The sequence below is a fragment of the Oncorhynchus nerka genome, linkage group LG22, assembly GCF_034236695.1.
Source record: "Oncorhynchus nerka isolate Pitt River linkage group LG22, Oner_Uvic_2.0, whole genome shotgun sequence".
NCBI classification, from domain to species: domain Eukaryota; kingdom Metazoa; phylum Chordata; class Actinopteri; order Salmoniformes; family Salmonidae; genus Oncorhynchus; species Oncorhynchus nerka.
In genome coordinates, this window is record NC_088417.1 from 48,629,557 (window position 1) to 48,701,645 (window position 72,089).

The window sequence follows — 72,089 nt, forward strand, 5'->3', positions numbered from 1 at the left end:
TGTTGATTGTAGCCTGTGGAATGTTGTCCTGCTTCTCTTCAATAACTGTGCAAAGTTGCTGGATATTGGCGGGACCTGGAACACACTGTCGTACACATCAATCCAGAGCATCCCAAACATGCTCAATGGATGACATGTCTGGTGAGTGTGCAAAACTGCACATTTTAGAGTGGCCTTTTATTGTCCCCAGCACAAGGTGCACCTGTGTAATTATCATGCTGTTTAATCAGCTTGTTGATATGCCACACCTGTCAGTGGAAGGATTACCTTGGCAAAGGAGTAATGTTCACTAACACGGATGTAAACAAACCTGAGGAGAGATACACATCCATTATGCATACATACACACACACCCAAACACACACACTCTCGGTCACAGGGATACAGTAGCTCTGTCACTGCAGTCCCAGCAGGGTTTGGCAGTGGCTAAGTCAAACACAGAGGTGGGCTGGTGTCTGTACCACAGTGCAGTCTCTCTCCGCTTCCTGTCCTCTCCTCTGTCTCCACAGAGCACAGAGGCCCAGACTGAGTAACATGCTCCACAGGACAGTGTAGCACTGTGCTGTCAGGGTCCCATGAACAGATGGAGGGCCACCTCTATGACAACACCTGGCAGAGCAGAGTAAAGCACGTTGTCATGCCTGAGCTGTGGCAGCAGGCAGCAGCTTCACGTTCCACACCGCAATTAAGTCTGAAGGATGGACAGAGGAGAGGAGTGGGTAGTGAGGGTAGTTATTGTGGTAGACAGTGAGATCTGTTGTTCCTATTCAAAGAGAAAGAAAAGCTGTTCAAACAGAAGCTGGGACTTTTTGTTACATAATTTATAGTTTTTTAGGGTCATTTTGAGGATGGTTTGAGAGTGGTCTGGAAGCCCAAGGGACTGGGTAAATGTTGGAGGCCTCTGGCTATTGAATAACATTGCCAATGCAGTTATATATGGGTTCATATTCATTGTGTTTTAGTCACATTTTATAACATATTGACCATATGGTGCTTAGTGATTCATTTTCATGTTGTGTTGATTGAAATTTAAATCTAACCCTTGTGCTAATTTGTGTAAATACATACAATACCGGTCAAAAGTTTTAGAACGCTTACTTATTCAAGGGTTTATCTTTATTTCACTATTTTCTACATTGTAGGATAATAGTGAAGACATCACAACTATGAAATAACACATGTAATCATTTGGCTGGGACCGCAGATTGTCCCGGGTTTGTGGCTGTCTATATCCCTGCTGTTTGTTGTTTTTAATTTTCCCTCTGGCCTGCCCTGTCTGGAACTGCGAGGAGTAACAGCCTAACATACAATACGTTGCTAGTTACCATGACAAAGACCAAAGCCGGCGGGAGTACCATTGAGGACAGTGCCAGTGGTGTCTCTCTATCACACGTGAAGGATCTTTTAAACAAACATAAAGAGACCTATAAGCAGTTGTTACAACAAGAAAATACTTAAGTGTTTTGTCCAAATACTCAATGATTCTACTAATAAAAGAATGGACGACCTGACCAGAGAGGTCCAGGACCCGAAGAAAAGTTGTCAGCTCGATGAGTTAAAACAGGAGAATGGCAAGATGACAGCAATCTGTAAGTCATTGAGAGAGGACATCAGTTCTGTCTGTGAATCAATGATAACAATGACAGATAAATCAGACTATCTGGAGGGACAATCGAGGCGAAACAACATGGTTGTGGACGGAATTGCAGAATCTTGGCATTAGACCTGAATGGAGTCTGAGGACAATGTGAGGGAAATGATCTCTGAGAAATTGGAAGATGGACCACAGGAAGATTGAGATAACGCACACCCAAAGGACTTGGAAAACCCACCACCGGACCAGGTGATAGGCCCAGGCCGATAGTGGTCAAGTTCCTGAGGTTCAAGGACAAGGTAGCTGTTCTGGAAAGAGCCAAGAACTTGAGAGGAACATATATCTTCCTCAACAAGGACTATCCTGAAGCTGTGCGCCAGAAGAGGAAAGAACTGATCCCAGCCATGAAAGCTGCCAGAGTACATGGGGACATAGCATACATCTGCTATGACAGGCTCATTGTCCACCCTCCCTCCCAGAAGCCTGGAAGGGATGAGAGAGCCAAGCCTATGGGTTCGTAGCCTCAGCCCTCAGCACACACCAATTGATTAATGGACTGCTGAATGTATATTCTTTCTCTTACTTAGTCTGCTCTTTCCAATGGTATGTCTATCTCTGATAAGCTACACAGGAAAGGGCTGAAAATAGCACATATTAATATATATAGCCTTAGAAATAAGGTTCATGAAATCAATAACATGCTATCAGATAACATTCATATATTAGCCATTTCTGAGACTCACTTAGATAAGTAATTTGATGATACAAAAGTAGCAATACAATGTTATAACATCTATAGAAGAGACATAAATGCTTATGGGGGTGGAGTCGCTGTATATATTCAGAGCCATATCTATCAGGGCACAAGGCGAGACCCAGATGCAGACACAGGAGGCAGATGGTTGGAGTCTTAGATGTTTATTGATCCAAAAAGGGGTTGGCAAGAGAATGGTCGTGGACAGGCAAAAGGTCAAAACCAGTTCAGAGTCCAGGAGGTACAGAGTGGCAGGCAGGCTCGAGGTCAAGGAAGGCCGAATGGTCAGGCAGGCGGTACAGAGTCCAGAAACAGGCAAGGATCAAACCCGGGAGAACTAGCAAAAGGAGAATAAAAAAGGCAGGCGCACAGGAAAAACATGCTGGTTGACTTGGACATACAAGATGAACTGGCACAGAGAGACAGGAAACACAGGGATAAATACACTGGGGTTAACAAGTGACACCTGGAGGGGGAGGAGACAATCACAAGGACAGGTGAAATAGATCAGGGTGTGACAATATCCCTGTAATGCTTAGAGAATATCTTACGTCAAGTGTTATTGTGTTATTAATCAACCTACCAGGGTGTTTACAAACAATACAGGAACAAGAGCATACACCTGTATCGATCACATGTTGACTAATACTGTAGAACTTTGATCTAAAGCTATATCCGTACCCATTGGATGCAGTGATCACAATATAGTGGCTATATCCGTACCCATTGGATGCAGTGATCACAATATAGTGGCTATATCCGTACCCATTGGATGCAGTGATCACAATATAGTGGCTATATCCGTACCCATTGGATGCAGTGATCACAATATAGTGGCTATATCCGTACCCATTGGATGCAGTGATCACAATATAGTGGCTATATCCAGGAAAGCCAAAGTTCCAACAGCTGGGCCTAAAATTATGTATAAGAGATCACACAAAAGATTTTGCTCCTATATGTCATATTCTAAGCCTAGAGGGAAGTCTTTGTCCTTAAGCCTGGAGGGAAGCCAAAGTAATTCCGCTACCCAAGAGTGATAAAGCGGCATTTACTGGTTCTAACAGCAGACCTATAAGCTTGCTGCCAGCTATTAGCAAACTGTTGGAAAAAATTGTGTTTGACCAAATACAATGCTATTTCTCTGTAAACAAATTAACCACAGACTTTTAGCATGATTATAGAGAAGGGCACTCAACATGTACTGCACTGACACAAATTACTAATGATTGGTTGAAAGAAATTGATAATAAGAAGATTGTGGTAGCTGTACTGTTAGATTCCAGTGCAGCCTTTGATATAATTGACCATAACCTGTTGTTGAAAAAACTTAAGTGCTATGGCTTTTCATCCTCTGCCATATTGTGGATTCAGAGCTATCTATCTAATTGTGGTGTACCGCAGGGCTGCTCTTTATGCCCTCTACTCTTTTCTATTTTTACCAATGACCTGCCACTGGCATTAAACAAAACATGTGTGCCCATGTATGCAGATGATTCAACTATATATACGCATCAGCAACCATAGCTAATGAAGTCACTGAAACCCTTAAAAAAGTGTTGCAATCAGTCCTTAAGTGCTAGACCTCAGCTGAATCTGGTAATGAATGATGTGGCTGTTGAACAAGTTGAGGAGACTAAATTACTTGGCATTACCTTAGATTGTAAACTGTCAAAACATAGATTCAATGGTTGTAAAGATGGGGAGAGGTCTAGCCGTAATAAAGAGATGCCCTGCTTTCTTGATTATTGTCCAGTCGTGTGGTCCAGTGCTGCAAGGAAAGACCTAGTTAAGCTAACGCTGGCCCGGAATGTTTTGCTCTTCATTGTAATCAGAGGGCTAATATGAATACTACGTATGCCAGTCTCTCTTGGCTAAGAGCTGAGGAGAGACTGACTGCATCACTTCTTCTTTTTATAAGAAACATTTATGTGTTGAAAATCCCAAATTGTTTGCATAGTTAACTTACACACAGCTCTGACACACACACTTATCCCACCAGACATGCCACCAGGGGTCTTTTCATAGTCTCCAAATCCAGAACAAATTCAAGAAAACGTCATCTGAGATTCCCAAAGATTGGAAAGCAGCTGCGGTCATCCCCCTCTTCAAAGGGAGGGACACTCTTCACCCAAACTGCTACAGACCTATATCTATCATACCCTGCCTTTCTAAGGTCTTCGAAAGCCAAGTCAACAAACAGATTGCTGACCATTTGGAATCCCACCATACCTTCTCCGCTATGCAATCTGGTTTCAGAGCTTGTCATGGGTGCACCTCAGCCACGCTCAAGGTCCTAAACGATATCTTAACCGCCATCGATAAGAAACAATACTGTGCAGCCGTATTCATTGACCTGGCCAAGGCTTTCGACTCTGTCAATCACCACATCCTCATCGGCAGACTCGTAGCCTTGGTTTCTCAAATGATTGCCTCGCCTGGTTCACCAACTACTTCTCTGATAGAATTCAGTGTGTCAAATCGGAGGGTCTGTTGTCCGGGCCTTGGCAGTCTCTATGGGGGTGCCACAGGGTTCAATTCTTGGACCGACTCTCTTCTCTGTATACATCAATGAGGTCGCTTTTGTTGCTGGCGACACCATCCTGTATACTTCTGACCCTTCTTTGGACACTGTGTAACAACCCTTCCAGGCGAGCTTCAATGCCATTACAACTCTCCTTCCGTGACCTCCAATTTCTCTTAAATACAAGTCAAACTAAATGCATGCTCTTCAACCGATCGCTGCCTGCACCTGCCCGCCTGTCCAACATCACTACTCTGGACGGTTCTGACTTAGAATATGTGGACAACTACAAATACCTAGGTGTCTGGTTAGACTGTAAACTCTCCTTCCAGACTCACATCAAACATCTCCAATCCAAAGTTAAATCTAGAATTGGATTTCGCAACAAAGCACCCTTCACTCATGCTGCCAAACATACCCTTGTAAAACTAACCATCCTACCAATCCTCGACTTCGGCGATGTCATTTAGAAAATAGCCTCCAATACCCTACTCAATAAATTGGATGTCTATCACAGTGCCATCCGTTTTGTCACCAAAGCCCCATATACTACCCACCACTGCGACCTGTACACTCTTGTTGGCTGGCCCTCGCTTCATACTCGTCGCCAAACCCACTGGCTCCAGGTCATCTACAAGACCCTGCTAGGGAAAGTCCCCCCTTATCTCAGCTCGCTGGTCACCATAGCAGCATCCACCTGTAGCACACGCTCCAGCAGGTATATTTCTCTGGTAACCCCCAAAAACAATTCTTCCTTTGGTTGCATCTCCTTCCAGTTCTCTGCTGCCAATGACTGGTACGAACTACAAAAATCTCTGAAACTGGAAACACTTATCTCCCTCACTAGCTTTAAGCACCAGATGTCAGAGCAGCTCACAGATTACTGCACCTGTACATAGCCCATCCACAATTTAACCCAAACAACTACCTCCTTCTCTACTGTATTTATTTATTTATTTTGCTCCTTTGCACCCCATTATTTCTATCTCTACTTTGCACATTCTTCCACTGCAAATCAACCATTCCAGTGTTTTACTTGCTATATTGTATTTACTTCGCCACCATGGCCTTTTTTTTGCCTTTACCTCCCTTATCTCACCTCATTTGCTCACATTGTATTTAGACTTATTTTTCGACTGTATTATTGACTGTATGTTTGTTTTACTCCATGTGTAACTCTGTGTGGTTGTATGTGTCGAACTGCTTTGCTTTATCTTGGCCAGGTCGCAATTGTAAATGAGAACTTGTTCTCAACTTGCCTACCTGTTTAAATAAAGGTTAAATGAATAAAATATATATATATATAAAGAGCCCTTATTGCTTGTAACTTCCATCCATCTCATGTTGCTCAAATAAACAGCAAACCTGGTTTCAAAAAACAGATAAAGCAACACCTTGCGGCACAACGCCTCTCCCCTATTTGACCTAGATAGTTTGTGTGTATGCATTGATATATTGGCCCCATGTGCCTTTTTAAAACTGTGTGTAGTTCTGTCCTTGAGCTATTCTTGTCTAATGATGTTCTGTATTATATCATTGTTTTGTGTGGACCCCAGGAAGAGTATCTGCTGCTTTTGCAACAGCTAATGGGGATCCTAATAAAATACTAAATACCAAATGTAGTAACCAAAAAAGTGTTAAACAAATCAAAATATATTTTATATTTAAGATTCTTCAAATAGCCACCATTTGCCTTGATGACAGCTTTGCACACTCTTGGCATTTTCTCAACGAGCTTCATGAGGTAGTCACGTGGAGGTAGTCAATTAACAGGTGCACCTTCATAAAAGCACATTTGTGGAATTTCTTTCCTTCTTATTGCGTGTGAGCCAATCAGTTGTGTTGTGACAAGGTAGGTATACAGAAGATAGCCCTATTTAGTCAAATACCAAGTCCATATTATGGCAAGAACAGCTCAAATAGGCAAAGAGAAATGACGGTCCATCATTACTTTAAGACATGAAGGTCAGTCAAGGCAGAACATTTCAAGAACTTTGAAAGGTTCTTCAAGTGCAGTTGCAAAAACCATCAAGGGCTATGATGAAACTGGCTCTCATGAGTACCGGCACCAGAATGGAAGACACAGAGTTACTTCTGCTGCAGAGGATGAGTTCATTAGAGTTACCAGCCTCAGAAATTGCAGCCAAATAAATGGTTCATAGAGTTCAAGTAACAGACACATCTCAACATCAACTGAGGAGACTGTGTGAATTAGGCCTTTATTGTGGAATTGCTGCAAAGAAACCACTACTAATGGACACCAATAAGAAGAACAGACTTGCTTGGGCCAAGAAACACAAGCAATGGATATTAGACCGGTGGAAATTTGTCCTTTGGACTAGAGTCCAAATTGGAGATTTTTGGATCAAACCGCCGTGTCTGTGACACGTGGTGTGGGTGAACGGATGATCTCTGCATGTGTATTTTCCCACCGTAAAGCATGGAGGAGGAGGTGTTATGGTGTGGGCTTAGAGGGACTATCATTTGTTTTCAACAGGACAATGACCCAACACACCTCCAGGCTGTGTAAGGGCTATTTTACTAAGAAGGAGAGTGATGGAGTGCTGCATCAAATGACCTGGCCTCCACAATCCCCCAACCTCAACCAAATTGAGATGGTTTGGGATGAGTCGGACCGCAGAGTGAAGGAAAAGCAGCCAACAAGTGCTCAGTATATGTGGGAACTCCTTCAAGACTGTTGGAAAAGCATTCCAGGTGAAGCTGATTGAGAGAATGCCAAGCGTGTGCAACGCTGTCATCAAGGCAAAGGGTTGCTATTTGAAGAATCTCAAATATTAAATATATTTTGATTTATTTAACACTTTTTTGGTTACTACATGATTCCATATGTGTTATTTCATAGTTTTGAAGTCTTCACTATTATTCTACAATGTAGAACATAGTAAAAAATTAAGAAAAACCCTTGAATGAGTACATGTTGCAAAACTTTTGACCGGTATTGTATTCCTACACAAGGTATAAGGTACTTTATTGCTTCAGTTCACCTTGGTTGCATCCCAAATGGGACCCTATTCCCTATCCAGCAAAATACTTTTGACTAGGGCACATATGGCTCTAGTCAAAGGAGTACACTATAGGGAATAAGGTGCGATTTTGGACAGCCCATGACTTCATAGAGTTGTGTCTTGCTAGCCCTGTCACACATAGAGGCTCCACACTCTACAGTAATAAGCAGTAATACACCTTTATTAATCCTCTGTCTGAAACCATTTAAATGACGCCATTTAAGTGGCTTTAATGTACCTCTTCTGATGAACCTAATGTCCCACTTCATTCTCTATTCCCCCTGGTTTGCTCCTCCTCACAGAGTTCTGGCTGCATTCTGTCCACCACTGTGTTGTTAATTTTCTCCTTAGCATCTGTTAGGCACCTGTCTAAGGTAATGCCTGTCTCCACACACCACAGGAGCAGCTGCTGTAAAGTCACTGTAGAGGGGAAAAGTTAAGCACCCCGAAAACAGGGGGGGGGGAATCAAATCCACCCTCCTCCACCCCTATCGATTCCATCAGCACTTACTTAATAACATATTTTTTGGGAAGCTTTGCCAGACAGAAGTACTATTGAGGACAACCACAAAGGGACTTTGCGCGACAAGTGTTTATTGTTTGATGGAATGTGGACAAGTAGGCTATGTGACGGAATTAACGCCATGATAAGGATAGGGAACTTCTATTACCTTTCAACAAACGTCCGGTAGCAACAGACCAATCAGGTGAGACGTGATGAGAAGCGGACCACACAGATTTCATTGTCTTGTGTTTCATTTCTACAGTTAGGGGGCTTCGTCCAAAATGCCACCATATTCCCTACATAGTGCACTACTTTGACCAGAGCCGTATGGGCCTTGTGCAAAAGTAGTGAATTACATGGAGAATAGGGTACCACTTGGAACACGCCCTAGATGATGAAACCCATCATAGTGTTGTAATGGCCTTTTAGGAGCTGAGCTGGAGGTTAAGGGACACAGGAGGGGTGGACTGTTTTATACAGTGTAGAGACACTATAGGTCTGATCACTGCGATTGCTTTTCCAATGGAGATGGTTAACCACTGTCTCGGATAATTAAAGATTTCTTCTCCATCTTGGTCACGGCACGTCACAGACCCTTGCTAAATGTTTCCTTTTGAGTTTGTAAAGAGAACACGACAATCAATTGAGAAGCATACCAGAGGACAAGACAGCGGGAAATCATTACACATTTCTAGCTTTACATCAACAGTTAGATATTCTAGGCAAGGTGAGCAAACTACTGACAGAGCTTCTTTCCCTTCTCCACATTATATTTCCCTTACTACCGTTGCTTTCAAATTATCAAACGGTTTCCCTGACTAGATCCCAGCAAGGATAGCAGTTGTTTTAGTGTTGAGGTTTTAAGAGGGCTATAAAGCATTGCAGGATAACCTGTTTTGACAGAGAGCTATATTTAATCTGGCTGTCCCACTGCCAAATCACCTGCTGAATTTAAATTAAAACCGAGAAGGCTAACTAGAAGAGACTCCTCTATCAAATCATTCTGCCCCATACTCAAAGCAGCATCTTTATCAATATTACAGAGGTGCTCAAACTTTTGGTGGGTCAAAACGTAATCTGAGTGGTGGGCTACGGGGCCAAACAAATAGACACTATCCATTTAGAAATATAAAAGGTAAACAATAGCTTTTTTAAAACATAAATCATAGCCATATAACTTGATACCTAACAACACATTATGATTACTAGAATGGCAAGAGTTGTTAGTTTGTTAGAACTAAAAAGCATTTAACATTGTCAGAAATGCTACAAAAAGGTAGCAGATCGTTTTTTCTTAATGGATGGAAATGTGCATCTGAGAGCGATAAATTATAAATGTAATAAAAACTGTTGCACCTACAAACTTTTTTAGGGGTGGATCAGCTTAATATTGCAGAAAATTGTTGCCTCCATCAATGTAATTTTCTGCATAATTTCCGATCCCCAGTATCTTTTTGGGGTAAATATACATATACATATACGTACATACCCATACATATACATACTGTCACGTTCGTCGTAAGGATCAGACCAAGGGGCAGCGTGGTATGCGTACATTCTCTTTTAATGAATGAAACCTTTAACAAAAACAACGAACCGTGTAGCTATACAACTTAGTGCAGACAGGCAACTAAACATAGTCAAGATCTCACAAAACACAAAGGGGAAATGGCTGCCTAAATATGAACCCCAATCAGAGATAACGATAAACAGCTGTCTCTGATTGGGAACCATATCAGGCCAACATAGACATACAAAACCCTAGACATACAAAAACTAGAGTACTCACCCTAATCACACCCGGACCTAACCAAAATATATAGAAAAACAGAGCTATCTAAGGTCAGGGCGTGACACATACCTACATAGATATACATACCTTTTTTTAGAATAAACTTCTATTGTTCCCCGCAAACCCTACCACCCTCCCTCCAATTGGAGTAAACTAATAAACAATAACACTTAGGCTTTTACCTTCAGTTTATACATATTGTACATATTTTACAGACACAATCTATTTTACAATAGTTATATTTTGTTTGTTTTTAGTCCTTCCTCTATTTCTGATGTCCATCCAATTTGATTTCTATTTGTAACTGTACTATTTAATAAAATTCCTGAACCTATATACATTTGACAGACCCTGTATGTTTTACATTGGTTATCTTGTTATTAGTCCCACCCTTCAGCTCCATTCAACCCCTCCCATCTATCTCTTCTATTTGCCATATATTTTTCAACTGTGCCGTGATGCTTCACAAAGGTATGGAACCTTTCTATTCTCATAGCTTCTACAGATTGTAAATTAAAGATAACATTTTTTGCAAAAATAATTATTATATTATTGATTGACTATGGGTTTTCAAATCACCCAGTATTGCTATCTGCAGCGTTAGTTCTAGGCAAATGTTGAAATTCTTCAGCCATTCCTGGACCTGCGACCAAAAACGAGACACATATGGACAATATGAAAATAAATTATCTAATGACTCTGCCTTCTCACAGCAAAATCTGCAGAGATGGGAAGATTGTATCCCCCATATTCTATTGGTTGCAAGAATTTTGTATAGTAAATTAAATTGAAAAATTCAAAGTTTTGAATCCGGCATTGTTTTGCGTGTCAATTCATAAACCATGTACCATGGAATGGGTACATCAAAAATCTCTTCTCAACTATATTGCAATTTATATGGCACAGCTGTACATTTGTTGGTGCTTAAATTAAATTGGTATATGTTATTATTTATCACACTTTTCTTGAACCATTTATGTTCTTTAATACAGGGCCGACATACAAGTTCCTTACTTTTTTCCCCTTCTACTTGCCTCTTCTATTGTTGTGGTATTGCTGCAATTAGTTGGTTGTAATTTTGGGTAGAGCAGACATTTCCATATGTCTGTGTGAGCTGCATGCGTGACATAACTCCACCAGTCCTATTTATGATATCATTCACTAAAATTATACAGTTTTTAAATATTTCATCAAAAAATACATTTTTTTAAATCAATTAGTATATTTGAGTTTAACCACAATATTTGTTGTATTATTTGTTCTGTCTTTCAGGTGGATTAAACTGAAATTGCAACCATCTTTCTAAGGCTTGTTTAAAAAATATATATATATTTTGGAGACATTTCTTTTTCAAACAACTGAAAGTGAACAGTTATAATCTGAATAAAGGGGAAAAGGCTATTCTTGAACATGGGGTGAGACATTCCTACCAATTTACTAGAGAACCAGTTTGGATTTAAGTACAACTTTTGTATGACTGATGCCTTTAATGAGAGGTCTAATGCTTTAATATTTGATCATTTCTGCCCTCTGAAGTCATATTTGTTATATAAATAGGCCCTTTTCATTTTGTCTGGCTTGCCATTCCAAATAAAATGGAATATTTTTTGTTCATATAATTTAAAAAGCTGGTCACTAGGTGTAGGCAAAACCATAAGCAAATAGGTCAACTGTGATATGACCAAAGAGTTAATCAGGGTGATTTTTCCACAAATAGACAAGTATTTTCCTTTCCATGGTAGCAAAATCTTATCTATTTTTGCAAATTTTCGATAAAAATGTATTAATAAATTAATCAATAAACTGAACACTGCAATAACCAAAAAACAACAGAGAGAAAGTGAATGAAAAGAAACAGTTCTGTAAGGTGAAGAAACAGAAAACAGAAAACAACTACCCACAAACACAGGTGGGAACAGGCTCAATAAGAGACAACGATAGACAGCTGCCTCTGATTAGGAACCATACCAGGCCAAACACAGAAATACAAAACATAGAACAAAAAAATAGAATGCCCACCCCAACTCACGCCCTGACCAAACCAAAAATAGAGACATAAAAAAGGAACTAAGGTCAGGACGTGACAGCAGCAAGACATACTCTTAAAACTCAATTGCTAACGACGCTGTTAAAAAATCTGGTATGTGATTCTCGGTAACAGACGGCTCATTACAAGAGGCAGGGATTGTGTTGTGTACACATTTTCATAGAGGTTGGTGTCATATTGGCTTAGGTATGATGATAGGGAGATTTGAATTTAATACTGAGCTTCATCCAATTCCTATCGTCAGATCTATAATATATCCTGAATGCCTAGTCACTTACCTCTACCTACATGTACATACTGCACACTGACTCGGTACTGGTACTCCGTGTATATAGCCTCATCATTGTTTTTATTGTGTTACTATCTCCTTTTTTGTTTAGTAAATATTTGTCTTACATTTTAACTCTGCATTGTTGGGAACAGGCTCGTAAGTAATCTTTCTTTCTCTCTCTCGGAAGACCTGAGCCCTAGGACCATGCCTCAGGACTACCTGGCATGATGACTCCTTGCTGTCCCCAGTGTACTTGGCCGTGCTGCTGCTTCAGTTTCAACTGTTCTGCCTGCGGCTATGGAATCCTGACCTGTTCACCGGACGTGCTACCTGTCCCAGACCTGCTGTTTTCAACTCTCTAGAGACAGCAGGAGTGGTAGAGATACTCTTAATGATCGGCTATGAAAAGCCAACTGACATTTACTCCTGAGGTGCTGACTTGCTGCACCCTCGACAACTACTGTGATTATTATTATTTGACCATGCTGGTCATTTATGAACATTTGAACTTCTTGGCCATGTTCTGTTATAATCTCTCCACCCGGCACAACCGGGTAAAATCTATACCTGTTGCATTGGCGCATGTGACCAATACAATTTGATTTGGATTTATTAAACATTTTGCAACCAGGTTTCTATGTTCATAAGGCTAATAACTTGAATATGAGCAGCATTATGGGGGCCATAAGAGAAATTTGGTTGACCCCTAGTGGTCCTGGTGTGCCAAACCAAACATCATTGTGGGAACCAGTTTGGTCGACCTGATCAATAAGTATAGATTACCCATTTACATATAAAGCAGTTTTTCAATTTAAAATGTTGTACTCAATTAAAAACCTTAAAAGGCAGGCTAGATGAATGTATTTAGATTACCTTTGGTGTAATCACTGCAGCTACAGGAGAGGAAGTAGAAAACCAATATCGGAAATTGGATGGTGGGACAGAGGGGGGTTCGCTTTTGACACAGCAGTGGTTCTTATTAAAGAAAATATAAAGTTACACAGAACTCAAAATTGCGTTCAGGAACTATTTGTCCTGTAGAGTTCTTCAGTTCACATTATTCTGTTGTTGTTGTTGTTTTTTCTTCGAGCGTTTGTCCTTTGAGTGTGCACAATCAACACACCCATCAATAGCTCTCTCCCTCTCTCCTCCAGAAAAGCAATTTCCTCGATCCCCGGAGCTCCATTGTACAACATGAATGAACTCATTATTTAAAGCCATGCAAAGGGCCTATGGAGGGCTCAGAGCGAACGGTGTCCCCTGGTGCCCTCTCTGCCAGCAGCTGACAGCACCACCACCACTACACAATCATGTCAATGGGCCCCACTGTTCCAGGGCTGTCTAGACTGACCCGGGCCTCCCCCCTGACTGCCTGAATACAACTTCTTCTACAATCCTGAGTCGAGTCATCCACTCAGACATACAGTACACTCCTGCTGTATGTACACTCACACACAATACACACACACACACACACACACATATTTGAAATGGATCGAAGTCTTTGATCAAGAGCCAAATCTTTGCTTTTCTGATAGGCGATAGGCGAATAAACAGTAGACATGGGCTCGGTGTCACAGTGAATTCAATAACCTTTATTTCTTCTACACCTGCATTGCTTGCTGTTTGGGGTTTTAGGCTGGGTTTCTGTACAGCACTTTGAGATATCAGCTGATGTACGAAGGGCTATATAAATACATTTGATTTGATTTGATTTGATTTCTAGGGAGAAGTAATATCATCAAACCACAAAAGTTCAGTCAACACATGGAAAGCAAGGTGATCCCTTTTTTTCTACTCCCAAAATGCAATATAGTCAGAAACATTGAGGACCCCCCTAAAAAAAAATCTCTCACCAAGCAAGGTCTGCATAATGTATATATCAGGATTTCATAGCGACCATAAAACATTAATAGGGGCAATAATTTGGGACCATTGTGTTTGACCTGGTATGAGTGAAATTCTTGCTTACTCAGGCGTTGGTAATCGCTGTCACATTGAGAGCTGGTGGAGAGGTCGTCTGTGTGACAGCAGAACGCAGCAGAAATACTGTTACATGAGGGAACGTCCGCCAGTTGGGTGGAGAGGAGGGTGTGTAAGGGGCCTCCTTTGCTGAATATGCACCAGCTCAATGGGGGGGGGGCATTGGAATTTACTTCATTCTTATTTCGGCTGCAGCGTGTGACCTTTGCACACCTCCATCCATATATTGTTCTTCATTATCGCTGTTCCTCTGCAGCGTTGGCATGACCACAGGCCTTCGTACATCCATCCATATATTGTTCTTCATTAGTGCTGTTCCTCTGCAGCGTTGGCATGACCACAGGCCTTCGTACATCCATCCATATATTGTTCTTCATTAGTGCTGTTCCTCTGCAGCGTTGGCATGACCACAGGCCTTCGTACATCCATCCATATATTGTTCTTCATTAGTGCTGTTCCTCTGCAGCATTGGCATGACCACGTGCCTTCGTACCACCATCCATATATTGTTCTTCATTATCGCTGTTCCTCTGCAGCGTTGGCATGACCACAGGCCTTCGTACCACCATCCATATATTGTTCTTCATTAGTGCTGTTCCTCTGCAGCGTTGGCATGACCACGGGCCTTCGTACCACCATCCATATATTGTTCTTCATTAGTGCTGTTCCTCTGCAGCGTTGGCATGACCACAGGCCTTCGTACCTCCATCCATATATTGTTCTTCATTATCGCTGTTCCTCTGCAGCGTTGGCATGACCACGTGCCTTCGTACCTCCATCCATATATTGTTCTTCATTATCGCTGTTCCTCTGCAGCGTTGGCATGACCACGGGCCTTCGTACCTCCATCCATATATTGTTCTTCATTATCGCTGTTCCTCTGCAGCGTTGGCATGACCATGGGCCTTCGTACCACCATCCATATATTGTTCTTCATTAGTGCTGTTCCTCTGCAGCGTTGGCATGACCACGTGCCTTCGTACCTCCATCCATATATTGTTCTTCATTATCGCTGTTCCTCTGCAGCGTTGGCATGACCACAGGCCTTCGTACCACCATCCATATATTGTTCTTCATTAGTGCTGTTTCTCTGCAGCGTTGGCATGACCACGGGCCTTCGTACCTCCATCCATATATTGTTCTTCATTAGTGCTGTTCCTCTGCAGCGTTGGCATGACCACAGGCCTTCGTACCACCATCCATGTATTGTTCTTCATTATCGCTGTTCCTCTGCAGCGTTGGCATGACCACGGGCCTTCGTACCTCCATCCCACATGCTCAGCTGTATTTCCCCCTCCTTCTTATAGGAACTGCATCAACCAAAAGGAACTCCACAGAGTCAATGACTGGAATTTTAATGGTGTTCCTTTCAGCCTGGCCTCAGAGCCATATGAAACACACTTTACGTATTTCTGAACACCTCCAAGACGTGTGATACCTACTAATGGTCTAGTTACTTTAGACAGAGACGAAAGTAGGGAGGTTGGTCGAGAAGGATGGGTGGGCGTAATCCGTGACAGTCTAGCGATCAAAAGGTTGTGTGTTTGAGTATGTAGCGTTTTAGCTAACCCTTCCCCTAACCCTTATTCTAAAATGAACCCAATTCACCTATCCTGCTAAGTAAATTTACCTACAGATGTAGGATCTTAGTTTGATAACTATTTTGTTGCAGAGAATCTTCCTGTACAGCAGAAATGCAAACGTCTGGTGTATTTGAGTTTTAAAAAGGCTTCTACAGTTTTTCATTTCCACTTTCAAACTTCAGACTTGATTTGCCCTAATGGAAAATGTATCAACCCCTACAAAAATGTCCATTAATTATAATACACATAAATATTTGCATTTCCTGTTGCTGCAGGATTATTTTCCTCTTGTAGCAAACTGGCTCAAATGAAGATCCTACATCTGTAACCTTCGTCATTTTAGTTCCCCTAACCACCAACGTAAATTATCCCTGTATTTTTTATTTGTTGTTACAGTACAACAAGCAACCTGTCCTCCAAATTGTATGATAAGTTAAGTCATCCAATTCGTATGCTATTGTACAACCGGGTAAGACGTATGATACTATGCATCCGATAATTTGTATGATATTGTACTACCGCCATTCATAATGTAACCTAACGTAACGTAATATATGATGCTAAATGGAGTGCTACAGATTTACTTACAGAATAATACGAATTGCCCAGAGACCACGTACTTCCTTCAGAATGCTGAGATTGCTCAGTGTTCTAGTCAGTGGTCATGCCTGAGCCTGTTAATCAGGTGTTTTATTGTCCGGGGGACAGAGGGTGACGCATGTCCATGTTGTTGTGACTGACAAGGGACAAACCGTGTGTTTGGAAAGAAGTTATAACGTCCAGGCCACGACTCCACCATAAATTCACCCTGCCTCGTCACAAGGTGATCCCATGGATTTAAAATGGGAGGGACAAGATGTTGAGGGAACTGCAGATGGTGTCAGTGAGAAATCTCCCTCCAAATTAATTAATGCATAGACATACCTACAAATACACAGACAGAAAAAACTCCACCTCATCATCAGAGACTGAAGGGAAGATCAAAGTAGCATATAAAGCCACGAGAAGGTGTCTAGTCTGAGAGCTTTAGACAGAGCTAAGATTATAGCTCCAAACTGAATAAGAGAGATATATGGACCCTGCAGGACTCTGAAGACACTACTGGTAGAGAGAGTAGAAAGGATTTTGAATAGCCCACACAGAGTTGACAGACAGCGTAGACTAACTTACTCCTACAAGAGAGAAAGGGAAGAGGAAATATAAGACAAACAACAAGAGCTTAATACCCTGTTCTGAGAGGACCGAAGGAGAAAAGTAAATTGGGGAGATGCTGACGAGGAACTTAAGGCATGAAGCATGAAGCAGCTAACATAGTAGGTCTGACAGAACCAAGCAGCCAGACACTGTATGGCTTAGCATGGGAAGGTAGGTGGAGGCAGGGGAGAAGCACACACACAGATATGTATTCGATTCCAGCCATTGCAATGAGCCCCTCCTCCTATAGCTCCTCCCACCAGCCTCCTTCTGGCCTCCACCAACCATCCCAAGCTAAGCCATATAGCAGGGATCATCACCTAGTTTCAGCGGTAGGTCGATTTTTGTTTATTGAGCGAGGAGAAGCACACACACACACAAACACAATGGATGCTTAACAGCAATCAGCTGAGAGTAGAACTGGAGGTAGCCGGACCAACATGCTGATTAAGACTACGAAGGGGGTGTCGCTAATACGCAAGAGTTACTGAAGAAGACGGAAGGTTACATTTAAACGTTTTGTTTTTAACGGATGATAACCATTTCATCATCTTAAATCAACAAACCAATGACAACCTCTGAGCTAACAGTTTGTTAGAGAAGGAGGAGGAGGGTTTGAAGGAAGGGAGGTGCTTTGATGGTGAGTGAGTAATGAAGGGGAGGATGACAACATAATGAGAGAAGCGAGGGAGGCTCCAGGGGAACTGGCCCCTCAGAGAAGAAGGCAGGCAGTCTTCATTACAGCAAAGATGACATATGGTGTGGTGTTTATAAACAAGAGGTAATCCAAGAGTCAACACTGTACACTCGGTAGGCTTTCCCCAGACAGAAACTCAGGACAGTAAAGCTATAGTCAATATTAAAACCACACACCCAGATAAAACAAGGCACACAAGACTAGACAGTCTAGACCACGCATCACCAACTAGATTCCGCCACGGGCTGATTCTTTCTTGAGCGGATAGTCAGGGGGTAGGAACATCATTAAAAATCATTTGTAGACTGCAAATTGACCGCAACAAGCCCAAACAGATATAATACTGTATTTGAGTAAAACATAATCATTTCAAACCTTGCTAACATTTATACAACGAGTGGGTTTAATGCTGAATGCTGATTGTTTAAGACCCCATTCCAGCAGGTGTCTATTCCACAAGTTACCCCCGGCTAAATCTATGACATTAAAATGCCTATTCACTGTCACATCAGCCCAGCCAAACAATTAATAAACTTGATCTCTACTATAAAAAGCATCAAGACATTATGTCACATTTCTTTTAGACTAATATTTCGTTTTCAACAGCAGATTTGTATAAACCTTGCTGTCTGTCTCTGACATTTTCAACATTGTTTCAATATTCAAATTCGATCTCCAGCTGTCCCATAGTAATGAACGTGTCGGGAGTCGGGACGAGACAGACAGACAGGCAGGCAGGCAGGCAGGCAGGCAGGCAGGCAGGCAGGAATCATGAATCACGAATCGGCTTTTTATGGATATATACAAAGAAATGTCAATTGAAAAAAGGTTAAACGAAACAAAGTGCTGCTAGTTTGCCGTCTTTCCAGCTTCCGTTTGAAGTGATTGTGTTAGCTGTGTTGTTGGCTAGCTCCTCTGATCAACAGTGTCCTGATGAGCGAGCACATTTTCTACGCCAGGCGAAATCGTGCCTTATTGTTATGGATGTGTCCAAATAAATGTCTCTAGAAAACAGCTTAAACAAATGTAAATGCTGCTACTTTTCTGTTATTCTGACTGCACTTTTTGCGTGACTTTAAGTTAGCCGTAGTGGCTAGCTATCAAGCAAGGGTATGGCAATGGAACATTTAGAACGAACGACTAGGTCGTGTCTCTAGCAACCGAACCGATAGAACAAACGACCAGCCGGCTTGGTAGCAACCCTAGATTTGTGTCGGGACTATATCTTGTGGAAGGATGAAATAGTATGAATAAAGTCATCAAAATAACGTTTTTAATGAAAATATGTCAATCATTATTTGAATATGTTGGTAACCCATTGTATAAAAGTGATAATGCGCTCGAAGCCGGTGTTTGGAGGATGTATTAGATATAGTGCCAATACACCGGCTTCTTGGGCATTATCACTTAATTGTATCACATACAGTGCATTTGAAAAGTATTCAGACCCCTTCACTTTTCCACATTTTGTTACATTACAGCCTTATTTTAAAATGGATTCAAATTATGTTTGTCCTCATCAATCTACACACAATAACACATAATGACAAAGTAAAAAGAGGTTTTAGATTATTTTGCAAACGTATTAAAAATAAAAAAACAGAAATATCTTATTTACATAAGTGGAGATGGGAGAACCTTCCAGAAGGAGAACCATCTCTGCAGCACCAATCGGGCCTTTAAGGTAGAGTGGCCAGACAGAAGCCACTCCTCAGTTAAAGGCACATGACAGCCTGCTCTGAGTTTTCCAAAAGGCACCAAAAGGATTCTCAGACCATGCTAAACAAGATCTGATGAAACCAAGATTAAACTATTTGGCCTGAATGCCAAGCATCATGCTCATCACCTGGCCAATACCATCCCTACAGTGAAGCATGGTGGTGGCAGCATCGTGCTGTGGGGATGTTTTTCAGCAGCAGGGACTGGGAGACTAATCAGGATCGAGGAAAAGATGAATGGAGCAAAGTACAGAGAGATCCTTGATGAAAACCTGATCCAAAGTGCTCAAAACCTCAGACTGGGACAACGGTTCACCTTCCAGCAGGACAAAACCCTAAGCATACAGCCAAGACAAAGCAGGAATGGCTTCCGGACAAGTCTCTGAATGTCCTTGAGTGGCGCAGCCAGAGCCCCGACTTGAACCTGATCGAACATCTCTGGCGAGACCTGAAAATAGCTGTGCAGTGATGCTCCCCATCCAAGCTGACAGAGCTTGAGAGGATCTGCAGAGTATAAAAATTGGGGGGCCCCAAAAATAATAATCTGCAGCCTGCCAGCTGGGGAACACTGGTGTAGACAAAGAAAAGTACACTATATACCATCCAGGTGATTTTTAGTTTGAAAGCAACAGGGACAGGACATTTTAAGTGTCAGTGAAGTAATTACATTTACATTACATTTACATTTAAGTCATTTAGCAGACGCTCTTATCCAGAGCGACTTACAAATTGGTGCGTTCACCTTAAGACATCCAGTGGAACAGCCACCTTACAATAGTGCATCTAAATCTTTTAAGGGGGGGGGGGGGGGGGGTGAGAAGGATTACTTTATCCTATCCTAGGTATTCCTGAAAGAGGTGGGGTTTCAGGTGTCTCCGGAAGGTGGTGTAATTAGTAAAGTAATTAGAGGGTAGAGGAGATCAGAGATATCCATCTTACTGCATACTACCGACAATTGTCACATTTTGTGGTAGGGCTATTTGGCTATGTTAATTTCTAAAATTAAGGTAAACGGCACTTCCTGTGGAGCATCAACCACGTTTACATTTTACAGTTAGCTCTTATCCAGAGTGACTTACCGTAGTGAGTGGATAAATGTTCAGATATTTTTTCGTACTAGTCCCTCGTCGGAACCAAGTCTCACACAATATGAAAATCAATTACGGAGAATTTTAATAAAAAATAACGATCCATAGAGGACACAGGCCTCTGTGAACTGAAACAACATTTTGAGGACATGAAGAGAAGGGATATTTTTCTGCATTAACACATTGCATTCACCCATGTGCACACACACTGGTCCACAAATGTCCTCTTTGAAACATACAGCACCTATGAAAATACCATAAATGCCAACTATTTCCGTCAACAGCAAACTTTCGCACACCTTGACCTCCCTCTGAAGATAAAGCAACAGCCAGAACATATCGGATAGGTATGCTTTGATTTTATTCCAGATGTTTTATCTGCGAGGGGGAGCCCCCCCCCCCCAGTTTCCAGTCCATATATTGACATGTTAGCAACGGGTAGCCCCCGTGGCATCTGTTCTGCCAAAATATCCAGGTTTAATGAGAGCATTTCGTGATTTATATTTTTTTCAGGAGCAATCCAGAAGGATGGCGGAAGCTTGAGTCGGATGGCGGTGAAAGTGGGGATGAAGAGACTTTTGTCTAAAAGAATGGGAAAATAAGCTAAATTGAAGTTGAAAAGAAAATGTGTAGTGTTGATAATACCCCATCATATCTGGTAGGAGTACGTTTTCAGGTATTGGTAGTATTGGTAGTATTGAGTATTGGTGCCCGACTTGGTGAATCTGTTGAAAATATCCAAAATGGTGGAGAAAGCCTTGGGTGATGTAAAATCAGTAAAGATTATGAGAAGTGTGCTTGTTTTGATTTCTTGTGTTTCTGCTGATCAGAAAAAGTGTGGGTTGGGTCTCACTCGAGTTGATGATTATGCTGTGTCGTTCTTTGAGCTACGGAGAAGGGCACCTGTCAAGGGAGTAATTTCTGGATATACTAAAGAATATTAATGGTAGTCAATTGGCAGTAAAGTTTTTATTTTTATGTGGAGTCCCTCCCAACATGAGTGCAGCTGGGATATGTGCACTATCCTGTCAGAGCTTTTGTATCCAGGCCTTTGCAATGTCATCGTTGTAAAATGTTTGGAGCTGTAGGAAGTGTCTGCAGACAGAAAAAGCCGAGATGTTGGGATGTGTGGGAAAGATGACTTTGAAGGTGATTCCGAATGTGTAGCAGAAGAGAATGGCCATTGGCAAAGGAGTAAAGTGTTGCAACTGTGGTGGAGAACATAGCGCGAAATCCTTGGAATGCCTGAGTAGGGTGAAAGAGACTGAGGTTGCCAAAAATCTGGGCAGTTGAAAGTGTCTCCAATGCAGAGGCTGTCAAAAGGGTAGAGATTATCTCTGAAGATCCAGTGGTAGTGAATCACCAACAGGTCCTAGAAAATCTTCATGTGAAGAAAGTGGACTTAAGTGTATTTTATAGCGATGGTGGTAAACGGCACTGCACAAGTCGAAACGAAGTCAAGAAAGATCGACTTCATTGTTTTTGCAGCTGAAACACTTCTGGGATTAAAATACTTCACATCTGACGAGTTATATGGAGTACTGTCTTGTGCGGTCCCACCCTCTCAGGCCCTAGAGCCTGAGCAGGGTATATGAGTATATATATATATATTTTTTTATTTATTGTTAATTCCTTATTTTGTAGTTTGTGGATTTGTTTTTTTTTGTAGGCACTAACGGGGGTTGACTCCACCATGGCTCACTGGCCAAAGCCTATGGGGAAATTAATGGGGGTTTTGGATAAACATAAATGCCGAAAACAAGGTCTGTGGTAAACAGGCTTAGATCTTATAAATGTTGTTCTATGAGATAATCTTCATCAGCTAAAGTAACTTTTTGTGAATTTATGTAATCAAAATAAGTCCATAAAGCACATACAAGATTCATCATTCTTAAAGGCCATGTTAACAGACTGATATCTCATAGAACAATACATTTAAGATCTCCTAAGCCTGTGTTAACCTCAGACCGGCATTCATCCCAAAGCCCCATCCTTTCCCCCATTAGCAAGGCTGAACGAACCAGTTTCATTTCCGCTTTTTAGGACTATAAACTGACAAGCTCTATATGCCCAATATCAGCCAGAATCAACCACCCTGCATAACCTTGACATCCCAATTGTAATCAATATCACTGCATTGGTTTGTCATTTACCCACCATCTTGTGCTTTCATGTATAAATAAAATCTTTGGTTTCAATTAAATTGACAGTGTTTGAGGTTTATGAAATCAACCATGTAAATATAAGTATTTTTTATTTAACTTCATAAGTACATTCTACTTGCTTACACGGTTATTAACATACTAGTGCATTTCTGAACGTTCTCTTGAATGGTTAAGATGCTGTTCAATTGTCTGATCGCCAATGACTTGAAGGTCTCTACTGCCATCCAAGGGCGATATGACTAACTGCAGCCTTACCTGTCGTACAGGCCCTTTGGTATACCAACCTCTCTCAATAACATCAGACAGACAGCTTCTAAAGCAGAACCACCATGCAAGTTCAAAATGCTATTGACACTGCTTAGGATTCAGGATTACTCACTGGGGTGCTTGGATGGATCACCAAACAAGGATATGACAGATGTAAGCATGGCTGTAATCATACAAAAAAATACCAATGGAATGATTGAGTGGATAGGGTAGTCATGTGGTGACCACAGGCTCATTTCCAAGGACATTTCCAAAGCATTCAATATTCATGACAAACAGTTTTTTGATGACTCTTAAAACCTGGTGTGGATGTTATGTTAATTTACAAGAAACAAACTGAACAGATTTTTCAAAATGTATTTCTTAGAAAATGAAGCATTAGCAAGAGGAAAAACAAAAAGGGGCCCCCAAATACATTTGTGCTTTATTGACAAATACAATTGTGCTTCATCGGCAAATGATTGTACAATCTCTACAGTTGATTGCAAAGGCAGTGTCCATCCACCAAATACCATGAAAGCTACACAATATACGTCCTGTTCCATGCATGACAAAACCTCCCCTCCATGCTTTAGCTATTGTTGTGACACTCAGATTACAATGCTTTTCCACGGTCCTGAAAAGATTTGAGAATTGAGAAAGTGCATGAGAATTGATTAATTCTGGATTCACGTCACAGGATATGGCATTAGAATTGAAGACTCGTTAAGGTAATGACGAGTGAGCGACGGTGGTTGTCATCGTTTCCTCTAGACGGAGGTTGATTCCCAAATGGTACCATATTCCCTATATCTATAGTGCACTACTTTTGACCCAGAGCCCTATAGTGCCCCGTTCAAAAGTAGTGCACTACATAAGGAATAGGGTACGTCCCCAGATTCGACAATCAGTTCTCTGTCCCCTAAAGTAATGTGTTGAAGTAGTGTTTCACATGCACTCCGGTCGAGTCCACATTCTCATTGAGAAATCTCAGTGAGGAATCTTTACCTGACATCTGAGACTTCAAAGTCATAAAACAAATACAAAAAAGGGGGCAGCACTGGGATTAGTGCATAGCACAATCTGGCCAACGTTTTAATAAGAAAACCAGTAAAATGCCGGATTATGGAAAAATACAATTTCAGGCAAGGGAATTACTGCCACCATATCACAATGTGGTGGGCTCTCATGTCAAAAGTCCTCACTTGTCTAATGGATTTAGCGTAAGAAATAACCACAAGTTCTGAACATGAATGTATATTGTGTAGTACGCTACATACGTATAATATTAACTTTTACAACTGCAAATTGTACTGCAACGCCTTGTGGAATGAGGGCTTTGAGGCGAACCACTACAAATAGCCTTCACTCATTGCAGGGCAGATTAGTGACTAGCAAGTAAAGTACAGCATCATTGGTTATTCATCTTGGTATTGATCAACATTATTTACATTCCAATTTTCTGAGTGTGTAATCTGCAATCAGCACAAACACTTAAGAGTGTGCAAAACAATAAGTGTAGAAGAATAGTAAGGCTTAAACATGGTGAGAACATATTTCATACAGACCAGTATAGGCCACCCAAATAAATCAAATACTAAATCATAATTCATTTCAAAAACATAGGACTATGGTTAACAAAACAGAAATGAATATTTCCAGCATACGTGGGCAAACATCGAAAACGTGTATCGATTACAGAGTGGTAGTACCATCAAACTCCCTCCTGCCCAGGTTTTTCCTGAAGCAAGAAAAAAAGTGGGGCAAGCTTGTGGGCAAGCAAGCGTTTCAACAATGCAGCTGGAAAAAGGCTCGTATTAGTTCTTTCAACTTCCTTCTCTGCTCAGAAGATGTAATCTTGAGTCATCTTGAGGGAAGGCATGGCCTCGTTGACATTCTGGTCCAGCCGATGATACTCCACATTGTTGCGAGAACACAGGCCGTCCCTCCAGCGCCGACTCTGGGCTAGCAGGAAGATCTGGAGAGAGGGGAGAGTGGATATTCAAGTTAACCTTTAACCTTTTTTATTGAATTCTGGAATTATGTCCATTCATAAAGCGTCTCAGCGTAGTAGTACTGATCTAGGATCAGGTCCCCACTGTCCATGTAATCCTATTCATCAAGATCTAAAAAGGCAAAGCTGATCCTAAATCCGCATTCTTACTCAGATGCTTGATACATACGGACCCAAAAGTAGCTCAAATAAGTGCCATCAGGGTGATATTCAAAGGAACACAAAAAAGGCTATGAATGGAGACTACCCATGCTAACAATGTAGCTAGGCTACCTAAAAGGGAAGTAAATAGTCTCTCAATAACAAAAAGGTAACTCCAACTCAATATGCATTTCTGCATAATGGTATTATTTAAGATGACTAAAGTTCATATTTAAATTGGGCAACTTTGATAGGGGTGGGGCCCACAAAAAAATATATGGCTCACGGGACTGTGTACCCACATCCATACCCACACAGGCAGTCAGAGCCAGCCCTAAGTGAATTTTTGTTTCAAAGTAAATATGCTGCAATTATACACATTTTGTCATGGGTGTAGAGAATATTTTGCCATTTTACAAATTCTGCCATGGGGCAGAACATTTTTTCAGTTTTACAGCTAATTTCTTGAAATTCTACACATTTTGACATAGGGTAGATAGAAAAATGATTGCAGTTTAATATATCTGAATGACAAAAAAAAATAAAAAAATAAAAAACAACTAATGGGGGCCCCCTGATCTGTAATTCAACCATGTTTACAAGTTTAGATAGCAGTCTAGACTACCTTAAAAATGTTAGCTGATTAAGTGACTGTCAGCAACTGACGTAAGATTTTTTTTAAATTCAGCAAATATTTATATATATTTTTAAAACAGCACTTTGTGTATTGTACTATTCTCTCTCTCAACAGTAGGTTGAGACCTTGACCGAGTCCCTTCCCCCACAAATTATTATTGTTTGTTGTAAATTGATCCACGGGCCTACAAAAACGGGGGCCCTGATCGATGCACATCCCTGATTTAGTGATCAAAACAATATTTAGTTTCTGAAATACATCACATTTGCTGTGTTCTGTTTGTAACACTCAAGGTGCAGGTTGATGGTCACTAGATTTGGAATGGACCATTCTCATATGTTGATAGTGATTGACGCCAGACTGGAGGTACAAGGACACACTGATTATTCACTGTTGTATTGATGACATTCTATGAACACTGTGATTCTGTAGCAGCTGACAAAGACACCCTTTTGTTTGGACTTCCCACAAGCCTCTTGGGCTGGTGTTTGGAGAACATTTGGTGCAGCCTGATTAGGAGGATAAAGGACCTACAAGGGGCCAGTTAGACATTTTCTCTGCATCTGTGCTGGGTGGCGTCTCCCTATTGCAACTTGTAAATAAACCTGATTGACATTATCTGCGGCTGCTCTTTTGGGTTCACATGAAAATTCCTATTACAGTGTGTGTAAACAAAACATCAGGAACACCTGCTCTTCCCTGACTGATTGACCAGGTGAAAGCTATAGTATGAGCCCTTATTGATGTCACCTGTTAAATCCACGTCAATTAGTGTAGATGAAGGGGAGGAGACAGGTTAAAGGACTTTTAATCCTTGAGACACAGATTGTGTATGTGTGCCATTCAGAGAGGGAATGGGAAAGACAAAAGATTTAAGTGCCTTTGAACGGGATCTGGTCGTAGGTGCCAGGCGCACCATTTTGAGTGTGTCAAGAATTGCAACGATGCTGGGTTTTTCATGCTCAACAGTTTCCCATGTGTATCAAGAATGGTCCACCACCCAAAGGACATCCAGCCAACTTGACAACTGTGGGAAGCATTGGAGTCAACATGGGCCAGCATCACTGTGGAACGCTAGACACCTTTTTGTCCATGCCTCAACGAATTGAGGCTGTTCTGAGGGCAAAAGGGGGTGCAACTAGGGCTGTGGCGGTCACGAAATTGTCAGCCGGTGATTGTCAAGCAAATAACTGTTGGTCTCTAACTGACATGAATTAACATAAACACATTTAGCATCTGCTGGCTTCCACACATAGCCTACAAGCCACTGATGCAGACCTTTGGAACATCTACATTTTAAAAAGTCAAATAAATCCATGTAATATAGCCTACACATTCACAATAATCCCACTGTTTATTTTAGACAGGTCTGAAGAAGCATGACAAGAAGAAATGTAGTCTATTTCAGGAGAACAGAATAGTATACTCGGAGTTGCCCTTATGTTAGGTCGACCTTATGTTAGGTCCTGATCTGGCGATGCCAAATGGCTGTGGGCTACACAAGTTTATTTAGGAGACAAGATTTGCTTAGAATTTCGTGGCATTATTTTATAGTATGAAAAATACAATTGAATAAAATAGAAATTATATTTTCTCCAAACAATTTGATGCAGCTATTCTGTGTTGAGCGGTTCAGAAAGAAATAGATACTCCTATATGCCTAATTTAGAGTTAATGTAATTGTTCTACAAACTATATGTTTTGATTTTTAATACATTGTAAGGCTGCATGACGCGACTAATGATGATTTGAAAAAAGTCACTACTTTGTTTTTTGCGCAGGCTGTACACACTGCATCAACCACTCATTCACAATTTGACTAGCACTTTATAATGCCTCGAATTTTACGGCGACTTCCTCTGTGTGGTCATAATGCATCCTAAAAAAATCCATGCCTTTTGCGGCCAGTGGTTATTGTGCCCTTGGCGATCAAGTCTCTCACATGCTACAATGTGATCAGGTCTCTCACAGGCTACAAGTGAAGACAGACACGTCGGGGACGCATCCTTATCCAATTCCGAGGTGCATATTGAAGATACTGGAAAAACTGTCCACATTTACTTTGTCAGCCAACAAGATGAGTAGGCCAAACAAACAACAAAAGCCCAAGTAAATCTACTATCCCCCATAGTAAAAAAATATATTTTTTAAAAGACCTATTCTATTCTGTGCGAGAAATAAATATTCCAAACATAGTCTGGGACAGTTGTGGGATGCGATAGATCCCAAATTAATACAAGCGCTACGTAAAAAGAAATTATTTAATGCTAATGTGGCTGACGCAACAGATCAGAACTGCGATAATGCTTGTATTGCTTGTTATAAAGGTGCAATTTACAGTGAAAATGAACTTCCCCAAGCTTGAAACACATACGTTGCTTATTTATTCATTACCTTTATTTAACTAGGCAAGTCAGTTATTAACAAATTCTTATTTTCAATGACTGCCTAGGAACAGTAGGGCGGCAGGATAGCCTAGTGGTTAGAGTGTTGGACTAGTAACCGGAAGGTTGCAAGTTTTTTTAAAACGAACTGACAAGGTACAAATCTGTCGTTCTGCCCCTGAACAGGCAGTTAACCTACTGTTCCTAGGCCGTCATTGAAAATAATAATTTGTTCTTAACTGACTTGCCTAGTTAAATAAAGGTTTAAAAAAATAAAAAAAAGTAGGTTAACTGCCTTGTTCAGTGACAGAACGGCAGAGTTTTAGCTTGTCAGCTCGGGGATTCAATCTTGCAACCTTTTGGTTACTTGTCCAATGCTCTAACCACCAGGCTACCTGCCACCCCATATGTATGCCCGTTAGGCTCTATAGCCCTTGTAAAACCGGATAAATGTGCTTCATTTTAAGAAGTTATTTGGCCACTTTAGTTGTGATACAAACCTTAAAACATATAGGCCTATGGGCTAGACAACATGAGGTATGCAACTATAATTTTTAAAAAAAGGCATTGTTCCTTGCGTTGTGCTGGGCATCATTCACAAGTGATAATATAGAATTCACAAGTGAAAGGCCAATATTGTCACCCATTAAGACTTTTCAAGATTTAAACTGGTCTTTAGACACACACACACACACACACACACACACACACACACAACCAGTCATAACACACCTAATCATTCTAGGGTTTTTCCTTATTTTTTCTATTTTCTACATTGTAGAATAATGCTGAAGACATCAAAACTAAGAAATAACACATGGAATCATGTAGTAACCAAAATGTACTCCCCCTCTGCTTACCTTCCTCTTGTTGTGGTAGGTGATGTATACAATGGTCACAAGGAAGGCCAGGATGACCAGGTGGAAGAAGAAGTGGGAGTCCTCGTCCTGGGTGGTGTAGATGTTGGTGTCCTTCATACGTACATCTATCTTGCCAGCACTCTTTGCTGGGCTGAGCACCACCTGGTCATCGTCGGCGTCCACCATGCCGTCATCGTTCTCTTCGTTGAGGTCTTGGCCGCCAAAGTTCTGGTTCCGGTCCTGGTCCAGAGGGACCTTAACAGCTGGTTCCATGTCATAGTCTTCACCACCTTCTTCCTCATTTTCTCTGTTGTACATGTCTGTCTCGGTCTGGGACTCCAGGGTGTTGATAGGCACTTGATCGCTCTCTTGCTCATCCTCTGTTGCGTCCATGGGGCCGACGAGCTTGGTGTTAGAGGCAGGGCTTGGTTTCTCCAGGATGGGCTTGGCAGGCTCTGGGGCTTTGACTGTGGTGGTGCTGGTGGCTGGAGCTGCAGTTATGGCAGCATCAGCATCTGAATCAGCAGGTTTGGGAGGTAATTTTTCAGGAGTCAGTCCTGATTTATCAAATTTGGTTTTGTTCTTGTCTGCAGTTATTGCATACTTGCCAACAGTTGTTTCAGCAATAATGGCAGTGGATTCATCTATAACCTCCCCTTTGGTGTATGGTGCATCATCACGTGCTATTACACCATCGATAGGTGTGTCTTCTATAGGTGTGGCGGCAGCGTCCTTGCTGGGTGTGGCGGCAGCGTCCTTGCTGGGTGTGGCGGCAGCGTCCTTGCTGGGTGTGGCGGCAGCGTCCTTGATGGGTGGGGCGGCAGCGTCCTTGATGGGTGGGGCGGCAGCGTCCTTGATGGGTGGGGCGGCAGCGTCCTTGATGGGTGGGGCGGCAGCGTCCTTGATGGGTGGGGCGGCAGCGTCCTTGATGGGTGGGGCGGCAGCGTCCTTGATGGGTGGGGCGGCAGCGTCCTTGATGGGTGGGGCGGCAGCGTCCTTGATGGGTGGGGCGGCAGCGTCCTTTGCATCTGCTGTTACAGCCTTCATTACTGTTGCAGCATTGTCACTGGTTACTGTGTCTGCTTTGCCGTCTGTTGTACCAGTGGCGATGGCTGTTTCTGCATCCTTGCTGGCTGTTGCCAAAGGTTCTAAATCATCAACTCCTGGATCCAGAGAAACTGCTGAAAATTAGAGAAGTAGGAATTGAAAACAAAACAGTCACCACACTCATTTGAACCTCTGTTCACATTCTACGCTTTACAAAACAAGTCATGGGGTTTAATCTTTTTGTAGCCTACAGAACATTTGAAAATAAGCGTGGTGAAATCTTTAGTGGAAAAATGTAGCCAAGTTATGTAGCCTAGGCCTAATCATCAAATTGTACATGATACGCACATCTTATCATTCTACATCTGACCTGTAATGGTTGAATGTGTTTTGGTGTTAGATAAAAGAAAATAATAGGTTCACTTTGCCCTCGGAGTTGGGTGTCCAATCAAAAATGCATATAAAAAAAGTGTACCAATGGTCCAAACCTCATAATCCGTTAAGTTATTACCCTTGTAAGATGGCTAAAAGTATGGTGACTAAATCAATGGAGGCCAGAGAAAGTGGAGAAAAAAAACTTGGCTGAATTCTGTGCAAAAATGAAGGTTACTTGCTACCTGACATGCTCACTTTCCCGTTGAACTCAGCTTCTCGAATCAACAGAACATAAAACAATAGACGTATGATGGGATATCGATTGAGACATGACATGTAGCATTTTAGTATATGCTTTTCATATTAAATTGAAATCCCTGTCCTTTTTCAAAGATTATTCAAAAACAAGCATCTAATGTAAACTGCTTTTATTTTCAAAGCCGATTACATTTAATTCAGCTCGTATCATGCTTATTTAGCTTTTTCCGACCCGTGGAAACAACATGTAAAATCCTCAAAAGTTATGAGAAACCTCCATACCTACAGTACCAGTCAAAAGTTTGGATACACCTACTCATTCAAGGGTGTTTCTTTATTTTGACCATTTTCTACATTGTAGAATAATATTAAAGACATCAAAACTATGAAATAACACATGAAATCCTGTAGTAAACAAAAAAAGTTTAACAAAGCAAAATATATTCTAGATTTGAGATTCTTCAAAAGTAGCCACCCTTTGCCTTGATGACAGCTTTGCACACTCTTGGCATTCTCTCAACCAACTTCCCCTGTAATGCTTCTCCAGCAGCCTTGAAGGAATTCCCACATATGCTGAGCACATGTTGGCTGCTTTTCCTTCACTCTGCGGTCTGACTCATCGCCAACCATTTCAATTTGGTTGAGGTCGGGGGATTGTGGAGACCAGATCATCTGATTCAGCTGGTGTCCTTTAGTAGTGGTTTCTTTGCAGCAATCTGACCATGAAGACTTGATTCACACAGTCTCCTCTGAACAGTTGATGTTTAGATGCGTTTGTTACTTGAACTCTATGAATCATTTATTTGGGCTGCAATTTGAGGTGCAGCCAACTCTAAAAACGTATCCTCTTCAGCAGAGGTAACTCTGGGTCTTCCATTCCTGGGGCGGTTCTCATGAGAGCCAGTTTCATCATAGCGCTTGATGGTTTTTGCGACTGCACATTAAGGAACTTTCAAAGTTCTTGAAATGTTCCGCATTGACTGACCTTCATGTCTTAAAGTAATGATGAGCTGTTATTTCTTTTTGCTTATTTGAGCTGTTCTTGCCATAATATGGACTTGGTCTTTTACCACATAGGGCTATTGTCTGTACACCACCCCTACCTTGTCGCAACACAACTGATTGGCTCAAAACGCATTATGGAAAGAAATTCCACAAATGAACATTTAAGAAGGCACACCTGTTAATTGAAATGCATTCCAGGTGACAACCTCATGAAGCTGGTTGAGAGAATGCCTAGAGTGTGAAAAGCTGTCAAGGCATAGGGTGGCTTTTGAAGTATCTCAAATATAAAATGTTTGATTTGTTTACCTTTGGGTTACTACATGATTCCATGGGTGTTAATTCTTAGTTTTTATGTCTTCATTATTCTTCTACAATGTAGAAAACAGGAAAAACTTGACTGGTACTGTATATATCAGAGCTCGGTGCTTATGATATGAAATCACAATTTTTGGATATAATGTTAATGATATTGTAATGTAACAGGCAGGGAGCAGGTCTCGAACCCACGACCTTCTAGTCCGAAGTCCGGCGCGCCATCGACTGTGCCGCAGAAGCATGCTCGTGCGGCAGAGTGGATATCCGCGCTTATAAACCCAGGGTCGTTACAATATGTTAGAAAAAGACCCCACTCAGCAACATGAATAGTCTTACTTGTCTTAGTCAAATTTGTTTTAATAACATAAGTGAAATTTCATCACCAAAGCGTGTTCTCACACACGCTGGGCAGTGGGTGGACACCCTACTCTGAGTTTATCAGTATACACTTCACTGTAGAAATGTGCAGTGTACTGTACAGTAAATATCAACTTAATTCATATGCATTCTGTCACTGTACAGAACGTTCAGTCAGGGATCTATGAGAGGGATGTTTGTTCTAGCTCCTGTCATCTCATGCCTTTGGCCGGTCCCCTTAAATCAATGACCCGATTCAACCAGAAAGTCAACATGATTTTATACTCATGCCAAATTAGCAGTCGCCACAAAGAATGGGAGTATTCATTCCTGGAAGCTACTGCCAGCATCAACATTGAATAAGAAGAGGCAAGGCCGTCAGAAGATGATTAGGGATGGGGGTGGGTTGGGATAATTACTTCTCCCCATGCTGCAGGCGGCTATTTCGATCCGCTCAAACAGTAAAGGCCCAGTGCACTACTTTTGTGGGAAAATAAATAAATAATAATAATTAAATCAGGGAGTGCTGCAGCACGCTCAGCAACCCTACTTCCCATGGCTATGGAAAGAGGGGTGTGAGACAAAACATACTCTTTAAATAGCCAAGTAAATGGCTGGAAAATATGGCCCATCTGCTCTGTGTAGGGACATCCAGACATCACGCAACACGTTGTCTACTCAATATCCTTAAGTGGGACGATTTCTTCCCTCTTGCAATCTCAGTCATTGCATTGCAATCTCTGTACCTAGTCTACCAAAACATAAAAAACGGTTCGGTAGTAGATCTATGTTTGTTGTTGTCACGGTTCAAGTCTACAAGCGCAGCTCACTTACATAGTTGGAGCGCACAACCTGCCTGCTCCACTTACATCTCGATCACACCAACAGCATCATTGCATTTTGGTACACCAGAAGTACATTCATTTTCAACGGAACGCTGCATTTTTCTTGCAGCATTGCGTTGAAAAGGCAGTTGCAGTGCATACAGTATGTTGTATTTATCTAATGCATGCATCAAAATGGTATGCAAACTAGAGGTCGACCGATTATGATTTTTCAACGCCGATACCGATTATTGGAGGACCAAAAAAAAGCCGATACCGATTATTGGAGGCCCAAAAAAGCCGATACCGATTGAAAATCGGCCAATTTTTATTTATTTATTTGTAATAATGACAATTACAACAATGCTGAATGGACACTTAATATAATACAACAAAAATATATTTAGCCTCAAATGAATAATGAAACATGTTCAATTTGGTTTAAAAAACGCAAAAACAAAGTGTTGGAAAAATAAAAGTGCAATATGTGCCATGTAAAAAAGCTAACGTTTGAGTTCCTTGCTCAGAACATGAGAACATATGAAAGTTGGTGGTTCTTTTTAACACGAGTCTTCAATATTCCAAGGTAAGAGGTTTTAGGTTGTAGTTAATATAGTATTTATAGGACAATTTCTCCCTATACCATATGTATTTCATATAGCTTTGACTATTGGATGTTATTATAGGCACTATAGTATTGCCAGTGTAACAGTATTGCTTCCGTCCCCCTCCTTGCCCCTACCTGGGCTCGAACCAGGAACACATATACAACAGCCACACTCGAAGCAGGGTTACCCATCACTCCACAAAAGCCACGGCCCTTGCAGAGCAAGGGGAATAACTACTCCAAGTCTCAGAGCAAGTGATGTTTGAAACGCTATTAACGCACACCCAGCGAACTAGCTAGCCATTTCACATTGGTTACACCAGACATTAGGCTGATAGGCTTGAAGTCATAAACAGCGCTGTGCTTGCGAAGAGCTGCTGGCAAAACGCACGAAAGTGCTGTTTGAATTAATGCTTACGAACCTGCTGCTGCCTACCATCGCTCAGACTGCTCTATCAAATCATAGACTTAATTATAACATAATAACACACAGAAATACGATACTTTGGTCATTAATATGGTCGAATACGGAAACTATCATTTAGAAAACAAGACGTTTATTCTTTCAGTGAAATACGGAACCGTTCGGTATTTTATCTAACGGGTGGCATCCCTAAGCCGAAATATTCTTGTTACATTGCACAACCTTCAATGTTATGTCCTAATTAAAATTCTGGCAAATTAGTTTGCAATGAGCCAGGCTGCCCAAACTGTTGCATATACCCTGACTGCGTGCAATGAACGCAAGAGAAGAGACACAATTTCACCTGGTTAATAATGCCTGCTAACCTGGATTTCTTTTAGCTAAATATGCAGGTTTAAAATATATACACTTCTGTGTATTGATTTTAAGAAAGGCATTGGCGTTTATGGTTAGGTACAGTCGTCCAACGATTGTGCTTTTTTCGCAAATGCGCTTTTGTTAAATCATCGCCCAGCGTTGCATCGATTATATGCAACGCAGGACACGCTAGATAAACTAGTAATATCAACCATGAGTAGTTATAACTAGTGATTATGATTGTTTTTTTATAAGATAAGTTTAATGCTAGCTAGCAACTTACCTTGGCTTCTACTGCATTCGCATAACAGGCAGGCTCCTCGTGGAGTGCAATGAGAGGCAGGTGGTTAGAGCGTTGGACAAGTTAACTGTAGGGTTGCAAGATTGGATCCCCCGTGCTGACAAGGTGAAAATCTGTCGTTCTGCCCCTGAACAAGGCAGTTAATCCACCGTTCCTAGGCCGTCATTGAAAATAAGAATGTGTTCTTAACTAACTTGCCTAGTTAAAAAGTTTTTTTTTTTTTTTTTATCATTTTAAAAAATGTTTTAAAAAATATTTTAAAAAATCAGGGCAAAATCGGCATCCTAAAATACTGATTTCCGATTGTTATGAAAACTTGAAATCGGCCCTAATTAAATTGGCCATTCCGATTAATCGGTCGACCTCTAATGCAGACTGCTTGACACAAATGGTATCAGAAGGTGAATGTTGAACTTTTGTTGCACCCATATCCAGATGATGCCGCATACCATTTTTTGCGCAATGACGCCGTCAGTGCGATCGAGACGTTAGCCTGCACTGGGAGTCTGGGCTGCATCATTATCGCGGGGGAAAGAGCCAATAACGTGTTGTGATACCAACACCTGACTCACATCTGCATGACACCGTCGTCTTAAAAAAAATAGCATTGAGCTATATTGTTAATCTACAGGCTATTATAATACAGTAAACCTCTCAACTGCGGGAGGGTCTACTCACACAATTGACAGTGGTGTAAAGTACTTAAGTAAAAATACTTTAGTTGTATCTGTACTTCACAATTTATATTTTTGATTACTTTTACTTCACTACATTCCTAAAGTAAATGATGTACTTTTTACTCCAGACATTTTCCCTGATACCCAAAAGTACTAGTTACAAATTGAATGGTTAGCAGTACAGGACAAAAAGTCAAATTCACACACTTATTTAGACTTACTCAAGTAGTATTTTACTGGGTTACATTCACTTTTACTTCAGTCATTTTATATTAAGGTATCTTTACATTTACTCAAGTATGACAAGTGAGTACTTTTTACATCTCTGATTAGATTAGGTTTATTTTGGGTTCAAAAGAAGCATACTGGCAACTGTAGCTTTTATTCCGCAATTTGTTACATTTTTGGCACCAATGCATTTGATGTAAACAGCATGGCAATTACGCACTCCAAGAGTAATTATATGCAACATGCATCAATCCATTCTAGGCCTATCTAATAATGCATACATCATCATCATCCTAGCCTATATATAGCTGGGATCTTTCTACCTCGCCATATCAACATGATTATATTGCTGACATTCCAACTCAAATCGATTGATCAAGTGGTTACAGCCTGATAGATGTGCCATATTCGTATCATAAGCCCCCCCCCCCCCCTAAAATAACATTTAGAAAAATGTAATACGTCAGCAGTCAGTCACTTGCAAAGTATATGCTGCTGGGGTCATTTTCAGTGGCAATAGGCTCCCTCAACAAAATGAAGGAGCTGATCGTGGACTTCAGGAAACAGCAGAGCGCATGCCCCTATCCACATCGACGGGACCGCAGTGGAGAAGGTGAACAGGTTAAAGTTCCTCGGCGTACACGTCGACGACAATCTGAAATTGTCCACCCACACAGACAGTGTGGTGAAGGCAGCGCAACAGCGCCTCTTCAACCTCAAGAGGCTGAAGAAATTCAGCTTGGCCCCTAAGACCCACAAACTTTTACAGATGCACAGTTGAGAGCATCCTGTCGGACTGCATCACCGCCTGGTACGGCAACTACATTGCCCACAACCGCAGGGCTCTCCAGAGGGTGGTGCGGTCTAGCCAACGCATCAGGAGGGGCACAATGCCTGCCCTCCAGGACACCTTCAGCACCCGATGTCACAGGAAGGCCAAAAAGAGCATCAAGGACATCAACCACCCAAGCCATGGCCTGTTCACCCTGCTACCATCGAGAAGGTGAGGTCAATACAGGAGCTTCGCTACATTTCATTCTTTGCGCCCCATTTAACAAGAGACGAAATGCAAAACTGACACCAATGCTGTCGTCATTCAAATCAAATATCACATGTGCAGAATACAACAGGCTTACTTACGAGCCCTTAACCAACAATGCAGTTAAGAAAAAATACAAAAAAAGGAATAAAAGTAACAAATAATTAAAGATTAGTAGTAAAATAACAATAGCGAGACTATATACAGAGGGTACCGGTACAGAGTCAATGTGCGGGGGCACCGGTTAGTCGAGGTAATATGTACATATAAGTAGAGTTAAAGTGACTATGCAAAGAAAATAACAGAGTAGCAGCAGCGTAAAAGAGGGGGGGGGGGGGGGCAGTGCAAATAGTCTGGGTAGCATTTGATTAGACGTTCAGGAGTGATGGCTTGGGGGTAGAAGCTGTTTAGAATCCTCTTGGACCTAGACTTGGCGCTGCCTACAGTTCTCTTTCTATCTAATTAAACAGGGCCCTATTTTAGGAACCTTTCTGGAAGGGACATCGAGAGAATTAGCAAATCATACACTCACACCCACCCACCTAAAATGATCCATCAATCAAAGCCGCCTGCAGCGCTTCTCACTCAGACTCAAGCAAATCATATTAAAGCCTTGCCTTAGCTTCAAATCCTTTCTGTAGGTAATCAAAAATGAGTCTACATTATAGGAAAATGTTAAACCAATGTAGCCTATCATATAAATTAACGAGGAAAGTTAAGGGGAAGATAGACAGCAGTGATATTAGTCTCGTCTCAGTCCAGATATAACATAGTAAATGTAAATCCAAGATTCAAATTAGTAAGATGTTAGGTTTGGTATGGTTACATACAAAAGAAGGTTACTTAAGGCAAAAACAAAAGGAGTGTGCATGGGTAGGCGTATAACGCAAACGTCTAGCAACCCAAAGGTTGCATGTTCGAATCTCATCACGGACAACTTTAGCAACTGTTCGACTACTTACTACTTTGCATGTGAGCTAACCCTTCCCCTAATCCTTTTAGTTAACCCTTCCCCTAACCCTTTAACCTAACCTCTAGTAATGTTAGTAGGTGGCCTTGCACAAGCCTTGGCTTGTTCATAGCCTCCTGCCCCATCTCCTGATTCTATAGCGTGAGGCAGCTAGATCTACAAGTACACCCCCTGGACAGGATGCTAGTCTATTCCCTTAATACGGGGTGGCAAGCAGAGAAGCCTCAGGTCCCATTTTTTAGAGTCTGGTATAAGCCGGGGGATCGATCTCACAACCTTCCAATCTCAAGGCAGACTAACCACAAGGCCACTTGAGCAAGCTAGCGTAAAGCGTTACATATTGTACGTTTCGCAAATTATCATACAAATTGTCATTTGTAACATATATGAAATGGATAGAAATCCACAAATGAATACATACCATATGAAACTTAACATATAATACTAAATGGAGTGTCCCGCATTTACGTACAGAATAATACGAAATGCTCTGAGAACAGGTTGGTGATAGGCTTAGGCCAGTGAACAATCACACCTGATTCGGCTTGTCAACTAACCGACAAGCCCTCAATGAGTTGAATGAGGGGTGTTTGTTAAGGGCTACAACAAAACGGTGTACTGTTGGGGGTACTCGACGACCAGGCTTGGGAGACACTGGCCTAGGCGATATGAATTGGAAATTGACAACCATTAAATACAAACATACATGCAACCTGTCCATAGCCTATCAGACATTGATCAATACATTTTAGTGAAGCAATGGGTGGTTCTGTTGACACTCTAGGCCTACATTTTAATTTGAGTGCTTTATCTAAAATTGGTGCAACCACTTATTGAAAAAGGGTAGCCTAAACGCTGGCAGATATTTCACTGTAATTCATGAATCTCCGCTGGCAAGTCGCCCATCTCTTCCCCTTCTCTCTAGCTTGTAAACTAGAAGCCTTGGCTATACAATGAGTGCACAAAACATTAGGAACACATTCCTAATATTGAGTTGGACCCAGTTTTGCCCTCAGAACAGCCTCAATTCGTTGAGGGATGGACAACAAGGTGTCGAAAGCGTTCCACAGGGATGCTGGCTCATGTTGACTCCAATGCTTCCCAGTTGTATCAAGTTGGCTGGATGTCCTTTGGGTGGTGGACCATTCATGCTCTGCAATAATATAATCAGAGTTTGATTTCTAAACCAGATGACTTCTCAAACAGCAGCTGCCCAATTCCATGGTGGGCGTGCTTAATGTTGGATGCATTAGAATACAATATATGGAGAATGATAAAGAGACTGTATGATTATAGAAAAAGTAGTTGGGAAACTAATGTTTGAGTTTCAAATACTAATTGTTCAGTGAATGCGAGTATATTTCGGTAGTTTAAATGATTAACTTTCCTACTAACCTAAAAGTTAACGGTGCCAATCCATTCATTATTCTATTAACCATGAGTGTGAGACATGTTTTCCACAATGTTTGTTTCATGCACATACATGCTTGGTCTTTTATCATAATCGGTTGACCTCTAATACAGCCTAACATTCTCCTGCAAAATGTCTTGATAAACTTGGGAATTCATTTTTCCGTCCAGACCCTGAGGCAGCAAAGCAGCCCCAAACCATGATGCTCCCTCCACCATACTTTACAGTTGGAATGAGGTTGTTGGTGTGCTGTGCCTTTTTTTCTCCACACACAGTGCTGTGTTTCTTCTGTCCACATAATATTTTGCCAGTAATGCACTTCTGCAAACTTCAGACGTACAGCCCTGGGTTTTTTTTTAACAGCAGTGGCTTCTTCTGTGGTGTTCTCCCATTAACACCATTCTTATTTTGTGTTTTAGGTATTGTAGACTCGTCAACAGATATGTTAGCATGTTCCAGAGATTTCTATAAGTCTTTAGCTGATACTCTAGGATTCTTCTTAACCTCATTAAGCATTCTGCGCTGTGCTCTTGCAGTCATCTTTGCAGGAAGGCCACTCCTAGGGAGAGTAGCAACAGTGCTGAACTTTCTCCATTTATAGACAATTTGTATTACCGTGGACTAATGAACATCAAGGCTTTTAGAGATACTTTTGTAACCCTTTCCAGCTAGATGCAAGTCAATAATTCTTAATCTTATGTCTTCTGAGATCTCTTTTGTTCGAAGCATGGTTCACATCAGGCAATGCCTCTTGTGAAAAGCAAACTCAAATTATGTGAGGGTTTTTTATAGGCCAAGGCAGCTCTAACCAACATCTCCAATCTCGTCTCATTGATTGGACTCCAGGTTGACTAACTCCTGACTTCAATTAGCTTTTGGAGAAGGCATTAGCCTAGGGATTCACACAATTTAAACACTCATAGTGTAGGTTGGGAAAAGTATGTTTTCAATATAGACAAGAAAAATACAATAATTTGTGTGTTATTAGTTTAAGCACACTATATTTGTCTATTGTTGTGACAGATTAAGATCAGATAAAATTTGATGACCAAAGGGTTCACATACTTTTCCTTGTCACTGTATGCTCCCAGCAGGCCCAGTTATTCAGGAAAGCTTGCTCTGCCTTTCCGTTCTGACCAGCTATTCTTTATGGGTGTCATAAACACAACCAGTCAAAGATTGTAATCTGGTTAGGCTAGTTCAAAAGTCTCCTGTCGGCTACTTGCGCACATTCATCCAAAATATACGTAACAAAATTACAAAATATCTAAAGTGTTTGTCCAATGTTTCATGAGCTGAAATACAAGATCTCGAAAATTTGCCATATGCACAAAAAGCTCATTTCTCTCGAATTCTGAGCACAAATTTGTTTATATCCCTGTTAGTGAGCACTTCTCCTTTGCCAAGATAATCCATCCATCTGACAGGTGTGGCATATTGATATGCTGAATGCTGGAATATCCAACAGAGCTGTTGCCATAGAATTGAATGTTCAATTCTCCACCACAAGCGGTTTCCAACATCTTAAAAGAGAATTTGGCAGAGCATCCAACTGACCTCACAACCGTAGACCACGTATAACCACGCCAGTGTCATCACCTGCAGGATTGTCTGAGACCAGCCACCCAAAGAGCTGATGAAACTGAGGAGTATTTCTATCTTCAATAAACATTTATGGGGAAAACTCATTCTGATTTGCTGGGCCTGGCTCCCTAGTGGGTGGTCCTATGCCCTACCATGGCTACGCCACTGCCCAGTCATGTGAAATAAATAAGGCCCTAATCTATGCATTTCAATTGACTGATTTCCTTATATGAACTGTAACTCTGTAAAATGATTGAAATTGTTACATGTTGCGTTTGATATTTTTGTTCAGTATATAATTCCAGCAGCCAAAATGTGCAGATTGTAGTGTTGAAAATGGAAACCATGTTGAAGCGCCTAAAGTCTGTTTTGCCTATTGGATATGGTGCATTTGGAAAATTCGTTGCATACATTTTATATATTACATCAAAATGTTGAAAATCAGATTTGCACGAAACTGGTCATTGTCTGCAGCCGGCTCTGATTGTATTGTAGGTCTAATGAAACAGGCAGGGAGAGTTGGCTCATCCGTAGTGGTCTGCGAACCCTCAACCTTCTAGCCCGGAGCTCTGTGTGGCATCGACTGATAAACTGCATCCCAAGATTACTGGTTAAAGACAGTGCAAAATGTTTAAAAATAAGCTACTTCTATACAAATAAGTACCAAATTTCAGAGAAACAGATTTCCATGAAGCTACAGATGACATCAGCCAAAACAAGCTCAATAACTCAATGCATGCACACACTCCTACTGAATACACATTCACCTGTATTGATTTACCAAGAGATTTGCCATTCAAATAAATTACCATTATGTTATGTCGTTAAATTGGTAAAAGTCAAATAGATTTAATGAATACATGGCCTTTTCTGAAAAATATTGACGTAACATTTTTCTAATGTAATGATGCCCAACGATTGCAAAGAGCAGTAGCTGAGTTTATATGTCTGGATCAAGTGTCATTCTGTGCCTTTGGCTAATATGCCTTTTTTTTTGTGCTGTGGTATCGTTTTGGTATTGTGATACTTAACATGGTAAAGAAATGCTCTCATAACAGGTTAAATGCAGTAGGATGACAGGTCGACAGATGGGCTCTTTCCGTAACTCAAGAAACTATGGGGGCAATCGCATCTGCCGGCACAAGGCGCAGTGAATGGGCTACTGTTGAGAATGATTAGACTGTTATGGATAGCATGTCATGTCAATTTGGATGGTAGGCCACATGGTTTCACTTTCCATGAATGTGGCATCATGCAATGCTTCTAAAAGAGGAACAATGATCCTAAAAAAGGAACTCATAGCAGTTCGGCTTTAGCACAAAAGGGACATGACTAGCTATATGAGACGATAAGGCCAGAGTTGTAGTTTTCTCCAAAACAATCTGCTCTGGTATCGAAAAATTATATTTTCCTCGTCTTCAAGACATTTTCAGAAGGCAATAAGGACCTTGGAAAAGTATTCCCATGAAGATAAGCTCTATATCAATACCATATACAGCATTATCAAGTAAAACATGTTGATATTAAAATGATGTACAGGCAGAAAACGAAAATATTTTATAAGTAGGCTTGTGATAAGGAAATAATTTTGTTGACATTTCCTTATTGGGTCTCCGCTTAGAGAAGTGTTTCCATTTCACTGACAGAATGCTTATTATTTCAGATACATGGTGAGGGACACCTTGTCGGACAGTCCAGTCCAGTTTCTCTCAGTCAAACCTGGAATTAGAGTCCAAGACCCCAAAATAACTCGCTAACTGTAGCTGGCTTGTTACCACCAAAATAGTATCTATAAAGTGGGTTTTCTAACCATTGAGATAATATTAAATTCATATTCGAATAATTAATTATATGATTCTAACACGAAAGCATTGTGCTACTAGCTAGCTAACTACCAATTATCAGCAGAATCGTTGACAAAATGAATCTTTACTTTCACTCTGACGCCAAACTAGCGAACCCGCTGTGGTTATGATTGGAAACTGTAACGTTCGTTAGGTAAGGTTACTGGTCACTGATGACAGATTAGATGATTAGGCCTGTAACCCGGACTTCTATTTCTGACAGAGTTGGCTGCCATGCTCCTCATCTGACACATTGGCAAGTCACTAGGTGGCACCCATATACCTCAGTCGGCGGCACAGCAGGAGCTGGTCGTCGACTAGCTACTGTAGCTAGGTGAAAGCTGAACGCAGATACTAATTCAGGTGAAAGCAGATACTGGTTCAGGTGAAAGCTAGCTACATTAGCTCATATAGCTCCCTCTCAACATAAAACTAACCATAAAACATGGTAACTTCGTTTTGAATATTAAACATACCGTTTTGGGTTGCCGGCGGAGCCGAAATACAGTTGGGAGTAAACAGTTGTAACAAGATAAACACGAAACATTGAATTTTCCAGCTACGTCTCATCTTCCTGCAAGTCGCCATCTTGTTTGTGAGGGCTCATTAAGGGGCGTGGTTAAAATGCAAAAAGGTGACGTGGAACAGATGACAACCGAAACTGAACGGTCCTTTGTACTTGACACCTGTGGGGATTAGGACTGTCTGATCAGTTGGAAAGATAGCTTTATGTATACTGAACAAAACTATAAACGCAACATCAACATTTTTACTGAGTTACAGTTCTTATTAGGAAATTAGTCAATTGAATTAATTAGGCCCTAATCTATGGATTTCACTACTGGGCTAGGGCCCACCCACCGGGAGCCAGGCACAGCCAATCATTACAGACAGAAATACTCCTCAGTTTCATCAGCTGTCCTGGTGGCTGGTCTCAGACGATCCCGCAGGTGAAGAAACCGGATGTGGAGGTTCTTGGCTGGCATGGTCACACGTGGTCTGCGGTTGTAAAGCCGGTTGGACATACTATCAAATTCTCTAAAACGATGTTGGAGGAGTCTTATCATAGAGAAATTAACAGTTATAGTTAAAGTAGATATGAATATAGGCCTACAGCAAATCCAAGGCTTTTTATTTCCATTATCATTGCATTATGGGTGGGAAGAAAAGCACAGAGGCAATTCAAGATGTTGTTCTTTATTTAACGGAGTAACAACGTCAGGTACACAGTTTGTCTGTTCGAACACCATCATCGGAAGACTAACATTCCTTGTAGAATCATTTGTGTTAAGAGGGATGTTGTATAATGTGCAGGACAGGTTACCTTTCTATTTGGGAACATTTGAGGTTTGCCTTAAACTTCACAGACAGGTTAAGTATTCAAGAACATTGTTAATATATTTTTGCTATATGTAATAAAAAATAATTCACACCAAATGCACAGACAGACGAGTCAAAAACAGGTTTGATCCTAAATGGCACCATATTCCCAAAAAGTAGTTAGTGCCTCAGAGCTAATGCTGCTTAAGTGAAGTCCCACTTACCCATCCCATAATAATAGAATATCTTAGACACTTCCCTTCTTTGTCAGAGGGTTTACAAGGAGAGAACTCTCCAGTACAGAGGAATATTTCACCTTGGCCAAGGAATGTTTATGTTGTAATCCAGTACCAGTGATCTGTTTAATGCAACAGCCCCACCATGTGGACAAAAAGTAAACTGTTTACCAAATCCTTTAATTTTTTTTTATCTACAGTATCTTATTTTCTCTTATCCGCTTTGAAAATATATATAAATAAATTAGTGTTTACATGAGACCTTAACATTTTTACATTTTGCCGACCATTAAAACATCTTAGTTTTATTCTAAACTGGGCCCTGTATTCCAAAATATTTTATCTGAAACGGTCCTGTAAAAGTGGAATATCAACTGTAGTGCGATTTCACCACGTGTGCCGCCTCACCTCAACCAAAGCACATCTACTGTAAGGGAAACAAGGTTGTGAGGATAGCTATTTCAATAAAATATTTGGTTGTTGTAAAAGGTTTTGGGGTTGTTGTTGTGTTCCTTGCCTTCTTATGCCTCAAACTCTAGGCCAAGGCCGAGCTTGTGCCCACCGGTGTTAATGTTTTTCCCATCCAGGAGAGCAGAAAGGGTCAGCTTAATGCCTGTAGACAGTGAGACAGAGACAATACATCAACAAGGGGGAGTAAACAAGTACAGCTGTCTGTGGTGATCACGAAATTTAGTCAGCCGGTAATTGTAAAGTTTATATAAAATTAACATTTAGCATCTCCTGGCTTTCAGACTTTTGGAACATCTACATTTGTAAAAAGTCTAATAAATCCATGTAACATAGCCTACACCTTCACAATACATCCATTATTTATTTTATACAGATCTAAAGAAGCATGATATGAATCAAATGTAGTCTATTTCAGAAGAACAGAATAGCATACTCTGAGTTGCCCTTATGTTAGGTCCTGATCTGGCTATGCCAAATGGCTATAGGCTACACTAGTTCATTTAGCAGACAAGATTTGCTAAGAATTCGGGTGGCATTATTTGCATTTTATAGTATGAAGAATGCAATTGAAAAAAGCTGAATAAAATAGGATATTTTCTCCAAACTATTTGAGGGAGTGCGCACATGCGGCTATTCTGTGTTGAGCGGTTAACAAAGAAATAGGTACACCTATGCTTAATTTACAGTTATTAATATAACTTTAGTTGTTCTACAAACATTGGGGTATATGTTTGATTTTTAAAACATTGTAAGGCTGCATGATGCGACTAATGACGATTTGAAAAAAAGTAGCTTGAAAGTCATGAGCTATGCCTTGTTTCTTGTGCAGGCTGTACACGTTACATCAGTCACTCATTCGCACTTGATATTGCCTAGAATTTCACAGCGGCATCCCCTTTGTGGCCATAATGCACCCTAAAAAAATCCAGGACATTTGTGGCCAGTGGCCGTTGTGCCCTTCTCCCTGAGTGCTGCGCACTCCATCACGTGATCGGGTCTTTTTCACAGGCTACAAGTGAAGATAGACACATCGGGGACACAACTGCGCGCGTCCTTATCAAATTACGAGGTGCATATTGAAGATATTGGAAGAACTGTCCACATTTACTTTTCGTCAGCCAACAAGATGAGTAGGCCTAACGAACAGCAAAAGCACTAGCCTATGTCAATCTACTATTCTTCATTGTACAAAGGTCAACCTATTATATTCTAAGAGAGAAATAAATATTCCAAACAGTCTGGGACAGTTGTGGGATTCGATAGATCCAAAATTAATACAACCACTAGCACCAAAAAAACTTTTTTTACACAATGTGGCTGACGCAACAAATCAGAACGTTTAGCTTTAAATGTTGATGAACTATTAGGCTATTTCTTCACATTATAGGCAAATGGTAGTAGACTATAAGAGCAAATGTTCCATTAACAGAAAACACCATTATCAAGTGACCCCAAATGCAATTATTTTATTATAAAAAGTGCATTTTTATGGTGAAAATGATCTTCCCCAAACTTGAAACCCACGTGCTGCTTATGTATGCGTTAGGCTCTACACCCCTTGTAAAGCGGATTAATGTGCTTCATTTTAAGAAGTTATTTGGTCACTTAAGTTGTGATACAAACCTTATTAAAACATATAGGCCTATGGGCTAGGCTACTTGAGGTGTGCGACTGATTCAAAAAAGTCACACAAAAATTGATAATATATCATTCACAAGTGATAGGCCAACATTGTCACTCAGACTATTATTGATTTAATCTTGTCTTTACAGATACTAAATAATATGTGAATGGATCCTTATCATGCGCCTGTATCGAAACAGGCGCAGCGGGGGAAAAAAAAGACATGGAATCTATGCACTTAAATAGCCCACAAGGGTGCGTTCTGAGCCCTCTCCTGTACTCATTTACATTACATTTACATTTAAGTCATTTAGCACCCCTGTTTACCCACGACTGTGTGGCCATGCACTCCTCCTCCAACTCAATCGTCATGTTTGCGGACGACACTACAGTGGTATGCTCGATTACCAACAACGACGAGACGGCCTACAGGGAGGAGGTGAGGGCCCTCGGAGTGTGGTGTCAGGAAAATAACCTCACACTCAACGTCAACAAAACAAAAGAGATGATTGTGGACTTCAGGAAACAGCAGAGGGAGCACCCCCCTATCCACATCGATGGGACAGTAGTGGAGAGGGTATTAAGTTTTAAGTTCCTCGGCATACACATCACGGACACACTGAATTGGTCCACCCACACAGACAGCGTCGTGAAGAAGGTGCAGCAGCACCTCTTCAACCTCAGGAGGCTGAAGAAATTCGGCTTATCACCAAAAACACTCAAAAACTTCTACAGATGCACAATTGAGAGCATCCTGTCGGGCTGTATCACCGCCTGGTAAGGCAACTGCGCCGCCCACAACCGTAAGGCTCTCCAGAGGGTAGTGAGGTCTGCACAACGCATCACCGGGGGCAAACTACCTGCTCTCCAGGACATCTACACCACCCGATGTCACAGGAAGGCCATAAAGATCATCAAGGACAACAACCCCCCCGAGCAACTGCCTTTTCACCCCGCTATCATCTAGAAGGCGAGGTCAGTACAGGTGCATCAAAGCAGGGACCGAGAGACTGAAAAACAGCTTCTATCTCAAGGCCATCAGACTGTTAAACAGCCACCACTAACATTGATTGGCTGCTGCCAACACACTGACTCAACTCCAGCCACTTTAATAATGGGAATTGATGGAAATTGATGTAAAATATATCACTAGCCATTTTAAACAATGCTACTTAATATAATGTTTACATACCCTACATTACTCATCTCATATGTATATGTATATACTGTACTCTATATCATCTACTGCATCTTTATGTAATACATGTATCACTAGCCACTTTAAACTATGCCACTTTCTTTACATGCCCTACATTACTCATCTCATATGTATATACTGTACTCGATACCATCTACTGCATCTTGCCTATGCCATTCTATACCATCACTCATTTATATATCTTTATGTACATATTCTTTATCCCTTTACACTTGTGTGTATAAGGTAGTAGTTTTGGAATTGTTAGGTTAGATTACTCGTTGGTTATTACTGCATTGTCGGAACTAGAAGCAAAAGCATTCCGCTATACTCGCATTAACATCTGCTAACCATGTGTATGTGACAAATACATTTGATTTGAGAATGGAGGACGCTTTCCCTATGGTTTATTTTCATGCCAGCCAGGTAGGCTATACTCCTGTTGTAAATATAAAACATTGATATTAGGGAAGTTGAGAAATAAATATAGTAGGCCTAGCCTATAGAAAGCTGATGCTCCTCTTTTTAATAGAGGCCATCACTGTTGAAATGTTGCGCAACATGAGCTCATGGGCTCTCAAGAAGTGTTTGATTAGATTTGCATTGATGTCAGAGTGATTAAAGGGACAATAGGGTGCTGAGAACGAGGCAGTTAGCAAGTTTGGTAGGCTACTAATGACCATTAGCAACATCAAAGCTTGGAGAAGCCTAATTACCGTGACTAAGTCATGTGGAATTTGCCTGCCTTCATTACTCGTGACCGCCGGTGTGGTGGTAATACGGTCACCGCAACAGTCCTAGTGACAAGATCAGGGTCCATTGACTGGCTGAGGAGGTCAAAGATCAAGTGCACGCTGCTGTTCTGTCATTTCTTCCCAAAATACAGTATAAAGGTATTTCAACTGCACATTTAATCTACACTGGCATGGAGAAAAATAATATTTCGCAAAACATTTAAATAAACATTTTAAAATTACTAACCAGGCTTCAGAGTCTGAGTATATCCTAGGCCCACAAGGCTAGAGTTGTTCACTCTGGCCTGTTGGAGAAATGTATAGATTAGAAACAGGATTAAAAATAGGATTAAAAATAGGACACAAAATGTACTCAACAATACTTCCACAGATCATTTTAAACTTATTAGCCTAGTAACTTCCTCTACCCTTCCCCTGAATGTGACCCCAGGCGGAGGTCATGTCTCAGCCAGTAAGAGGACTAGCTAGAGTGGCCCCTTACCGAGAAAGATGCGTCGGCATCAATCTGGTACTTGGCTGCAATGCCAAAGTGGGTGTTGCTGTTGCCAGCGGTCCAGGCCAGGTTGACTGCTGTCTCCAGCTGGTCGTTCACCTTCTGGTAGATGGAGCCCCCGAACTCGGTGCCGTCATTTCTGTCATAGGGGGGAAAAAACAGTTGGTCATTATTATGGGGAACTAACATGTATGCAATTATATTGCAACATCACTATTCATTCCAGTATTCATGTTCAACAAAAAAACTGAAACGAGAACTGTTACAACTACCTAATATCACATGAACTGCAATCAGAAGATCAATATTCAGTCTAAACTAGCAAACTGAGGGTACAAAACATTAGGAACACCTTTCTAATATTGAGTTACAACCCCCTTTTGCCCCCAGAAAATGTCTCAATTCGTCGGGGCACGGACTCTACAAGGTGTCGAAAGCGTTCCTCCGGGATGCTGGCCCATAGTGACATCGATTCCTCCCACAGTTGTGTCGAGTCGGCTGGATGTCCTTTGGGTGTTGAACCATTCTTAATACACACGGGAAAATGTTGAGCATGAAAAAAACAGCAGCGTTGCAGTTCTTGACACACTCAAACCAGTGCGCCTGGCACCTACTACCATACCCTGTTCAAAGGCACTTACATCTTTTGTCTTTCCCATTCACCCTCTGAACAGCACACATACACAATCCATAACAGTGCTTGTATTAGAGGTCGACCGATTATGATTTTTCAACACCGATACAGATTATTGGAGGACCAAAAAAAAGCCGAAACCGATTAAATCGGACGATTTTTAAAATGTTATTTGTAATAATGACAATTACAACAATACTGAATGAACACTTATTTTAACTTAATATAATACATCAATAAAATCAATTTAGCCTCAAATAAATAATGAAACATGTTCAATTTCCTTTAAATAATGCAAAAACAAAGTGTGTGGAGAAGAAAGTTAAAGTGCAATATGTGCCATGTAAGAAAGCTAACGTTTAAGTTCCTTGCTCAGAACATGAGAACATATGAAAGCTGGTGGTTCCTTTTAACATGAGTCTTCAATATTCCCAGGTAAGAAGTTTTAGGTTGTAGTTATTATAGGAATTATAGGACTATTTCTCTCTATACCATTTGTATTTCATATACCTTTGACTATTGGATGTTCTTATAGGCACTTTAGTATTGCCAGTGTAACAGTATAGCTTCTGTCCCTCTCCTCGCTCCTCCCTGGGTTCGAACCAGCAACACAACGACAACAGCCACCATCGAAGCAGCGTTACCCATGCAGAGCAAGGGGAACAACTGCTAGAAGGCGCAGAGCGAGTGACGTTTGAAACGCTATTATCTCGCGCTAACTAGCCAGCCATTTCACTTCGGTCACACCAGCCTCATCTCAGAGTTGATAGGCTTGAAGTCATAAACAGCGCAATGCTTGACGCACAACGAAGAGCTGCTGGCAAAACGCAAAGAAAGTGCTGTTTGAATGAATGTTTACGCTATCCTTACGAACCGCAGAATAACTGATGAATTTACAAAAAGCTCAACACCCGTTGAATGTGGCCGGTGTCAGTAAATGTCGGCAAAAAAGTGTAATTAAATAGTTGCCAGTAGCACCATTACAGTTACCAACACTCTGGATAACTGTCTAACCAGCTCTGCTAGGGTGAGTAAAATGGTGGTTAGAGTGAGGTGTTCTCTCATTTGTGTCTGGAAGCAACTAGCCAGTTAGCTTGGGTGCTTGACTGCCAGTGTGAGGTCAGAACACTCGGATCATTCCTAGATCTAATCCTCGGCCAGAGATTCCAGTATGCGCTCCAGAACGCACTCTGACACTCCAGATTGAATTTACAAACACACCTGAAGTCTAGATAGTAATTTGTTATGCTAACAAGCAAGCAAGAGGTTGCATAGCAACAGCATCAACATCCGGTAGACAAAGTATATAGTAAGTAGTATACACTCATTATGTAGTATACAGTATGTTCGTATGTGTATGCGAACACAGATCAAGTCTCAATTGTCTCAAGGCTTAAAAATCCTTCTTTAACCTGTCTCCTCTTCATCTACACTGATTGAAGTGGATTTAACAGGTGACATCAATACGGGATCATAGCTTTCACCTGGATTCACCTGGTCAGTCTGTCATGGAAAGAGCAGGTGTTCCTAATGTTTTGTACACTCAGTGTATATCAAGGATCAGCTGTCAAAGGATTAAATAGCCATGTCTCAGAGCTAATTCACCTTAGCTCAAAAAAGTCAAAAAAGTGAATGAATGGAAGGTCAGGTCGTGGCAGGAGGTTAGCTTACTATACTATCCTACCAACAAAGCCCTATGACAAATCCCATCACTGTGGGATACATAAAATAACTGCCAGTCTGCATCTGAGGGGACCAGAGAGACAGCAAGTGCTTGGGGCTGCTAGTGTCCAGACAACGTCAGCTCTCCTAGTTCAGAGCTGGAAACAAAATGTTAGTGACTAGTCGTTCAAAAAGCTCAGTTGGTTGGAGCATGGTGCTTGCAACAAAGATGGGGGGTGTGCCAAAAATACAAAATACTTCACTGTAAATCATTTTGGATAAGGATCTTAAAGACCATAAATATGGTCCCTAAACCCACACGCTGGCTTACTGTCAGTGTTGTTGAGCCCCATCGCTGGCTTACTGTCAGTGTTGTTGAGCCCCCTTCTTACTTCCATTGTTTGCTGAAGCGCGGAGGCCTACCTGAACCATATTTTTGCATCTATACAATGACGGGGTAGGCAGTCATTGTACATAAGAATTTGTTGTTATCTGACTTGCCTAGTTAAATAAATATATCTACTCACACATTTGTGTGGAGCTGGAACTCGTCGGTCTTGTAGCCCACGGCGAAGTTGCTCTGGGTGACCCTGTTCTTCCCGGCCTCGAAGGTCATCTGGTAGCCGGCCAGCCAGCCCTCGTAGCCCACCACCGCCATGCCGTGCACAGCCGTCCCGTTAATGTCGTAGTCCACATCACACCCCAGGTTGATGTGCTCCCTCTTGTAGCCAGTCTTGATCTTACCACTCTTCTTGCTGGAGGTAGGGATATGAGAGGAATGGAAGGAAGGAAAAACTTGTGAGTATGAGGTAATATAGGAATCACAGTGACAGAATGGCAAATACATCCAACAATCTACATTGAACTGAGCAGGACAAAATAAAATGGCAACATGTATTGTGTGACATCATTGATTGCAATGAATTAACATTGTGAAACAATTAAATGCTACCTTCACTGAATTAATTGGATAGCCACTTCTTACCCAGTGTTTGGCGAGAAGGAGGAATCAAACGTCAGTTTAAGCCCTTTGGTCAACTGAAGGGAGAAGGTGAGAGAAAGATTGAGAGGATAAGAAAGCATGAATGATTCATAAGTAAATTCATTTCAGAGGCAGACCGAAAGAACTATTAAGAAAGCATTGTTGCGTAATTAAATGGTATATTGCTCTGAGCATTTCACCCCTTATTAGGGTGGGGGGGCCCATAGGGAACAGACTCCCACACAAAGAAGACTAAACATGTAAAGTTATGTATATATTGTCTTAAAATATATAATAAAATCAATGAAAAAAGTCAGTGACTGCTGATCTGTTTTATATTTACACGAAGGGATTACTCATTGGCTTATAGCACCCTTCAAACAATGACAGATTGAAGAAAACGGAATAGAGTACACCCTGATCTAAAGAACACATAGTCCTGACCTGGTCCTCCAGAGTGATCTCAGTGCCCAGAGTGTTGTCGGTGTTCCACTTCTCAGTGAAGGTCAGTCCGTGTTCGGCCCACTTGTACTTGGTCTCCAGGGTGCCGGCCACTTTGCTGGTCTCGGTGTTGGCAGAGCCCGTGCTGGTGAACTCCTGGGATTGGGGTCAAACAGAGGTCAGCGGTGAGATGTGATCACGTTATTTTAGCATCAGACATTATTAGTGAGGATTTGGATGGCTGAGGACCACATTGGCACGTCACAAGTGACGGAGACAATCCGAGAGGTCTTTCACGGGTGTTGATGAGTCAGATAACTAAACGGAAGAAAAATATAAAAACAACAAGTGTTGGTTCCATGTTTCATGAGCCGAAAAAAAAAAATCCCAGAAATTTGCTATACGCACAAATTGCTTATTTCTCTCAGATTTTGTGCACAAATGTGTTTACATCTCTACTGGTGAGCATTTATTCTTCCATCTGACAGGTGTGAAATATCAAGAAGCTTATAAAACAGCATGCTCATTATACAGTTGCAACTTGTTTTGGGGAGAATAAAAGACTACTCTAAAATGTGCAGTTTTGTCACAACACAATGCCACAGATGTCTCAAGTTGAGGGAGAGTGCAATTGGCATGCTGACTGCAGGAATGTCCACCAGAGCGTTTGCCTGAGAATTGAATGTTCATTTCTCTACCATAAGCTGCCTCCAATGTCATTTTAGAGAATCTGGCAGTACATTCAACCGGCCTCACAACCGCAGACCAGGTGTATGGCGTTGTGTGGGTGAGCGGTTTACTGATGTCAATTTTGTGAACAGAGTACCCCATGGTGGAGGAAGGAGTTATGGCATGGGAAGTCATAAGCTATGGACAACAAACCCAATGCATTTTATCAATTTCAATGCACAGAAATACCGTGACGAGATCCTTAAGCCCATTGTGAGTCCCATTTTTTGTTATGGTATCTGTGACCAACAGATGCATATCTGTATTCCCAGTCATGTGAAATCCATTGATTAGGGCTGATTTCCTCATAACAACTGTAACGCAGTAAAATCGTTGAAATTGTTTAATGTTGCGTTTATATTTTTGTTCATATTTTTGATATGACGAACATATCAAGGACAGCTTTCTTCCATCTACGTAACATTGCAAAAATCAGAAACTTTCTGTCCTAAAATGATGCAGAAAAATGAATCCGTGCTTTTGTCACTTCTAGGTTAGACTACTGCAATGCTCTACTTTCCGGCTACCCGGATAAACCACTAAATACACTTCAATTAGTGCTAAACACGGCTGCTAGAATCTTGACTCGAAAATATGTACTCCAGTGCTAGCCTCTCTACACTGGCTTCCTGTTAAGGCAAGGGCTGATTTCAAGGTTTTACTGCTAACCTCCAAAGCATTACATGGGCTTGCTCATACCCATCTTTCCGATTTGGTCCTGGCGTACATACCTACACATACGCTACGGTTACAAGACACAGGACACCTAATTGTCCCTAGAATTTCTAAGCAAACAGCTGGAGGCAGGGCTTTCTCCTATAGAGCTCTGTTTTTATGGAATGGTCTGCCTACCCATGTGAGAGACGCAGACTCGGTCTCGACATAAGTCTTTATTGAAGACTCATCTCTTCAGTAGGTCCTATGATTGAGTGTAGTCTGGCCCAGGAGTGTGAAGGTGAACGGAAAGGCACAGGAGCGACGAACCACCCTTACCGTCTCTGCCTGGCCGGTTCCCCTCTCTCCACTGAGATTCTCTGCTTCTAACGCTATTACGGGGCTGAGTCACTGCTTACGGGTGCTCTTCGATGCAGTCCCTAGGAGGGATGCATCACTTGAGTGGGATGAGTCACTGACGTGATCTTCCTATCCGGGTTGCCCCCCCCCCCCCCCCGAAGGGTTGTGCAGTGGGAGAGATCTTCGTGGGCTATACTCGGACTTGTCTCAGGATGGTAAGTTGGTGGTTGAAGATATCCCTCTAGTGGTGTGGGGGCTGTGCTTTGGCAAAGTGGGTGGGGTTATATCCTCCCTGTTAGCCCCTGTCCGGGGGGGTATTGTCAAACGGGGCCATAGTGTCTCCCGACCCCTCCTGTCTCAGCCTACAGTTTGTGCCGGGATGCTATTATATGCTGTTATATCTGGAGTATTTCTCCTGTCTTATCCGGTGTCCTGTGTGAATTTAAGTATGCTCTCTCGAATTCTCTATCGGAGGACCTGAGCCTTAGGACCATGCCTCAGGACTACCTGGCCTGATGACTCCTTGCTGTCCCCAGTCCACCTGGTCGTGCTGCTACTCCATTTTCAACTGTTCTGCCTGCGGCTATGGATCCCTGACCTGTTCACCTCTTTTGGCTCAAGGGGTATACGGACTGCAGTGGAACTTACCAGTCCATTATCTGACTTTGTTTTCAAGTCCAGCTTGATGAGACCAAAACCTGAAAGGCACGGAAGAAAATGAAATCAAACTGTTGTAATTACAACATATTCTATGAGTGCTTTTTAAACTGATGATATATTCCTGTTCAGTTCATTATTTCCACTAACATTCCTAGCAATCCCCGTTAACGCATGGCCTCTGTTGTTTTCAAAATAAGCATGCCGTCTCTTGCAGACTTATTTTATCACTTCATAAACACATAGTGCTTATGAAGTGACGTAACAAAATGTGGAAAAAGTCAAGGGGTCTGAATACTTTCCGAATGCACTGTAAACCACTGTTCAATAAATCCCTCTCTGAGAAATACCAGTCTAGGCTATCACACATTACAACTATTACATAACATTGATAGATAGAGTTTATTGATTTGATGTGGTTTCTACTAGGGCTGTGACGATACCAGTATCACAATATTATTTTCCAGAAATGTGACTCAGGATGACTCCATAATGGATGTTTGTTTCCCAACATTTGGGCTGTTGTCCTAAAGTTAAATCTGCTTTGTTTCCTTGCCACGATACTAACAAGTATTGCGATACTGGTATCTTCCCGGCCCTAGTTTCTAAACTGGAGTCCATTGTCACGTCAGGCACAGTTCACCGCCCCAGCTTCCTTCCCATCCATCTCTGGGAGGCAGTGTGCTGGTCGTCCCACCCTCGCCTGGGGGGTGGATTTACCTGGGAATCCCCACAATAAGGTCTAGACCTCAATAGGCTCAATAGCTCAGTACAGCTGTGTGTCTCTCCGTCAATAAGCTGCCTAAGGACAGCCAGTCTAAACTAGAGGGTTTACCAAATGGCTATAACGCTAGGCTAGTACGACTACAGTCCACTCCTGATTCTCTGCAGGACAGGAGCAAAGGCTGAGTTGAAGAATGATCTAGGAAATAGTGGGTAGAAAGTAGTACTGCTCAGTGCTCACCGTATCCCTTGGTAAAGACATCCTTGGCGGACTTGCCAAGGTCAACATAGGTAGGAGGAACGGCCATTATCTGTAAAAAAAAAAAATCAAAGGAAAATCATAAGAATAAAAAGGAGACAGCTTTGTGTTCGGCTACTGCTTAGCACAAAGCGCTGTGAGATAGCAATGGGGCAATGGCATACATAAAGCATTAGCAGTGTGCTAGGCCTTCACTGACATAGCAACTGAGGAGAGAGCACTGCGTGTGGGGGAGGAGGTGGGAGAGGATTGAGGTCATTGATGGACGTGGTGGGCCGGTAGGGGGAGGCGCAGGCAGACAAGAGGAGCAGACAGACACGCCTCACATCTGCCTGAACAGACTAACCCGTTTGCTCTGACTCATCAGAAAAAGAGGGATGCGCTTGCCTTGCCAGGCTAGAGATTTCACAACAGCAGCCAAACCTGATACACTGGACTGACAGCCAAATTCAAAACGCAAAACACAGAAGGGTCAGCTTATGAATCAATAAGTGATTTCTAAATGGAAGGTTAGACGTGATTTAATATTTGTTAGATGACCTCAACTCCACTCTTACTATACGAGAATGTGTGGGCAGACTTCAATGTTGAGTAACAGGAGGGAAAAATGTGCTTGTTGCAGATTCCAAAAAGGATTTCAGCATTGATCGTGCTTTTTCATCCAAGACTAGGCTTAAACTGGAACACTTGCCCTCTGCCCATGTGCACAATGCTAATTTGCAAATAGAATAGCCTATAGCCCAAATGGCTAGTTTGTACATCAGCGCATGCCACATAGCCTACAGCCTCGATCACTTCATTCAAACACTATTTAATAGAATATTAATGATAATTACTACACCTTTCTCCCGGTCATACACTGAACAAAAATTTAAATGCAACAATTTCAAAGATTTTACTGAGTTACAGTTCATATAAGGAAATCAGTCAATCAAAATACTTTAATTAGACCCTAATCTATGGATTTCACATGACTGGGAATAAAGACATCTGTTGACCACAGATATCTTAAACTAAAAAGGTAGGGGTGTGGATCAGAAAACCAGTCAGTATCTGGTATGACCAGCATTTGCCTCATGTAGCCCGATACATCTCCTTCGCATAGAGTTGATAAGGTTGTTGATTGTGCCTGTGAAAAGTTGTCCCATTCCTATTCCATGGCTGTGCGAAGTCGTTGGATATTGGCGGGAACTTGAACTCACTGTCGTACACGTCGATCTAGAGCATCTCAAGCATGCTCAATGGCTGACATGTTTGGTAAGTATGCAAGCCATGGAAGAACTGGGACACTATCCGCTTCCAGGAATTTTGTAGAGATCCTTGCGAAATGGGGCCGTGCATTATAATGCTGAAACATGAGGTGATGGCAGCGGATGTCACAGTATCTCTGTGCATTCAAATTACCATCGATACAATCCAATTGTGTTCGTTGTCCGTAGCTTATGCCTGCCCATACCATTACCCCATAGTGGTGGTGGGGTTATCTGCTCACAAAGTTGACATCAGCAAACCGCTCGCCCACACGACGCCATATACACTGTCTGCCATCTTGCCTGGTACAGTTGAAACCGGGATTCATCCGTGAACAGCACACTTCTCCAGCATGCAAGTGGCCATCGATGGTGAGCATTTGCCCACTGAAGTAGGTTGCAATTCCGAACTGCAGTCAGGTCAAGACCCTGGTGAGGATGACGAGCACGCAGATGAGCTCCCCTGAGACAGTTTCTGAAAAACGATGTTGGAGGTGGCACATGTTAGAGAAATTAACATAAAATTCTCTGGCAATAGCATACTAATTGCATGCTCCCTCAAAACCTGAGACATCTGTGGCATTGTGATGTGACAAAACTGCACATTATAGAGTAGCCTTTTATTGTTCCCTGCACAAGGTGCAGTGATCAGGCTGTTAATGATCAGGCGGTTAATGATCAGGCTGTTAAATCAACTTCTTGATATGCCACACCCATCAGGTGGATGGATTATCTTGGTAAAGGAGAAATGCTCGCTAATAGTGATGGAAACAGCTTTGTGCACAAAACAAGAAAAATATTATAATAATGTGCATATGGAACATTTCTGGGACCTTTCATTTCAGCTCATGAAACAAAGGACTAACACTTTACATGTTGCATTTATATTTTTGTTCAGTGTAAATGCATGGTTTTAGTGACACCCAAAATCAAAACCAATTATTACATCTCTCATTTCTACACGCTTTGAAATTCAGTGGGGTGGCAGGTAGCCTTGTGGTTAGAGCATTGGTCCAGTAACCGAAAGGTTTCTGGATCGAATCCCAGAGCTGACAAGGTAAAAATCTGTCGTTCTGCATTGCTCATATGCCTTGCTCAGGGGCAGGTTAAATGAGTTAGGCACGTTTCAGTTGAAGGCATTCCGTTTTTAATACAAGACATCTACAGTGACCAACAGGCACTCGCTCGAAGGGGACCACGGTAGGAGACAGGAAGTGTCAAACATCAGGCATTCCAGAATACACACACACACACATTACACAAATACACACACAGGAATGAGCACTGAACCTTTGAGGATCATTATTGGTGGGAGAGGTTAGAATATTAGGCCATACAGAGAAGAATGTCCGTGGGGTCTTTTTTTTTACCTTTATTTTACTAGGCAAGTTAGTTAAGAACAAATTCTTATTTTCAATGACGGCCTAGGAACAGTGGGTTAACTGCCTGTTCAGGGGCAGAACGACAGATTTGTACCTTGTCAGCTCGTTTTTTTTTTACTTGAGGAATGTACTAGCTAGTCTACATAACCGGGTCTTCAAGGAAAGCCACACAATGTGTCCTTCTGGTCCCTCTTGAGACAGAAATACTCCATTGCAGAAAGTCAATGAAATCTCATCAGACGATAAGCTTTTACTATAGCTAGATTTTTTGCGTTGTTTAATTTTCTAATAAGCATACCTGAACATAAATATTAAGGGAACGTCGACTGAAAGGACCTTGAGATAGGAGATTGAGAACGTTAGCATTGTTGCATTAGACCCGTGTCAGGCAGGTGGTTTCACGTTCCACATGCACTAGAGAGATGGAAATGCAATGTACATGTTTCCCAGACAGTTGTCACAGAATCTGCAACCTGCTGCCTGATACGAGCAGTTCTTCTGCCTGGCTGCCTGATGATGTTCAAGCGCAAGCGGTGATGTGTCTGCCGCGTTGTTGCATAACCCCTTGGACATCTTTAGCTTACTTGCTAACGAAGTAGAAAACTAGCTAGCTGCTGAGGTTAGCAAGCAATTGGTGGAGAGCGGGACAAGCGCATACAATGCACATGATCGCTGGCTATAGCGAGTAACTTTAATCAAATTGCAGAGAACAGTACCTAAGCTCATTAAATTCAAATAATAATGCGTCAGGTTATTAGCTAGTTACTCGAGGCCATGTTCACATAGCCAGAGAGCTAACTCATCAGGCTAGCTAGCTGTATGCTGATCAGCATTTATCCTCCTGGACAGCTTCTAACGCAACGTTACTGGTTGCGTGGTGGATCAGCGTGCTAAACTCTTCCGACTCAAGCCAAGAAAGAGGTCCATGTCTATCACAACAGGGATACAATAGTGCACCATAATATTAGCTTCATTTCAACATACCTCTGTCAGTGCTTTCCAATCCTGCCTGAGGAGATTCCTGTCAACTAGACAACGGGAGGGGTGAGAGGAGGTGCCACAGCGTTACACACGCTAGAAGTCAAACAAGCGTATGACAAAAAAGAGGCATGACTCTGGCGTTGTCTTGGTGGCGCACGCGCTGTTGATCGTTTGACGTCCGCATAGCGCCTCATCCGTAGGCTTCAAACCCCGCCACCGTTAACAACCGATCTAGAATCAGCTCGTCCCACCTCATCACCAATCCCCATCATTATGTGCTTATAACAAAACCGTCCATAGTCAACGGGTAGTCTAATCGCTGGAATGCAAGGAATGTCGCATCAACGCTGCACACGAGAAGAGCCAGGATGTGACGTTGAGCACTCGTCACAGTCGACTTCTGTACGGCACTATCTGTAACCCCAGCAAATCCTGCCTGTTTAACGCAGTTTATACATTCAAAGTGTGCATATTGTGAAGGCCTTTGTATGTGTAATCCTATCATGCAGTTGCTATTTTGAACTTTTTTTGTCATATACAAATCACTCAGTGCCAGTTTTCATACTGTGTTCTGCATTCTTGTGAGCCTTATGAGTGTAGTGTATGGCAGCATGGGTGCAAAGCTTTTTGTGAAGTAGTGTGTAACTTGTTTTCATAGAATAGTGTGGAAGTGGTTGTGTGGAACCCTGCCAAACCCCATGACTTCCTCTGTCATAGTTAGGGTGCAGCTGGCAGCAAATACCTCCAGGTATTATCTAAGTGAAAATAACTACAATGTGTACAATGTCTATAGCAGTTCACTTTCGATGTCAGATCAGTTATATTATGCTCCAGATAACATATTTTATATATATATATATATATTTTAAAATATTAATTCAATCGCTGGTTACAGTACGTGTCTATAGGCACACAGGTAACCCAGGAAGTAGAAATGCAAAGCTAGGCCAATAGAGAGCATGCTCATCTTCGAAACTATGATATGCACCTACGGTAATTATGTCTCCCTTTATCGAATTATGTTTCTATCTTTGCTGCTACGAAATAGGCAAAATACCCTACAAATAAAGACATTTGGAAAGCCGTTTGTTTTGAAAGCATTTATGAACATTTGCAATCCCAAATGTGCTAGAGTGGCTTCTAGGAGGGTTAGTAGCACAACAATATCTTCAGAGGACAAGGAGACCATGAAACGGCCTCATCAAAGAACCAAAGGAGAGGCCGCAAACTGAATGAGGGAATGGAAGAGGCTTTGAGCTGTTTTGGCCAGTAGGTGACAGTGTAAGCAATGTAATGTGACTCCTCTCTGTTTCCAGAAAGCACAGTGAAAGTCTCCTCAAATTACAAAAAAAAAGCAACCAAAAACTTCAAATTCATTTGAATAATTTGATATGTTTTGGTAATCAGTCACTCTCGAAATATTCATATAGTATTTTCTTGAAGTTATTTGATTGATTAGAAAAGGTTAGTTTCTCTATGAACTTAAACTATTTGTATTTCTAAAAAAGAAAATCGATTTGGTTTCAATGTTAATGATAAGATGAACATACTGCTAAAAATAACATATACTGTTGGGTTTTAGCTCAGTTGAAAAGAATAAGGAACATGTTGTATTTCTCTGACTAATAAACACATTAATATCACATAAAATAGCAACACCTCAAATGAAATAAAAAGTCTCAGCATTTTCAAATAATTTATGTAAACATTCTCATACTGTCAGCCAGAACATAACAACTACTATGAAAATGATTTCAGTGTTATGTAGCTACCTAACCATCTGATCGATTAATTTACATTTGCCTTAATCTTAATAGCAACATTTCAATTATTATTTTAATTGATAATACTTTGTGGCATTTATGTTATTTCATTTGAGATAATTCCTCAAAGTAAGTAGGAGCTGTTTTTGTCATTTAATTTCTGTAATAATTGATTAATTCCAAGATAATATCATGCAGTGTTTGAGGCAGTTCTTTTGTGATTTTATTTTCCTTAAGATGGCTTGTAGTAAGTCATGTCAGTAAACAATAATGAATTATGTTAATTATAACACCAGAGCAGTTATAAACAGCATGATTCATAACTACCAAACAGTCTGTCATTGATGCAGAGACTCTTATATTTATTTATTTCCCAACAGTGACTGATTATTTGAATCAATTCAAGTTAGAGCTACAATCCTTAGTTGCTACATCCATTTCTGGACTTATAAATGCATGATATTTACCCATTGATTCTTCAAGAATATAACTTGTAAATGCCTCATGAGCTTAGTTCAACTGTTTTACCACATCAGAACCCAAAATATTATCTTGTTTTGCTGCAATATTTGTAAACAATGTAAATGAAAAACAAACACTGTATAGCCTCAAAACATGGTTTAACTCGAAATGTTCTACCGTGGGATAGTTAGTCCTTGCATCCATAGCTCTGTCTATGAATTTAAGAGTGGTTGCATTTCTTCTTTTTTTTTTTTACCAAAACAGAAGCAGTTTTGTTATTGTTGCAATTAAGGATTCTAGCTTTGAGGTATTTCCTTCAATTCTTGAACTGCTCTTTTGTCTTGAACATGCAAAATTGCATTTTGTTGTTCTTGTGTCATTGTATGCTGAATCACATTTTACCAACAATTTCTCGTTTGTCGCTTTTCAGTCGCCTACAGATGAAGCCAAATTAATTTTAAAATGATCCTCAAGTAATATCTGGATTCTCCTTCCATCCCCAGGCATCAAAGCCAACCAATGCACACTTCAAACAGCCATCACCAACTGCCAATCAAGTATCTAAAGATGACAAACACAACAGAAAATGCTAATCAACCCAGGGCCCGCATCTACAAAGTAAATAAAGAAATTATAAACAGATGCCATAATTTACAACATATGGATAAATAAAGCACTATGTCATCTTTTTCAAAACAGTGGTTCAAGCGAGGTCCAAAACCCTCCCATCCAACCAAGCCTCTCATGAGTCAATGACTTCACTGGAGCCTGGTGTATGTTGATGATTTTTCCATTCAGCACTGAATGGAAGTCCGCAACCCAGACTCTGGTTATGGTTGTGTAAATAATTTTATTTTCCCCGTTCCTACTCAAACAGCCACTCTCCAAAGACCTTCGAACTTCAATTAACTATGGGCAGCGATTGAATATGGTAACTGACGTTTTTGAAGATGGGATGGTTTATTGTCTCGCACTTTTCTAAGTAAAACATCATTTCTATCAATGATTGGAAATGTTTTTTAGAGAGGGGGTGACACAGAATACAATAAGTAGTTAGCAGGAGATTCAGTCAACCTTTTCTGGACTTCTTGACTTTTTGAAATCCCCATCGTCCACTGTTGGCTGCCCTGACCTAGCACATAAAGTTAGTGATGCCAAAGACGAGCTAAAACAATATGAAAGTTGTACTTTGAAAGGCTTTGTTTTTTCTCTTCAGTTCAACGTCACAGAAGTTGATAACATTATAGGGGGGGGGGAAATGTGTGTGTTTCCTGACTGAACTTTGGTAGAAGGTACGAGAAATGTCAAGGCTTGACTGTGGTCAAAGCTGTTCTCGCATACGTACACACACACACACACACACACACACACACACACACATTTGAGCCTTGAGTCACTCTTGCTATGCCTGCTTGTTTTGTTTTGTTTTGTTTTGCTCTAAGTGTGAGAGACTGAGATCTTTATCTAGCTACCATGCACTGTGGTCCAAGGAATGCAGTAAGATGGGTAACAGACAGTTTCACAGTAGTGGAGAGATCTGTGCTGATAATTGGGTATGCTCAGACACACCTTTTTCCAGTATAGAACAAGCTTTGTTGTGGGAACAAAAGTATTTCTGCAATCGCCCACTTTCTATTTCCCAAATCACCTCGCAGTGTAACACTGTGGTATTAATTCCATAGATATGTTATCAATCTTTCTGTTTTACTAATAGAAACATATGAAGGGCCAGGGTGTCTAGATTCATATTTTCAACACTAAACTGTGCTTGATCAGCAACAACTGATCATTCACACAATTAGGATCTTTTTTTGCCATTGATAATAACAACACAGGTTTGGCTCAGAGAAGGGAGAGATGTTCAGCATTGAAGTTATTGACCAACCATTATGAAGTTCATCAGAGAGGCCTGCACCTCGCTGTACCCAACATCAACATGTGTACTGAATATGTGATCATCTAATCAACAGATTCTCCATATTCTCCCTGCAGGTGTCTGCACATCAAAGGGGCAAAGGGTGGAATGGTATCTCTACGCCTGCACTTACTACTGTGAACAAGCCTGGTTTGAACCCCCTAGACATGGCCAAGAAGAAACCTAGGAAATTGAATTTCCTTATTCTACCGCTGCCTGGTTGATGTGTTGGTATCATTTGCAACCTTTAGGTAAGGTTGGACCACAAAAGAAAAACAGAAACAAAGCCCTAATTAAGATGAATTGTCAAGTAAATACTACAATACTTTGACACGATGTAGCACAGAGAAAGGACAATTTAATCAATCACACTCAACCCTTTTGAAATGAACATATTTTCAAACATAGCAAGCAGCAACTGAGAGGCCATAATGGATGATAACTTCCAAACTGTTATGCAGTGGAAACAAGCTTTTTGCTTGTTGTGTAACACCTTACTGAGAAATTTGCAGCTCCTTTATCTAAAGTGTAAAGAAATCAGACAACAAAAGGAGATGTCTACTCCAAGGCTTGGCATATGTGCTAGATTTGAGGAGATAGACAGGAAACCTTAAATGCCAGGCTTGCGTCTCTGAATAACGAACACACAGTACATCCTCAGACCGTCTTGTCACTTCCAAGCAACCCCCCAAAAAATACTTCTTATATACATACATCATTGCTTTTCCCCTCAGTATGAGAAATATCAGTCTCAGTCCATCATCTTTTATAGTTCCGAGGAGGAGACGTTGTGTTCCCCAAAGGCCCCAATAAATCCCCTTTATTAATTCTGGTCCTGGAAAACGAAATGACATAAATTTTTTTAACATGATGTATTTCTGTCTATCTCGTTCGAGTCACTATGGACTGTAAAGCCAACTTTAGTGTTGGTGCGTCTTTGACTTGCTCAGTGTGAGAGTAACACATTTACAAAACTCTACATACAGTGGGGCAAAAACGTATTTAGTCAGCCACCAATTGTGCATGTTCTCCCACTTAAAAAGATGAGAGAGGCCTGTAATGTTCATCATAGGTACACTTAAACTATGACAGACAAAATTAGAAAAAAAATCCAGAAAATCACATTGTAGGATTTTTAATTTATTTTTTTGCAAATTATGGTAGAAAATAAGTATTTGGTCACCTACAAACAAGCAAGATTTCTGGCTCTCACAGACTTGTAACTTCTTCTTTAAGAGGCTCCTCTGTCCTCCACTCATTACCTGTATTAATGGCACCTGTTTGAACTTGTTATCAGTATAAAAGACACCTGTCCACAACCTCAAACAGTCACACTCCAAACTCCACTATGGCCAAGACCAAAGAGCTGTCAAAGGACACCAGAAACAAAATTGTAGACCTGCACCAGGCTGGGAAGACTGAATCTGCAATAGGTAAGCAGCTTGGTTTGAAGAAATCAACTGTGGGAGCAATTATTAGGAAATGGAAGACATACAAGACCACTGATAATCTCCCTCGATCTGGGGCTCCACGCAAGATCTCACCCCGTGGGGTCAAAATGATCACAAGAACGGTGAGCAAAAATCCCAGAACCACACGGGGGGACCTAGTGAATGACCTGCAGAGAGCTGGGACCAAAGTAACAAAGCCTACCATCAGTAACACACTACGCCGCCAGTGACTCAAATACTGCAGTGCCAGACGTGTCCCCCTGCTTAAGCCAGTACATGTCCGGGCCCGTCTGAAGTTTGCTAGAGAGCATTTGGATGATCCAGAAGAAGATTGGGAGAATGTCATATGGTCAGACGAAACCAAAATATAACTTTTTGGTAAAAACTCAACTCGTCGTGTTTGGAGGACAAAGGGGCGGCAGGGTAGCCTAGTGGTTAGAGCATTGGACTAGTAACCGAAAGGTTGCAAGTTCAAATCCCCGAGCTGACAAGGTACAAAATCTGTCGTTCTGCCCTTGAACAGGCATTTAACCCACTGTTCCTAGGCCGTCATTGAAAATAAGAATTTGTTCTTAACTGACTTGCCTAGTAAAATAAAGGTTAAAAAAAAAAAATTTAAAAAAGAATGCTGAGTTGCATCCAAAGAACACCATACCTACTGTGAAGCATGGGGGTGGAAACATCATGCTTTGGGGGTGTTTTTCTGCAAAGGGACCAGGACGACTGATCCGTGTAAAGGTATGAATGAATGAGGCCATGTATCGTGAGATTTTGAGTGAAAACCTCCTGGCTAGGCCACTCCAGGACCTTGAAATGCTTCTTACGAAGCCACTCCTTCGTTGCCCGGGCATTGAAGATGAAACGTGGCTGGGTCTTTCAGCATGACAATGATCCCAAACACACCGCCCGGGCAACGAAGGAGTGGCTTCGTAAGAAGCATTTCAAGGTCCTGGAGTGGCCTAGCCAGTCTCCAGATCTCAACCCCATAGAAAATCTTTGGAGGGAGTTGAAAGTCCGTGTTGCCCAGCAACAGCCCCCAAACATCACTGCTCTAGAGGAGATCTGCATGGAGGAATGGGCCAAAATACCAGCAACAGTGTGTGAAAACCTTGTGAAGACTTACAGAAAATGTTTGACCTTTGTCATTGCCAACAAAGGGTATATAACAAAGTATTGAGATAAACTTTTGTTATTGACCAAATACTTATTTTCCACCATAATTAGCAAATAAATTCATTAAAAATCCTACAATGTGATTTTCTGGATTTCTTTTCTCATTTTGTCTGTCATAGTTGAAGTGTACCTATGATGGAAATTACAGGCCTCTCTCATCTTAAGTGGGGGAACTTGCACAATTGGTGGCTGACTAAATACTTTTTTGCCCCACTGTAGCTATCTCTTTCCCCAAAACCATAACTGCTTAGCCATGACAAAATATTTAAAAAACTCTAGTTCGGAGCAGATATGTGAAAACCAAGAGTCCGTAACACCATGCAACAACAAAGGCTATTATACCAACCACTGCTCCACCAACCACCATTCAAGACCAATACATCATATCAGTAGTAAAGATAAGAGGTCTATCTAGCCTCAATGAATATTTTCAGTTGTTCCAGTTTAGAAAATCAAGAGAAATAACAACAGTTGATATATGTGTGGTGAATCTCTTGGTGCCATTGCCAGAGCAACCCTGTAATCTAGCCCATCATAAAACCAGAACAGATTTGGTTTAGCGCATCCAGGGTGCCATCACTTTAAATTATTTTGAGCCAATCAGAAGGCCTGGGAGAATACTGTTTGTTCCCAAGATTGATTCCAAACTAGATGATATACTGTGAGAAGCAGCCCATTCAAATCTATTTCTCACACATATGCAGACAAACTCTCACTCTCCCAAATACACAAGTATGGTTTAGGGTTGAGTTTCCCCTGTCATTACAGGGACAAGGTTAGTTGACTATGAATCACACTCTTCAATGGTCATTGTTTCTTTTCTGCAAGGATTTAACCACCACACTATTATCACAACATTGTCCTCCAGCTTCCTGTGTAACACGGTCGTAGATTTGCCTCCTGATAGTAGTTCCATGTAGTAACATCCCAGATTAAAGAAAAAACTCCGCTACACGAAACCCAGACGTCATAAAGATGAATGTACAGTGTGAGCATTTACATTTTAATGAGTTGCTGAAAGTTATGTCAATCTTTCAATAGGCTGTTTGAGTTTAAAAAAGGCAAAAGAGTTCAGCACCAGTTGGGACATCCAATCTCTGTTCTCAGTCTCTGAATCAAGTCAAAACCATCGAAGCCTAAAGTTTAGGAATCTAAAGTCGGTTCAATCTCAGAACGTTTCCCGTAGCCTTTCATGGGTTGCCAAACATTTATTTGCTTTGGATTAGTTGAATTAACCCCACCTTTCCCAGTGTCACACAGAATAGCCCAGGTCACAGCGAAAAGATTACAAGGCCCTCCCTCATATATCCAACTCAACAACCATATTGTACCGTACACAGCTGCAAAATATTTAATATCACTGGATAACATTTTGTTTGACAAGTAAATGGCCCTCTGAGCTGACCGGTCCCATGAGCACAGACCTGTACCCTTGGTGTCACCTTGGCAAAATGCTCATGATATCTTGACTTTACTGTACTTAAAGCTCTATAATACAAAGTGTAAGGGCACCAAAGAAACTGTGAAGTATCTTTAGTCCCAAGGCATTGAGTAGATTGGGCTGTTCTCATTCAATGTAAAATAAATTAGAGATGATGAAATTATGATTTATAGATATTTTTTTGAGGGGGAAATTTGGAGATGATTTCTATAAGTGTCTTGGTAATAAACATATAAGCAAACACCACAAACAGTTGTCAAAACATAATTGTATTGGAAAGCGGTTCACTATTGTGGAAAAAGTTTTGGGGATTCAAAAAAACACAAGTGCAGACTCATCATTTGAGGCATAATTATTTTGGCGTCAATGTTTTTTCACATGACAAATGATAAAAGAGACGTGTGAGTATGTAATGTATTAGTGTTCCAACTGGAGTGAAATGTTGAATAAATACAATTGTTTTTCTATTTCAAACTATATCTCTTTCCATGGGTAAAAAATATATATCTGTTGCAGGGAATTGGGATCAATCCCAGATGGGACCAAATCATTTTTCAAAATGTGGTAAAATGAATCCCGTGGCTTCTAATGTAGCACTATAGCACATGCAAGTTCAATTTGAGAGAACTTTCCTTAGAATGCTCAGGCAGAGACACAGACCAGAACAATAATTAAGACTTTAAAGCACTGTTCCTAAGTAATCATGTCAAACCAAAAACAGAACAAATCACATATTTTCTTTGTTGAAATTCGAAAGTTGGCATTGTGCTCTCTGAGCCTGAGCTGTGTTTTTACAGTCATACAATGGGGCAAAAATCAAGTGTTTGTCCATCGATAGACAAGACCAGGTTGGTAATGTACAGTAGGCTACTGTACAACCAGTTTCCACTAATTCCCTTCTTGTTCCTCAAGGGGTCAGCCTTATTCACTTTGCTGAGTCCTGGGTCCTATCAATTATGAAGTAGCTCACTGACCAGTTCCGCACAGTACATTGGTACAATAAACATGTCCTGCAGTTCTAAAAGAAGCAGTAGAATATTGCTTGTATAAACACATGCAATGGTTGACATGTTGACTACTTTGTGCAATGGTGTACTCCATGTAAATCATATGGGACACAACAGAGCTCTTGCTAGCCTACATTGATTAGCACCATTGACACAGCCATGTACAGTACATGTAGCTGCAGTGATTTCGTTTCATCACACATCTCATCGTCATTTACTTAGCCTTCACACCACTAATTCTGTCCCAGAGTGAGAAGTCAAGTCTGATCCTTGGCTTTCACCACTCCTCAGGCAGCCAATTAGCAACAGCTCTTTTAGTATTTTCCTTGTATTTCCATGGCTTTTGCCAGCTGGTTAAAAAATCTGGGATGTTTTCTTTCTTTTTTTTCTTTCTGTGCGACACTCCCCACTTTTGACCTTGGCTTCAGAGAGGATGTTTGGAGCCCAGTCTCTCATAAGGCTTGGAAATGAACAAGATCACACAGAGGAGTTTTCACTGTGTTCTTTATGATTCTGTGCTTGTAATAATCTCCCCACACTTTCAGTCCATTATCTTGTAAACACTACTGGTGCTGGCAGGATAAAGAGCTGAAAATCCACCCTTTATTCATCTTCATGCTATTGTTCTTTTATGAATGGCTCATATCCATTGCTTCTTGTGTCGGACAAAATCTGTGCAGAGCACAGGGGACATGTTGTACGATTTTCTCTATTCCTTTTCATGTTGATTGATACTCATGTATGGTCTTTGTGGATGTCTTGTCTTGAAGGGAGACCCTGTGAACAGGAGTCTAATGGGGGATGTCCCCCCTGAGGACGGGCATGCGGTCTGCCATGTCATCTCATTTGCCTAAAACAGGAATAAGAGCAATTCAGAACACATGAACAATTGCTTTCTTGCCTCTCGGTATCTTGGCTGGTATCAATTGGTGGCTTCTCTATAGGTCTTGTGAAACATTGGTACCCAGATCATTGGTGTGTGTGTGTGTGTGTGCGCCTACATGCATGTGTGAGACTAAGCATGTATCCCCTTGATAGATGTATACATCCTCTACTTTGCCACATCAGTCCACTAACAGTGGAAAAACTGATCCCGGAATCTGCTGTTGACTGTCAACTCCAAAAATCCAACCCGCCCACTCACCACTAGAAAGCGACCACCGTGAACGCACACATTTAACAGCTCTGCCATAAGTCCCGTGGAAGGCCACGCGGATCTTTTTCTATCTATGAAATTCATTTGTTTCACTCTCCAAACCGAGAAAAAAATAGACAACGCAATTGGCGGAATTATAACTGCCATTTTTTTCATTCATTGTGATGTATGATGCTGTAGTGAGATGGCTTATTTAGGTGGCTTTCTAAGGGACGTCATATTCATCTCCATGCAGTTTCATAAGCTGAAGTAATAACAAAAGTAAATCATCAGCGTGTGCGGTGTGCGCGCCCGCGTGTGATTTGAGCGGCGATCTAATGAGCCACTTAACTACATTGTAATAACTATATAGTTAAAAAGCGGTCCCATATTTTCTTGTTAGTTGTCCTCATTGTACCACTGTTGCCACTCCACTAACATGCTGAAGTACACTAATTCCTTTTGTGTTTCCTGATGTCCGCTGATGCCTGAGCCCCCCCTGCCTGACTCCCATTTATGGTTTGACTGGGGAAGGGAGTCCGGGGCCTCAGGCATCAGCCTTCAGCTGCCCGCCACTGTGGTCAGAGCCTGCTGCTGGCCCACCAGGGTTCTCACGCTAGTCCTCTACCTCTAAAGAGGCATAAGCCCCAGAACCCTGGCCACACATACACACAAAGTCAAACACACACACACACACACAAGGTGATATATGCTGTACATGAACACATATACATATGACACATGGTCATACATACAGACACACACATATACAGATTCAAGTACACACAAATACACATGTAGGAGCTTTATGCACACACAAGCACATAGAGCACACACATTTTCATACACTCATACACAAATGTTTCTTTTCAATGTAAAATGTGACCTATATCCTGAGGGACAGACTTTAGAGAGAACATATCAAAACCAAATCAGACGTGACTTTGAAGATTGATTAACAATTGAATGAAGCTCATCTGAGTCAATGGCACTCAAGCAACAATCCAAAGTGTTTATTAGCAGAGACTGATGAGGTTAAATTAGGGCTTTCATGGTATCTGTGATGTAGTTAGATTGTGCCTGGGTGAAAACGTAATCAGGAAGAGTTATTTAACCACCCACAGCAGACCTTGCTGGACTGTGGTAACAAAGAAAATGCTAATATCAGTAAAACCGCTAATATCATGTTAGGTGCCGAGGCAAGGCAGGGCTGACTCACTTTAGCGCAAATCCAAGCTACAATTTTGTTAATGAAAATATCTGAAATTGAAGCTCTAGCACGTCAGTGATCTTAGTGTTGTGAAGTTGTGGGGAGGTGCCAAAAAAAGCTGCACTTACTTAAAAAAAAAAAAGAATTGCAACATTGGCATGTTGGCATAAGTTCAACATGTAATGGAATAAATTCAACGAGGGGAAAAGGTGCTGTAGAAAAAATATCTTTCCACTGAAGCGACTTGCTGCTTGTGCCACATCTTTGTACAAACCGTACATCGTTGTTTCAATCTAGTATGTCTTTAAATAGCAGTGTGTGTGTGTGTGTGTGTGCGTGCGTGCGTGCGTGCGTGCGTGTGCGTGTGCGTGTGTGTGTGTGTGTGTGTGCGCATGCACGCCTGTGTGTGTGGAAGGAGCGAGGAGTGAATGGCTTGGCTCCACATCAAAGGCCCCTGCAAGACTCTGCATTAACGAGGCCCTTTGTTTCCTGCCTCACAGATTACAACAGGTTTCTCCCTCCACTGCAATGGTTCAGGCTCTGCTAGGGAGAGCACAGTAACCTCAGGACCCAGGCCTTTTCCTCAGTAACAGCCAACACTACAGCCCTGTAGAGTAGGGGAGAGCTAGGGTAGAACAGTCATCACAATACCCGACTCATAGAAATGAATAAAGATCATTGTGATCCAACTACTATACCTACATCTGGTCCATAGCAGATTCACCCGTCCATAAACTTCCCTATCCCTCATTAACTCTGCAACAGCAAATGGCTGCTCCTTCAGCAAACGTTGTGTGATGTGAGACAGTTGGGTTGGGGTGCGTCCCAAGTGACACCCTATTCCCTAAACAGCGTACTACTTTTGACCAAAGCCCT

General features: G+C 41.4%; 2 protein-coding genes across 5 annotated transcripts; both read right to left on the reverse strand.

The window, feature by feature from the left end:
• Positions 1-23,551: 23,551 nt before the first annotated feature.
• Positions 23,552-43,463, reverse strand: lg22h5orf15 (linkage group 22 C5orf15 homolog). Of its 2 annotated transcripts, none has more exons than XM_029627110.2 (3): positions 43,323-43,463; positions 29,224-30,401; positions 23,552-25,165 (listed from the first exon to the last, which is right to left on the reverse strand). In XM_029627110.2, exons 1-3 carry the CDS (start codon positions 43,432-43,434, stop codon positions 25,031-25,033), a joined length of 1,425 nt encoding a protein of 474 aa, XP_029482970.2. In that variant the 5' UTR covers positions 43,435-43,463; the 3' UTR covers positions 23,552-25,030. The 2 variants fall into 2 exon arrangements, with proteins under 2 accessions (XP_029482970.2, XP_029482969.2); XM_029627109.2 differs by having other exon boundaries at positions 29,224-30,404; positions 43,323-43,462.
• Positions 43,464-44,027: 564 nt separating this feature from the next.
• On the reverse strand, positions 44,028-59,882 carry LOC115105281 (voltage-dependent anion-selective channel protein 1-like). Of its 3 annotated transcripts, XM_065007211.1 has the most exons (10): positions 59,660-59,882; positions 57,597-57,768; positions 56,026-56,095; positions 55,053-55,102; positions 52,665-52,817; positions 52,224-52,276; positions 51,766-51,993; positions 48,931-49,081; positions 48,676-48,733; positions 44,028-45,015 (listed from the first exon to the last, which is right to left on the reverse strand). In XM_065007211.1, the coding sequence occupies exons 3-10, from the start codon at positions 56,090-56,092 to the stop codon at positions 44,924-44,926; spliced, it is 852 nt and encodes a 283-aa protein (XP_064863283.1). In that variant the 5' UTR covers positions 56,093-56,095; positions 57,597-57,768; positions 59,660-59,882; the 3' UTR covers positions 44,028-44,923. The 3 variants fall into 3 exon arrangements, with proteins under 3 accessions (XP_064863283.1, XP_029482971.1, XP_064863284.1); XM_029627111.2 differs by lacking the exon at positions 57,597-57,768 and having other exon boundaries at positions 59,660-59,876; XM_065007212.1 differs by lacking the exons at positions 57,597-57,768; positions 59,660-59,882 and adding an exon at positions 57,246-57,578.
• Positions 59,883-72,089: the final 12,207 nt, after the last annotated feature.

Coding starts and splice junctions, on each gene's coding strand:
- LOC115105281 (XM_065007211.1), bottom strand. CDS start 56,092: ATGGCCGTTCCTCCTACCTATGTTGACCTTGGCAAGTCCGCCAAGGAT. Junction 52,818..55,052: donor CAAAGTCAGATAATGGACTG/GTAAGTTCCACT, acceptor CCCCAATCCCAG/GAGTTCACCAGCACGGGCTC. Junction 45,016..48,675: donor TACTCAGACTCTGAAGCCTG/GTTAGTAATTTT, acceptor CACTGTCTACAG/GCATTAAGCTGACCCTTTCT.
- lg22h5orf15 (XM_029627109.2), bottom strand. CDS start 43,434: ATGGCGACTTGCAGGAAGATGAGACGTAGCTGGAAAATTCAATGTTTC. Junction 30,405..43,322: donor TCCGCCGGCAACCCAAAACG/GTATGTTTAATA, acceptor TCTAATTTTCAG/CAGTTTCTCTGGATCCAGGA. Junction 25,166..29,223: donor CCTACCACAACAAGAGGAAG/GTAAGCAGAGGG, acceptor CCCTCTCTCCAG/ATCTTCCTGCTAGCCCAGAG.